Here is a 72,089-nt window from a genome sequence, read left to right on the forward strand (position 1 = left end):
TCAAGAAATTGGCCTTTGGTTTTAACTTTTTCTTTTACACTATGTTTTTGCCCTTTTCCATGGCTTTATTGGACGGGATAGGTGACAAGTAGACAGGAAATCGGAGAGAGAGGGGATATGACATGTAGCAAAGGGCCACAGGTTGGACCCGAACCCCGGATGAAGACTCATGGGGCACACACTTCACCAACCGAGCCACTGGGGCGCCCCTTGGCCTTGTTGTTTCAATAATTGGACCCCCTCAAAATAAATGATAAATGAAATGAAAATAGCTCAAAATACTTGAAAATATTTATTAAAGTACATATAACAAACATTGTATTGTATATGTATAAAGTAACACAAATATACAGTATAAAGGTTATGATTTTCTTTGAAAGTCAAGGTGACTTTAGAAGAGCAACACATCTACAACTCCACTTGGTTATGAACAAAATGAAAGAATAAATAAAGACATTTAGAAAGGCATTTTCTTTTTGCTCAAGAATTTAAGCAAAAGCAGAGATTTGATTCACTGTGAAGCTGGAAAACAAGAGCTTGAACTCCTGACAAAGCTTTGTGTTGGTACTCCACTGCCTCAGTGACAGCCTGGTCACTTTTAATGCTCAGTACATTGCTTAGTCAAAGTACATACAGCATGGTAAGTCACAATACTAACAATTTTCAACAGTCCTTTCTAAGGTGACTGGTCAAGTAGAAAAATCTGGATTGAAACAAAAATACCTATACAATTTTAAAGTGGAAAAATATCAACCATCTTCATCATTCAAGTTTCCTCACAGACAGCTACAGTAGAAAAGGAATACATTTGAAGAGTTGTGTGTTCAACACTGCGTCATCTGCTACTTTCACACTCATCATATCTATACAGCAGTATAACCAGCTGTGGCACTGGCAGAGATCTTTACAGATATGCATCAAGTGCATCCTGGAGCTATATACTGTATGTTGATATGTTAGTATATATTAACAGCAGCAGCTCACACATATACACACACACACAGGCAGGCTGGCAGAAAGGCCAGTTTGGTTCAGTTCAGTTGGCCTCCATTCGAAGCGGCGTCATGGAGAAGCAAGGAACTAGGGTGCCGGGTACCACTCACTGGGTAGAGTCGGAGTCACTGGAATCCTGGCTGGCCTGTGTGGGTGCAGGGGTGCAGCTGTGATGGCCAGTCGGCAGGCAGTGGAGGGTCTGTGTGCTCCGCCGCAGGTTCTCTAGGGACTGCAGGAAGGAACGACGTGCCCTCTCCTCCTCCAGGGGTGATGAACCCTCTTCTTCTACCTCTGCGATCTCAGCAAAGGTGACAGGCTGTGTTTTGAAGCGAGCCTCGCGAGATCGGCGGGAGCGGCTCTTGCCCCTCGCTGGGCCCTTGGGTACAGGCAGCTGCTGGGGGAACTCCTCCATGGCTGAGGCCATAAGGTGGGCCGGCAAGGCGTGGAAGCCGGGTGCCTCCATAACCATCTGACGCACAGCAGCCATTGGCAGAACAGTGATGGGTATGAAAGTAAATCAAATGTGAAGACAGTTGGAAGAAGACAGCTGACTGCCTGTGCACCTCTCAGACTTTTCTCTCCTTGCTCCTCGTCCTGTTTGAAGAGAAGGATCAGGTGCAAAGCAAGGGTTTGTCCAAAGTCAAGCTGAACAAACACTCCTCAGAAAGTCCAGGCACGCTGAAGATTAAAAGTCTTAAAGAAACAAGTGCTCTGGTCAGTCTTCACTCCTCTGTATGAGAGCTTCTGTTTCAACTCTGCGGCTGCCTGATGTCTCTTTTCTCTCTGTTGGCTGTTTCTCACTCTGTGTGTGTGAATCTCAGTCTGCTGAGGCTAATGCCACCGACAGCTCCAGCACTCCCTTTTATAGCAGCTCACTCCCCACTCAGTATCTCCCCTCTCTCGTTCTCTCTACTCCTCGTGCTTGCCAGGTCCCTCCCACTCGCCTCCTCCCCACCTCCCCTCTCCGTCACAGTTCCGGCCTTCGGAGCAGTCAGTCAGTCACCCTACCAAAATAAACACATGAGGAGAGAATATCTATGTGTGAGTGTGAGTATGTGCTCAGGCGTGTGGGCTTTGATGGGTTGTATGTGTGGAGGGGGTTAGCGACAGAGGTAGAGGAAGACAGTCAGGACCAAAGTGGAGACGTTAAATGGAGTGACACATTCAGAGCTGGGCAGAACAGAGAAGAGAATCGGAGTAGGAAGAAAAGTGGACCAAACCAATGTCAAGGTGGAGAGACTCAAATGCTGTACATGTTATATCACAAAATATAGGACAGGATCCTTGGGACGGACAGAAGTTGGACAAAACTCTGCAAGAAATAACTACACTTATAGAGCTGTGAGAGACAAGCAGAGATGTGTTGTTCCAACTCTGTGGCAGTTTTGCTATCTAAGTGTTGTGTTTTTGTCTCACACTGCATTACATTAGAAGACAATTTAATTTATGTATTGCCACATGTATTCCACAGAATCAGGAATAATGTGCCTGAAGTGTCAGAGTCTGAAAGAGAAAAAAAGGTAAATCTCTTGTCAGTAACAATTAAAGGTTGAACAGACAACATTTACTGCCACTAGATATCGCAGTAGAGCACCAGTATCTCAGAACAAAGCTAAATGTTTGCATCTTTCACACAGTTAAGTTGGGGAAAAAAAGAGCCTGACCACACACTGCTAAAAACCCCTCAAAGACTGAACAGTCAAAATACAGTCAAGTCACTGGGAAACCATTATTTTTATTCAGAGGCCACAGTCACTGTTGAAGCAAATTTGACAAGCTATTTTAATTGGATTTTACCAACCAGATCAATTGCACATCAATTGCTTTGTCAAAAACAACTGACGTGGTTACTTGCCAAAGACAGTATGGTTTAGACATACTGCTGAGCCACAGCAAATAGTGGATGTTCTCCTGCATGTACTAAAAGTCACACACTCAGATGAAATATGTGGTTACCACTGAACTCACCCTGCATCTGTAGAGAGACATGGCAGACAACTCTGCTTATGGTGTTCATAATGTATGGATTTAAACATAACTGCAGAGGAGACTAATGATGTCAGGAATTTATTACAGTGCCTGTGTTGGTAAAACCATATAATCTCTAACTTTGTGTATGCATATTGTAGCAGTTACACATGTACAGATTAACCAACAATAAACAGAGTGTACAGTAACAAGCAGTCAAATCCACTTAGACTGGATGACTTTGGACTGTGGAGAGAAACTGGAGCACCCTGAGGAAACCCAGATACTCACAGAGAGAACAGGCAACGAAAGGTCTGCGTGCCTTAAGGCAGCAGTGCTGACATCAGTTAACATCAATTAATTATTACCACTTTAATTAGTATAATTAATGTAGATTAAGACTATCACAAAGCCCCAATCAGAATTGGAGCTGTGAACTACTTGGTCAGATATGGCAGAAAATCTGAGTTTCCTTTACAGCCCAAATTAAAGAGGATTCTGCTCTTCCAGTGTGTCTGAATCTGAAGCTTCCAGTTTCCTGTCCTCACAGCTGGAGTTGGACGATGTTCCCATGAGATACTTAGCTTCCATCACATTCATGGACAGCAGCAGAACAGGCAGGCTACAATGTTATTGCCTCAGAGTGCATATTTCTGTTCCAGATTAAGTCTATTGATAAATCATGTTTATTTGCACTTTTTTGATCGGCAGGATGATATTATCTTTTCACACCAAAGTCCTAATAAATCCAAGAAAATATAAGTGACAGAGACATGGGCAATATTGGAAGGGAGAGGTAAACATTGGTTGTTGTTTAAATTCATTTTCACTGTGGCTTATTTGTTTGCAGTTTTCGAGACACATCAGTTAATTTTGCATTGACATACTGATGCCACATTATTGGATCATTAGTCAAATATGATAGCAAATAACTGAAGTGCAGCATACATGTTCTCAAAATGGAGCTTCATCTGTGGCTACTGCACATCTGGCTGACTCACTGGTTGAACACATGATAAATGCCACTGACTGTGTGCAGGTGTGCTGAAAGTCCTTTCCTAGAATCAGGGCAACATGTTGCTCTAGAACAGGGCTGCTCAGAGTGGGGCCTGCATGCAGAAGTTGGCCCACTTTAAGATTAAATTTGGCCCACCATATGGTTCTAGTGGGAAATAAAAAGAGATTCAAATGTACAATAATGTGTATGGTGTCTTATTTCTTGTGAAGTAAAAATGCTCTTTGAATATGTGGGACACATAATCATGGATTGTTTTTCGTAATCTGAGCAAGGGTCTGAGAAGGAAGTCAGTCAGTTAAAGAGACTTCTTTTCGGTTGTACTGTTTTGAATGTTGATTTCTAAATAAGTTTTAAGATTTGATGCAGAGTGTAATTGATAAAAAATGTGTACGTATTGAAAAGCTTGATCATTTTAAAATCAGTTTTTGGTAAATCATTACTGCATAAACATCCCCAAAAAAATCTGAAAAATATACCCTTCTGGTATAAAACTGTACCTATAGATGTTACAGTTGATATATGAAAAAGGAAAATTTTGTTTCTCAAATAAATAATGTAAATACATTTCCCTCTGGACATTTTAAAATGTTTGGAGATGAGGGAGCAGGATGACAGATAGGTCACAGACAGTCAAACAGGATGCTCAGCTGTATTTATAGTTGCAGCAGACAAGGAAACATGTACACAAACATCAGAGACTCACCAGCAGCCTCAGCATCATTCAAGTGACTATGTCATGTCATCTTAACCGTCAGCGTAATTACTAAATTTATCAGTGTCACTGCTGGTGGCGTCATGTCAGGGTCGGTGCAGCTTGGCTGGGTCGTTGTGTCATTCACACTGCAGCTGACAGCCTCCCAGTGCAGACTGCTTCCCTCACATGAGACACAGGTCAGACATGTTATGATCAGAGTGACATAAATCTGTGTGCAGTCACATTTGATCAATTCTATTCTGGAACATTTTGATATGAAATCCCTTCATGGCCCCATCCCAATCCCTTTGAACCCTCTTGTGACTTTAATTTGAACGCTCTAGGCAAAAATTATTCACTGCTGCCATGAAAAAGAAGCAACTTTCGTCTCTGCAACTCAGCTCAACGAAATATACTAAACAAAAATAACTGGTTCAGTCCCTCTACAGTCTGTCTTGAGAGATAGATATTGCAGGTTACAACTATTGCTAACACGTACGATAATGTCAAAGGCCACATCAAGGACTGACGCATGTGCCTGCCAGGGCAGAACTCACTTCCACAAACAACTCCAGCAAATGAGCAAAGAAAATATCGTCACTTGCAGTAAACAAACCAGGTTCAGTGAAAAAGATAAATCAGTGTACAATTTATTTCCATGTACGTAATGTGATTATTAGCATGACTCACTGGATCACGCTGCTCAGTGATCGTGCTCTCTCCACTGCTAACAGTCACCAAGGCATTAATTTAGGATGTTATGAGCCTAAGTGTGGAGACAAAGTCAAGCATTAAAGCACACATTACATGTGCAGAGTTGTAAACTCCTCTCTGATAGCATTATAAAACTCTGTGTAGCGCTTTGTCATCTGATAAGGTGTCAGACTCATGGAGCGATTACTCAAAACAGACGTCATGGCATCACTAGTGTATGAAACAGCACACCGCCAACAACACAGCCTTTTTTCCTAATGAATGTAGGGCTGTTTGTGGTCTAAATACCCGGTTACTGTGCAGCTGCTTCATTTCACTGTTTACAAGTTCATATTGGTGACAGAGATGGGTCATTTCCTAAATAACCTGTGGTGCGAACACTGACTATGACACTCTAGAGAAAAAGTTCAGTTCAGAAAACAGATTAAATGGAGGAAATAGACAAAAATGCTTTTGAAATGAATGTTTTTTCTCATTATGCAGTTTCTCCACAATTCCATAAATCAGACAGTAACACACCTACAAATCGTGTCATAATCCATAATGCGCAGTGAATGTCACAGTAGTCAAGGAAACACGTACACAAACACTAGCAAGACAGGGGCAAACCCAAGCATCACCCACAGCTGCTAGAATTAACCTGTAGCATCACCAACAGCAGCATGTACATCATGAATCGTACGATCAGTTGCACTGAGGTGACAAGTTTTTTGCATTTCAACGGTTGATCTCATGGGCTTTCCTCTGCTGTCGTTTGAGAGTTTTCAGGAGTGACGTTATGGCCCTAAATGGCTCCCCCGTTTCGTCATGCATTCCTTAGATGGCACCTCAGGAGGGTGAGACGGACACCAGGTTATCCTGTTTCTTGTCTCACACACACACACGCACACCTGCACACCTGCACACCCGCACACACACACACACACACACACACACACACACACACACACACACACACACACACACACACATTTAGCCAGGGTGTAAGTCGTAGACGTGGACTTGCAAATACCCTCGTGTTCTATTTTGAGTAGATGTAAGGTCACCCACGATCGAGCCAGCTGCTGCCAGTCAAGTGACATCACATGACAATTTAGATTCCTTTTTAACCATACGTGTGTACGTGTGGCTTGGGGGTGTCCTTTCATACATGTATGTGTTTGCATGGATTTTCATTTCATGTCATAGCCCATTTGATCTTGTGTATATGTTTTATTACAAGGAGGGACTGAGAAGTGTATTGAGCAGGAAGTTAGTAGGCCAAGGGCTGTTAGTGTCCTTGGGGACGCCTTGTTTATCAAAAAGACCCTGCGTCAAGGCTGCATGGGTTGTACACAAGGACATCATGTGGCAAAACAATCCCCAGACAAACATTTGAACTGTGCTCATTTTTTGATCAGGTTCTTAGAAGTTTCTTTTAATTTGAGAAGAAAAAGTAAAAGAGGAAGCTAAACAACTTTCCTTTATTTGTGTGAGGATACTATCTCATTTTCTAGTTGCTGACTTTGTAAATTAGAACACTTAAACACAACAGATTGGGGAAATCCTGGTGAAAATCCCACTGTACATTACCTCCTGCCACAGTACCTTTTTTGATACTAAGATGTAAAAATGTAAGTGATATTACTTTAAAAAAACCCATTACCTCAAAATGACCAAGTAAAGTGGACTGATCATTCTAGGTTGTTGAAACCTTTCAGCTCGTTAAAACCTTTTGGCTCATACGACTTAAATTCAACAGTCTACTCAGTAATTCTGAGGTCATCGGTTTCCTGACCTTGACTTTTAAAGCAAAGCCAACTTTTAACATTTGCAGTATATCACAGGGGTCGTGAAAGTCAGAATTGTTTAAAAAGGGCACTTTGAAAGCAAAGAACATCAAACTAAATATAAAGGTAGAAAAATCCAGTCTTTTAGCAACTACTTTCATTTGTAATAGAAATATGCTTGTTGGTTGGAAATTTTTGAATGGTGGAGTTCTTCAATGCATCAACAGTCGCTCAAGGTCAGTGGTTGGCAGATGTGCAGTGGTGGAAACTTTCAGAAGAAACAGTGCATTTTATCTTGGTTTCTTTGTTTCGTGCATCATTGGAATTTAGGCTTTTCAAATGTGGCTAGATCTTAGCGCTAACTAAACCTATATCAACATCCTACCACAACTACAACATCAGTCATCTTCTTTTAGGAACTGTAAAAAAACCCCTGATAATCCAGGGTTCTGTATATCTCTCTTCCATCCTGTGTCCTGTATTCAACAGCTGATGGCATTTCGAGGAGAATACTTCCAGTAGGGAGCATGGGCAGACGCAGCTGAGAAATAATCCCCTCCAATCCTCTGCTTGATCACTAACACCACCCTCGACCCTCCCCAAAAAACACAAGCACACACAAACGCACGCACTGTAATTAAATACAGCTTGAGGTAGTCTGCCATATAGCGCACAAGTAATATATATATATATATATATATATATATATATATATATATATATATATATATGTGTGTGTGGTTATTAACTGGGGCACTTTCAAAATGTTGTCTGTGCTTTTCTTTGTTTTTGTCATTTAAGTTCCACTCCACAAATAAAATGAATCAATGTAATATGAAAGAGAAAGAATTATTGCTCAACTGTGCAGCCTACCAAGCACCAAACCAAACAAGTTAAGCTTGTTTGATGGAAAATGTCATAAAAACACATCACTAAAGTCCCTCAAAACATGCTTGTAAAAGGAAGTTTGAAAAAAAGATACAATTCAATTTGCTTGCAACAGTTTTATCAAAGTGTCACAATATATTTGATTATAAATATAATGATAAAATATTACAGCTACAGCAGTGCTGTTAGAAGGTGCTTACAACAGCAAACTCCAAACTGGAACATAATCCAGCATCAGTTACACAATGTGTGTATAAGTACAACAGGTCTGGTTATGAAACATGGTTGGAGACAAGGGCATCGCCTGGAAAAGGAATCAGATGGAGTCATTATAATTAACAAGCAGGCTCAACTTTCACTAGATCCCACTTCATTGGTGTGTTAGTGCGTGTTCGTACAGTTTGTGTATGTGTGTAGTGGATGTTTGGCAGGTAGAATTACAGGGCCTGAATATATATGGGATTAGTTCAAGGGCTGAAAGATATGAGATGCACGTCATGATAACGATTCAGCAAAATGGTTTGTCTCAATATAGAATAGATTTTAATTGCTATAACGTGGAGTACATCGTGAGCATTGGTGCAACATACTGCATGTGTGATCAGGTGTCACTGATCGTATGTGCAAAAGGAAATGTAAAGTAAGACAGATGGCACAGCATAAGTACAAAACAGTAACACGTTTACACACATTGAAAAAGTTGGCAAGTAATCAGGCCTGACCCGAATGCTTCAAAGCTTTAACCCCTGCGATTGTAACTGACATCTGTAATTGACTCCTGAAACATGAGCACAGAAAAGAACCCACGAGCAGAAGACCATCCTCTCAAGAAAACATTTTTGCTGCACATGCACGAAGAAAGAAAGGGAAACTATTTCCTAGAACAGGAACATTATTATGAACAGCAAGCATGTTTCTGAGTGTGGAACAAGTGTGGATAAAGCCTCTGTACATGGGAAGCTGCTCTACCCAGTGAGGTAGACAGCGCCCCGAGAGTGGAACAAATCTGTACATGGTTATTTCACTGAATCTTCAGTGTGTCCTGGATCTATCTACAATAATATATTGTTTTAATCTCTTTGCCCCTCTTGAGTACAACTCAGTCGCTCTGGGTGCAGTATCCTATAGTATCGAGCAGCAATAGCCCAGTCTGTAGGGAGTTGGCTTGGGGACTTGAAGGTCAGAGGTTCAAGTCCCACTTGGACCAAAAAATATGATGTGGAATAATAGTTGGAGGATGCTAGCCCACATCATGGGCATTGCTGAGGTGCCCCTAAGCCTGCCTGTGTGTAATATCTTGCGGGATTACAAACAGTATAGATTAAATACAAAAATATGGTAGACTAAACGTGCACGACTAAAAACCCTAGAGCCAACCACTGTTTGCACAAAAATACCTCCACCAGCCTGTATCTGTACTTGTGCAATCAAATCAAACTTGATTCAGTCAGCTGAGAGCATCTTTAACACACAATTCTAATGAGGGCAGTATTGAGTTTCATACAGACCAATCTAACTGAGACTTTCATGTTAATTTATAGTTAAAGTAGGGTTTAACGTTGAAGTCTGGTGGATGAACATTTGGGAGTTCTCAAGACTATGTCAGAAATAAATATTATCTTGAATGTAGTGAAAGTTTAACTGCAAGTGGATTTTAATAGGAATGGTCTAGGGTTGTGTCTGTTAACATTTGAAAGGTATTGAGTGAATCGAAGTATTGCTTAATAATGCAAAGTATTTACTAGGTTACGCATCCTTTTCAGCAAGAACGAATTACTTTCACGGAGTGCGTGTGTGGGAGAAGAAAATGATAGATAGAAAACAGGAGAGAGAGAGAGAGAAAGAGAGAGAGAGAGAGAGAGAGAGAGAGAGAGAGAGAGAGAGAGAGAGAGAGAGAGAGAGAGAGAAAATCTATTATCCAGGTCCTCGTGGTCAAGAGGTGAGGTACACGCCACAGGCAACATTCCCGGACTGGCAAATCACTCTGGACCCACTGTGGTGGGACACCCTTGTTACCATGGCAACCAAAATGTCAAGGGACTGACAGGAACCAGGGAGAAGAGGGCAACCAAAGTTCGTAAGTCACACAGCAGCTCAGGTACAGCTTGGCTTTTCTCCCCACTAAAGTACCGTGAGTGAGCACACTTGTACCACCATACCATACAGTATGACAGGTCATTAAGGAGACACTGTTTTCTAGAACTATGTCTTGATAAACAACAGCTTTGCACAGTATCCCAAAGTGTTGCTGTGACAGTTAGGTTGCCATGTTTAATACAAATGTGCCTGTTCAAAGACCAAATGCAAAACTTGTGCTCATCATTAGCTATTGGAACTTTTCGAGTTATGTCATTGGGGCTATTTCTGATAGTTAACTTTTAAATACTAATTTCCCACGCTGATGCAACTGAATGGTTTTCAAGGCCAATTTATAGTTTTTATCATTATTGCATTAAGTTATATCATGGCCCTGCTCCCACAGAGAATCGTTATTACGCTTTCAAAAAAGCGTGTTTTGGGTAAAACTGCATGCTACACCGGTGAAGCAGGGAGCAATCAGACAGTACAATGTGCCTGCCCTGAGAGCAGTTATTTATCAACATCTTGTTAACTGGCTGAAAAACAAAATGACCTGCAGATATTTCATTAAATACATTAGTTATAGTAACCACGGTTTAGCAGCTATCTTCAGTGCAGTAAACATCCTACTGAAAATAAAAGAGACAGTAGCGGGGGAAAATTGGTGTAAATCAATGAACACGTCATCCTCTGGGGATTGGCCTGGTCTCCCCACCCTCCCTCCCTTGAGAGTGAGTCAGTAAGACACCATTGGGACAACATGGTTATTTATAGGCTGAGACTTGGAGACTGCGAAGCATTCCCATCCAAAACACTTAGTCTGTTTACATGGCACGGCCACGTGACATATTATGTCTCACAGATACGAAAGAAAAATGTTTTCTGTTGATTTTGTTTTCAATCTTTTTTCAGTTACATCTACACTTAAATCTATAAGACTTGAACCCTTGCAGAGTTTACCAGACTGCCACTGAATCATGTGCCTGTTTAATGTGATTATTACTGATTTGAATTTTGTTTGAACTCAGGCTTCATAACACATGAATAGACAGACAGGGTACTCACATCCAAATCAGAATTCAGGTCCAAACAGCATCGTTGGGGGCACATGTGGTGAAAGGGGTAAAGTTTCCATCCACCACTGAAAAGACCCTGGGGTCTCATTCCCACTAACTGTATCTCCATCTTTGTCAGGAATTCCATAATAACTATTTGCTGTGTTTGTAGGTGGGAACCTGGTAAGAGTAGCTGTCCTTGATTCTTTACCTCTGATCCCTACAGTTGTCCCTTAGACAAACACAAGTCTTAAAGGGTCCATATGAGTCTACGTGACTCTCACAAGATGATGTATTGTCGGTTGATTAGTTGTTGACACGAAGCTGCAGCGAAGGGACGCAAATTTGTCATATTCTGGTTTCAGGATTATCACTTGAAATTCTCAACCTGCATTAAAGCAAATACAATCAAAATGTATCTGTTCCTGTTACCACATTGGCGGTTCATTGCAATCAGTCCTTATGTCATCAAGATGCCCCTTATGACTCGTCTGTTAATGCGCAGCTAGTGTCAGCTGCTCAGATTCACACAGGAAAGACGTGACTTCACAGATCAGGGGGTGGATATCGAAAACAGTGTGAGAGAGCCATTAAGACCAGCTGAGGTCATGTTGATATCCTAAAATTAGAACGAGACATTAAAATAAATTATATGAACGACTGACAATCTGAAATTCTACAGCTTCAAACCAAAACGAGGAAAGGGCTTTTCATTGTGAAGATTGTAAAGCTTAATAAAGGCTGTGATGTATCTTAAGTCTGGCAGCTGATCTCAAGCTGATCTCTTGAACTGAACCATGTTCTGTATCACTCTCAGAACCAGATCCAATGTGACACGACGAGAAGCGGTGGATAACAATGAGTACAAAAGGTGATAGACGACAGGGATGGTAAGGTGAAGATCAAGAAGAGGAAGGAGGAGAGGAGTAAGGGAGGGTGAACTAAAGTCATGAAGCCCAAGGGAGGGGAAGAGTGGAGCTGGGAAGGTGGGGGGGGGTGAAGAGTGAATCGGTCAGCTCGTTCCCAGAGCAGCTTCCCAGCAAATCGCAGCATGACTTCAATGACTGCAATTACAACTATATTACACACACGCACACACACACACACACACACACACACACACACACACACACACACACACACACACACACACACACACAGACGTACACACATGTACACAGATGTACAACAAACACTGCACTCTGAGGCAACTCATATCAAGTAAATAATCCTATACTACAGCAGATGTGTTCATACATCTGGAGACAAAAACACAAACATCTTACTTGCTCACTACACTCTTTTGAAGATGGAGGTCAGTTTGGGTTTTCACAGAGTGAAGCAATTATTACACAGCCTCCTGCACTGCTATGTTACTGACCTGCAAACATCCTGCCTGCACATGCAGAAGGTCATGGACTGTTCTCTTCTTCTACGCTATTTTGACTTGTTGACAGTGTTTTTAAACCTTACAGCCCTAACCAGAAAGACACTGCACTTACAGCCTGAATTTATTAGTGTGCATACACCGTCAGCTTTCCCATAATACAAACATGACGGCTTGGAAAGGGCTGGCTCTCACAGTAAAGTTAGTAACTTCAGGGAACACATTGTCCTGTAACTGCCAGTTGTTTCTGTTATTGAGCTGTGAAATGTGGCATCACCAGTCTTTATAACAAAAAGATGGGTAATGTAACCTTAAAAACAATCTCACACAAACTATGTGATAAACTACAAATTTCCATATTGGGACAATGCGGCTTTACATCTAGGATGAGATCTCTGATCTGTGCAATTTTTGCTCTTCCCAGCAGTATTTTCCAATCAGTTTCCACTGTGACGGACTGTAACCAAGGAAAAGTGAGATAACGGATAACTCTGACGTATTGTACTTTTGACATCATAGATAATGGTGAATTTAGGAATTAGATGGGGACATGGAGGCATGCAGCAGGAGAGAAGCCACAGAGAGTTGAGCATCAGCGACCAACAAAAACAGTGTGCAGAGCTGTCTGCTCCTCTGTCAGTTGAGGATTTAATTTGACCAAACCAGTGGTAACTGTTTAAAGACCAATCAAGACTGTGTTAGCAAGTTTCATTTAGTTTATGTCAAGTTAGTACTAAGTATGTTTTATGATGAGTTAAGAAGGAAATTAGGCTCATGATAGTATGAATAAAGTATAGATGAAAAACATTTTGAGCTTATTTTCATAATTTGGTTGGCATGTATCTGCCTGCTGAAACTATGGGGGCTGTCGGACTATCACCTCTTGTAAAGTGTACTGTGCCATATTCAAAAATAGGCACAACAGGCTCAAACTGCTGGCACATTAATTAGCAATTAATAAAAACACATAACATTATGTAACACTGTTGTCTCTGACTTAATATACGTGGATATATTTTCCCCACAGGATTAATTTCAAGATCCTGATGGATCAGGACTTCGCAGCGTCACACAGCCTATCTACAGCTCTGTAATAAGACCCTGCCCGGTAGTTTACGGTTCATTGTCTGCTAATGCGAGACTATACAGTCTGGTGGCTGGGAGTCAGGTGGCCACAGTAAACACCATGGACAGGAACGTCACTGGACTCGGGCCTAATTGGGTGTGATCCACACAGTGGCTCCAGTGGGTACTGAGAGAGCTAAAAGGAGTTAGCAGCGACTGCAACTCTGATGCACCTCCCATGAATCCAAATGTTTCCAGCTCTGCACAACAGGTGTCGGGATCTTGAACAAGTAAACTGCGGCTAACAGAGGAATGCCAGGCAGCTTGTCAGTTAGCTATCCAAGTTCCTTTCCAGGCAGAGCGGAAGACATCAACATAAACAAGGCAGAGCTGGGAAAGAGCTGCATATACAGGAAGACCATGTCTAAATCTGAACGTGTGGAGGGAATCAAGATGGCTGGAAACATTACAGAAATTTGATTTTCTCTGTCATTTTGAAGTCAGACAAATTTTTATGGGAACCGTTATTCTAAATTAAATCTAAGATGTCAAATTTTGTATAGTTCAAAAAACAACTGACTTATTGATCTTTTTTTATTCCTCCGGTTCACTTTGAAGCAGTGGATACATACACAGTTTGCAGCACTGTGTTACAGTTTTTTGTTGTTGTTTTTTTTACCAAGGGCCCAAACACATGAAACCCACATCAAAGAACTAGTGACGACGAAGGCCGTCTGTTGCATCGCTCAAAAAACCTTCCTCAGCTTACTGCAAAGACATCAGACAGGTTGTACATGCGTAACAGGAAATAACTCCCCTTACCACCAGGTGGAAGTAGATGGTATTCATCGTTCAAACAGGGACACCGGAAGACTCAGGACTGCAGAAATACAGCAAAGAGGTGATGGCAAAAAATAAGAAGACACATTAAATGGATGAAATCATGAATATTACAGTGACAGGATCATCAGTCTATCACCTCCTTTGTTGTACTTCTTCTTGTGAACTGATTTCTTTTGCTGAACAGCAAATCAGAGGAAATGCCAGTGGTATGGGATACACTGCAAAAAGTAGGGCCACAGATGCCCAGGAGACTGAACAAAAGCACTGCAGGATTAAAACTAAACCAACCAACTAAACCTAAAACATTAAACCATAAGATATTAAAATGCTCCCTAAAGCTGAGGGACACTGCAGAGTTAATAATTATTAATCTTTGTTGACTGATGTGTAGTGCAGCTTTAAACATATTTGATATAAAATCAACAGCACAGTGAAATAAAGAATTTTCCTAAATCACTTTGGATTGACCAGCACCACCAACACAACTGGTAACAATCAGTGAACAGGTGCAAGATTTGCCACAGTCCATTTCCAAAACATAAACATACTATCCCGACGTTCTGAGCATAAGGACTAAGCACTGTCCCAAAGCGAAATATGATGTTCAACCTGGATCTAATATGAATGTTCAGTTCGGTGTAATGTTCTCTTCTGGTACAGGATGTCCCAGTCTGCGCCTCTTGAGGCCCATCATCAAGGAGCCAGTAAGTTGAGCACAGCATGCGGCGCATTTCTCACCTGCAATTCACCAACAAAAGGCCGAAGACCTATTACACAACCTGCTGCACTCACTGTGGGTCCTCCTCATTAACTCACCCCGTTGACACAGACACACACACACACACAGCTGAACCTAGTACACAGTATGAGTTCCCAAATCCTCTTGCATATAAACAAAAATACATCCTGCAGTCTGCTATTGTCACGTGTAATTGAAGCTGTTTGCTCAGTTGTAATGGAGTTTGAGGAGCAAAGAATACAGTTGTGGGTTTATAACTCTTTTTGTCAGGCTATTTGCTGCCGTGTAAGACTTTAAACATATTAGCAGACCAGAGTAAGGACACCGAGGGGCCGCTAACTGAGCTGTCATGGTTACAGTGACTGCTGTAGTGATGGAAAGGCACGTGGAACATTGAGTTTAGAGAGTCCTGTCAGAGTCAAGTGGTGTTCAGGTTAAACAGAAAACACTGGTGGTCTTAATTTAAAGAGTATCTTAACCTTTATCCACTTTTTTATTTGGAAAATCATAATGCATATTCGTCACGATACAATCCGCTGGATTCCACTGGTCCCGGTGTGTAGTGTTCATTACAACAGTTATTATTTGCCTTGTCCTCAAGATTATTCAAGTATATCTGCCCTACAGATGAAAAGCAAATAAGTTAGTTACACTACTATTACTCTGTACAAAATTGTAGCTTTTGAGTCAAATGTACTGTACATCCTCCCAATCTCAACTCAAAATGTATCTGGCAAAAGATACAGCAGTATCTGCTTCCATACCAGCAGACTACGTTGCAGCTTCTACAGTGTACTGTAGCAGGACTCAAATGTTTTTTCATTTTATAAACTCTTGCTTAAAAAATGATATTAGATTTATCTTGTACCTTGTTTTCACACTCTCAACAATAATTTGTAACAGTGGCTCTATGAATTTAGCAGGGATTGGGATGTGTTCGATTTAATATTGTTTTTCTCTGAAGAGGCCACGTTTCAGCTAAAACTGCTAAAAAAAAATGATAGGATGAAAGGTGGTCTTGAATGTTAACTGCAATTCTTGTTCAAAATTTCATCTTGCATTCAGCAGCTACGATACATCTGCAGTTGGGTGGTCTGGCCAAGAAATAATATCGCAAACTACTAAATTATAGTCACAGTTCATGGATTGAGTTGGAATCTTTTTTACCCAAAATTTGAAATGATAAAATAGGAAACAACTCAGACATTTTTTTTTTATTACAACACAAATTCAATTTGAACATATTATATGTATTGGCCAATAATATGCACATTCAATCAATCTGCATACTCAACTGCAACTGTAACGACTGCTTTGCTAGTCCTTTAGAAAGTTCAACTTACTGGTAGGGGAGTGACACTCTGTACTCTGTATACTCTGAGCACTGCAAGTTGATTTTATCATCTCGGAACTATCTTGAGTGTCTAATCCATTTGACTTTATCTTTCGTCACTCTTGTAAAGGTTTTTGTGCCAGTCTTAGCTGTTAAAACTTCCCTGTACACCATCGTTATTAGAATTACAGGAGTTTTTCCCAGACAGCACTTCTCTTCTTGGGGACGGAACTATTTATCTGTTACATTATGTTTGAGTATCGATATAATCTTCCTTCTCCCCAGCGGTTGCAAAGGAAGAGAGTTGAGTCTATTTGCGCTTTTACTACAGGATCGTTTTGCCAGGAAGACCCCTCAGATTGGAGCTGCGACACAAACAACTATAAATAACCCATATAGAGGGTTACTGGTATGATTAGACTCAGCAAGCTGATGTTACATGGCCAGCGACCAAAAGTCTTACATGTCACCAGGAGTCACCCAGAGGAGCGGGTTTAGTTTCCTGACACTATGCTGAATGTGTGTTTGTCCATTTCTGCAAGAAAATGTCCTAATTACCCTGGAAATTGAAGCTCAGTGTAAACACATTACTGGTGGAAAAAGAGCTAATCCATTTTGAGCCTTGACTGTTTCAGTCACGTCTACTGGGACTGGACAAGACATACTGGATTCTTTCTCACAGTTCGTGATAGCTTGAGTGGATTTCAGCCAATGCTACAAATGACCCATGACTGTTTTGTGTGTTTTTAAGACTGTTTGTGTGTTTGTATGTGAGGGAGTGTAAACAAATCTACATACGCATTTTGTATATTCTTATATATATATATATAATATATATATATAATATATAATATATATATATATATATATATATATATATATATATATATATATATATATATATATATATATATATATATATATATATATATATATATATATATATGGTTTATTTTCACACATAGTCCCCTAATTTAGGCGTCAAAATCTAGAGCAACCTAAGTCAAGTCATCACATTACAGTGAATGCCAGAAGTCTGTGGCCCACCAACATCAATAGTCACTCTGTATCTTCCCTTGTGATGCTGTGCTTGGTCAGACTTTGCTTTCAGTGTGAGGTTTACAGGTAAAACACATGATCAGTTGGATTGAGGTGGTGACTTGGCCAACAAAAATAACCATTGTAATTTACTATTTTCAAAAAGCATAGTTATAAGGAGAACATTAAAAATGTGACTCAGCACTTTAACTTCGCTGTTCAAATTTAAATCCAATATGTTGGACAGAGACCAAATGACAAAACCCACAAAACTGCCTGCATACTTTCTGACTGAACAAGATACATCATGAGGTGACCAAGAACTGTTTTCCATATAACAACCTTATCACATCTTTTGGGTATAATTACAACAACGGTTGCATAATCTCGTGTCTCAGACAACCTGGCGAGACCTTTCACTGCTTCTTCTATTTAGCAAACATTATGCACAGACGCAGCATATTTTCATGACAAACTTTCTATCACAATGTGGCATTTTTTTCAACTTGCCTGTCTGCTATCTAACGTTGAGCCTCTTCCCGAGAAGCATACCGCAACTAAAAAATAAGTTTTAAATTCCATTGTATGTAGCAAATAAATCATGTTACGTTTAATTAACAAACATCTCATTTTTGGAAAACAGGACACAATAGCAGAGAATTCAGAGAATAATTGTTTATTTCAGAACAAAAGACAATCATAACATGTGGGTCGCTAAGAAAGAGTATATTTTCAAGAAATGATTGAATAGTTTTCTCCATTCATTAATATACCGAACAAAATGCACCTTAGTAAGGAACGTTTTAGTACTAAGATTTATATTGAAACAGCAGCTAACTCTGATGCCATCTACAGCATTGAACAACATATAGGACTGATCGGTTTCTAACAATCATATTTCCCACTTAATATTTACTAAACGTCACTTCAAATAAAATAAAAACAAAAGCTGTTTCGCAACTGATCAAAATCAAAGTCTAAGGTAGACAATTCACTGAATCAGGAAGGAAAATTCTTGGGGTAACATGCCTCGACTTTCTATCCTGTTTTCCATCTACAGACATACACAGTATATGTTATTACTATGTTGAAAATGCAACTACCTGTATGTTGAATTGTTCTGGTAATAAAAAAAAAGACACTTAATTATCCATGTCTCCTCAAAACACTTGTTCTTTTTTCTGGTTGATTCTGGTTCAGGACATCAGTCTGAAAAACCTGAACTACTTCTTTGAGGAACGGTCAGACCAGTCTTGTTCAACATTATCTCATTCCAGTCGTGATGGAGGTATGATTGTCGTAAGTGGCCACTTAACTTGTTCCTTCCCTTTAACAGCAACTGTGTTTTCTCCAAAGAGATTAACAAGGTAGAAAGTAATTTTTCTTTTTACAGCATTTCAGGAAAATTCCTATCGACCATGAGCACTCAAAACACTGTTTTTCATAAAGAGTCTTTTCAAGACATGTAATGGAGTCAAACAAATAGACAAAAACAAGATCTTCAATCTAAATGACTCAAAGGAAAATACTAACCAACTAAATAAACTTTTATTAGCAACTACAACAATGCACTTCTCACTGACATATCAGTGGTGGTTGAACTCTCCCAGCATACTAAATAAAGATCATGCCAAATTACTGTGTGAGATTAATGTAAACAACTGTTCTGAATAAATAAATTTAAAGTAATCTGCACATCTGACATTCTGTCAAGTTGTAAAGCCATCATCACCCATTCTCTGCCTGGCTTCTCTGAAAACACTGATATCTGATAGCTCCCACTGGTCACGGCTGTGGTGTTATCGTGGTTTGTTTATGCAACAGGTGAGTTCAGGTAGAGCTGCTCATCTCCTCAGCCTGTGGCATGTAACTCAGTGAAGACCTCTTTTAAACAGTTGAAACTGCTTAAAAAGCTCACTGAAAAAGACGACGATATTCACACACTACAGAGCCTCACTTGTCTCAAATCTTTCCATCGTTCATTCACTGAGGTCTGGTTCGCCCTCCATCCATCAGATATAAGACTGCAGGATCAGTGTTTGGACTGCTAAACCATGAGACACAGTTTCCTCAGCTTTGCTCTAAGTACCTGACTCTGAGGGGAGTTTATGGGGCCTTGGCTGTGAATCGCATCTTGGTCCCTGCCCTGTGGCCCTCCGGCTCTGGGTAGATAGTTCTGAAGGTCAAGTTGATGCGTGGGCCTCGGTCGTGGTACTCTTTAGCCACTTGATGCTGGTGGAGACAGAGAGACAGATAAATAAAGACGTATTTTATATTTTTATGTCAAATATTTATGTGTTGACTTTTACACAGGACGATTTCTATGAATTTCTGTTTGTTTTTTCTGAGCCAAGATTCAATTTCATTCTATTGAATAACATCTCTAAACTCTGTTTTATCCAGTATTCAGTTTAAACACACTTGAGGAGGATTTAAAATGGCTGCGCTTTTGAGATAAACTGAGCAAAATAATCAAGGTCCATGAATAGTTGAGGGACAGACTCAACCCAGCAGAGTTTTATGATGGAGCTGAATTTCTGGCAACCACAAGCAAACTGTTATGGAGCTTGACAGGACTGGACTAAATGTGGCTGAGTCACCAATTATTAAAGATCAAGTTAGACTTTGTTGGTGCAACCTAATCCAAGCCTCTATATTCTCACAGGCAAATGGATATTCATGGACACACTAGCTGCTTTTCAGACCGTGACAGGCTGAGGAAGAACATCTCCGGTAATTAGATTGTCCTATGAAAAATGATAAGGCTGACAAGAAGACAAGCGCATCTTGATCTTTGTTTCTAAAGTCACCAAAGTCATTAATATTTCTAATCAAAGGATTAGTATGTGACACCAGGTACAGGCAGTTCTTTATCAATATGTAGAACCTGATGTTGTGTCCACATTGTTAATGAAAACTTTTAGCAATTACACATTTTTAATTTGAGATAATCAAAACAAAACAAATACTCATGAGAGCATTCATGAAACTGAGATTAGAAAACAGAAAAAATAAAAAAAAAAATATGATAACTCAAGGAAAGAAGATCAATATTGTCATGAGTTTTCTAAACAGTGAGTTTTGCAGCTGACCTCTGTGCTCCATTCACTGGTCAGCATACAACAAACACCATCTTCTTTCCATTTGACAAATGGAGCAAAAGTCAAATTTATTCCAGTTGCGATATCATTACTAAAATGTGTCTTAGCAAAGACACAAACTGTTTTCTCCCTTGAGTTCAACTTTTTGATGTCTGGACATTTTGCATACGATAACTTCCTTGTTTTCAACACAGACACACACTACACCCTCACCTACATCTCAAAAGGAGGCGAAAGGTTTGCTAATCTCCAGCAGTGTCTAAAGAATGGGTCTAGAACAGACATAAATAACACTGTATCCTTTTTCGAACAAACAAAGTACTTTAGCAGGATTGACAGGTTTAGTTAAATATTTAGCGCTCACTTCCAAATCTCTCTAACTGAGCCAGGAAGTTTTATTAGGCAGACCAGGACTGCAGTGACAGAGAGAGAATTAATGGATGGTGTGATCTTCTGTCTCTGGCAAGATCTTTAAAGGAGAGATGAAAGCTTTGTTGAGATACTCAGGGTGGTGTCGCCATAAAACACCTGTGACCTTCTCCCTTTTTTTTTTTAAAGTTAAACCTGAACCTTTCACTCTCTGTAGGTCTCCCTCTCTTTAACCTGCCACTCTTTGTTTTTCTCTCTCTCTTTTTTGAATTCTCACTTCACTTTTTTTTGGTTTGACCACCAAGTTTAACATAAGACATGCTAAAGGAGCTTATAAATGAACAAAAACTGTTACTTTTCATCTTCATACACGATGTTGAACTGGCAAGACAGTCTGTCAGACAAGGACAAATTAAATAGTGTGACCTATTTTCCTCTGCTCTTACAGGAGCTTAAAATATTTAATCAGCATGAAATTCAAATGATTTTATGTAAAACATTTTCTCACTGTTCAGTGTGACCTGATTTCCCCCCCCCAGAAACCGGTCACACACTCATCTTCTTTCATGCACTCATATAAACCAGGCCGCTGTCCCTGATTATAAAACAAATGACTCTCATTATGTTGAAGCTCTGCTGTTCTCTCCCGGCCACTCCATCCATCCTCGCTGCCTGAACCAAGTGTCTGGAACACAGGTCCATCGTCTCACGTATGTTGAGTCGGAAGCAATTACACACGAATACACACATATGCACACACACAAGTAGAGCAAGCGAGGAGAGTCTAGTTACAGTAAATACACATCTAATTGTTGTACACTTCGTTCCATTGTTTCCGATTTGATAGTAATGAAGGATAGTTGAGAGCAAATTCTTACATTTAGTTTGGTTTATTATACTTTTGGAAACACTTTGTGTCTGTAGCAACTGAAAATCAAAAACAACCACGAGATTTATAACATTTAACAACAAAGTGCTTCACAAGCTTAAACGAAAAAACAATGTGAACAGAATCACTAAACAGTAAATAGAACTAATTGCTGTTATTGTTTGTGTGTTAGGGTTTGCATGAATGATGTCATAACATTAAATAAAATTACAGCTACACAGTTAGAATATGTACATTTTACAATTAAGTTTCACTTTTTTATATTCCTGACTGATAAATCTAAAGCTGCTGGCTTAGCATTCTGTATAAAGTAACATTAGAACAGTATTGATTTCTTCACATGTTGGTATGTGATTTATAAGTGTGTTTGGGATAAACAAACAACGTCTTAAGAAGTTAGTAGTAACCTTAATATTAAAGACATGGAACAAGACATAAATACATTTTTCAAGCTTTTTGACTGATAACTAAACTCTGGGAAGGGTAGTGTGAAAACACCACAACAACCTCCACTTCATAACAAAGATGTTTCCAATATAAAGAAGCAAAAAGAAAAACAAACAAAACAACTTCTAAAGTAGTCTAAATTTCTACCTCATTTTGATCCCTGTCAAGTGGCTGATGTTGTATTGAATGTCCCTGCCTGAGTGCTTGCACATGATTGGTAGAACCAACCTGCCAGTCGTCTTGTGTGGCTCCTGACATCAGCAGAAGTGTCCCGTGACTCAAAGGAACCCGAATCCTCTCCACATATGTGTAGTCACCATTCTCCTCCTAACATAAGAAACATAAAAGGGAAAAAAAGCACAATGTATAATCATCCAACAGACACACACATCCAGTAAAATGTACTTTAACATAACTTAACACAAATACAACCTCAAAGAAGAATGAAAAACAGTAAAACACAACTAAATGTTATACAACGTGTTTACATTTACATTGAATATAGTCTAACGTCAATAGACAACTACACACAGAGGTCTCTGGACACTGCTGAGCTCAAACCAAATATCTTGCCTTCCTTCTTTTTCCAGTTTTTCACTACCTCACAGTGGCTACTGTTCTGTTCTCCACTATGCTCAGTTTTTTTCTCTTTTTATCAACATCTGCGCAGCAGTTCTGCTTTATTAAGTAGCGTTTAGGAGATAGCCTCCTTGACGGTGAGCCAAGTCTTACCACAAAACTAACTCATGAGAAACAGCAAAAGGTCAGATGGAATGTATGCAGGTTTTAGGAGGCCACATCAAGCTGGGTCAACACCAAAATTATGGAAAGTAATGAGAAAATAAAGAGTGTGTACACAAATTATCTCACTCACTGGTGGAGGCTGCTTGCGGAGGCTGAACACTCTGGTGTCGCCCAGACTGATGGAGGCGATGGTGGGTTTGGAGCCCAAGGAGGCTTCGTCGTCACTGTGCCAGCCGATGCTGTCATGGCCGTCACGATAAAGGTTACACAGCAGTGAGTTGAAGCTGCATCCGCTCACCTGCCTCAATGTCTCGCGAAGTGTTAACAGCACTGGATGCCACTATGTCGAAAAATAATTAGAGTTCAGCAAGAAATTAATCCAGCATTAGACAACTTTTTGCCTACTTATGGATACATCCTTTTCATAGCACTTAGATCAGGGTCTCTAGATCAAACTTATTATGGTTGGTTTTCGTTTCAATTGTAGACATGTTGCTACCACAAGGAAGTGCGTAGACGGGGCAAGAGTTAAAAACTAAAACAGCAAATAATGAAAAAGATTAAATAAAAAATAAATAAATAAAAAATTGACAAATGAAGCAAGTGAGGACCACAAAATAGAGCAGTGCTTGTTTTTCTTTATAGATTTGGTGGCTTGGACATGTATTAAATTTGTTTTACCTGTGTGTTAGCAGCCATGGTGGAGTGAGCATATGTGTAGGGAAGCTCTCCATACCAGCAGGTCAGCCGGGGCTCGTCGTATGCCTCACCTACACCAACATAAACAAAAAAAATACACCTTCACCTAAAACAAACTAATTAAAACCATGGTCAGAATCTTTTTTGCAGCTTCCATCTGTAACCAGGTTTTCTGTGGTTAGACTGATGAATTAACAAAAGGCCATCCTGGTTCCTCTGCGTGTTTTTGCCGATTGATGCAACATTCAACCCCTGAAGACTTTAATTACCTGTTTTCTTCTGGAGAGAAGCAGCTGTGGACAGTCTGCATAATAGGAAAAACATCTAGTGCTCTCTATCTTCCATCAGTAATTGGGTCATGGCAAATTTAACTTCAAAAGAGAATACATCTAGTTTGTTTTCATAGCTGCTTTTTTGCTGAATGACAGCTATATGTAGGGCAGAGAGCTGGCATAGTTTATTTTTTTAATATGTTCATTCCCAGCATTAATAACAATGGACAATGATCATCTGCTGGAATCCATTTCTAGCAGAAGGTTCGGTCATCCACTTATTAAGGGTCTATTCTGTCCCTCTGTTGGTCTTTGTGCGTCTGTCGTTCTCTGGGAACAACCAGATCTCTTCTTGGAATCAATTCACTGCTATTAGTGTATTTTGGCAAACCCTCTGGTACGAGAACATGGTGAAAGCAAAACAAACTGTTTAAGCGGCCATCGCTTTTTATGGCGCTGAATTATTCAGGGACTCAGTAGCTACTTCTTATAAATATGTGTGGCCATTTATCAACTATCAAAAGCCTTACACTTTCCATAAAAAAGATGATATCAGATGGAAAAGATTAACAAAACTGAAAGCTCAGGATCGAATTTGGAGCCCCGAGCGATGGTTGGAAAAACTGAGTCAACAGAGTTCTTAAACAATGACAGAGGGCACAGGAGAGGTGACTGGTGACGGGTTGACATCTTTTTTCCACTACTTCCTCTTTAAACCAAACATCACATGGACTTTGTTGACAAAGTCTGAGGAGTGATGGATTGAGATTACACAACTTTCTGCTCTGTCCTGTGTTTACACATCATCCTGGTCACTTGTCTCTATTATGCTGTTTGTCTGCTATGGGGCCATCGCAGAGTAACACACCAGATGGATGAGGGCCAGCTGAGCGAAAGGCTGATTCTGAAGCAAAATCTGGCTGCAGCTCAATAGGCTCACTGTATATCATCTGGGTGGGTACAATCGTGTTATTCTTTCCTTTAAAAGGAAAATCCTAAGTGTTTCGCAAAATGAAGCCTCTGGACAACTTACGCACGTGCAAGGAGAGACATGCTGCAGTCTTGCTTTTCACAAGTTTTGCAGTCTTCTCAAAACTGACTGTACTTAGTTCATTGAAAAAAATCAGGCATGTTAATGAAACAATTACCTTTCACTTTATCTAAAAATATTAAGTTGTTTAAATAGCAATTTTAGAGAGAGTGCAATGCCGCACTGTGAAGAAATTAGGACTGATATGTAGGTCTGTTGTGAAAAATACTTTTGCTGGATGATATATTGAGAACTTTTGTTAATTATATTATTTTCATTTTAGGACCATTTTATTCCACTGACAAAATTATAATATAATCACATAATAATGCATGTATTTCAGCAAGCATTTCAGGAGTAATTAACTTTTCAAAAGTGCTTGATTATTTGTAAGAAAAGTTTCATTTTGAATCCAATTTCCAATTCGTAAAAAGCTGCAGTTTCAGATGGCAGCCAACCCATCGCACATCCCATTTGTTTAACGAGTTGGGAACGACACTCAAAAATTAAATTTTGTTACAAATAGTACCTTTAACTCCTGAGAATATTCAGACCGTTTATTTGTAATGTGACTGTTCAAATAAGGAAAACAATTTTAAAAAAAAAGTAGTCTGTTAACAAAACTTGCATGTAAACACAATAAGCAACAGCAAGGTCGGCGTATATGTATATTGATAAGTCCATAAGACAAGATGCATACAATTGGACAATAATGGAGTTATCGGGACAGATGTACGGACATGTACTCAACAGCAAATCAGCTGCAGTGGGGAAAACCCCTTTCACCCTTCAGTTAGCATCATACGCTCACATTTCACCCATTTCACAATTCATATTCTTCAGCCCCCTGGTACCCACCCTGTCTGAAGTTGGTTTTCTGGGACCAGGGAAGTTCTGCTAACAGCTTACTGAAAATCCAGTCGGCCTCTTCTGGGGGAAGAAACCCTGGCAGCAGCTGCAGTCTAGACAAATGGGAAGACAAAGTACACACACACACACACACACACACACACACACACACACACACACACGCATGTGAAGACTAAGTAAAGTAAGGTGGATAGATACAATATTTTGCTCATATATTTACCATTTGTACAGGATAGTCTAAATTCAGGCACTGTAGCAGCCTAGAGGGCATAAATCAAAATCCTTGGTATGGACATGGATATTTTCCTGTCAACTTTATACTACTGACACTCTGAAAAGGTATTGATTCATCCGAAAACAATAAGTACAGATAGTAAAGAATTCATAGGCAGTGGCTTGCAAACAAACAACCAGCCAAAACAGTTTGGCATGTGGCTGTCATGAGGGTTGGTTTATGCTCAATCAGAACTAGTTTTGACAGACATGTTGACCAACTATGTCTGAAATCAAAGGTGTTTGTTAAAAAGAATTGACCACCATTAAACGGAGAGGGAAAATATGAGCATAACAGAGCACATCTTCAGACACTCGCTCCTGGAAGACAAATAGTGTTGCACTCAGTCACCTAAAAAGTTCCATATTTTGTCCTGAGACAAATATAAAAAGAGAACTAGGTAAAAGAAGCTCAAACCATCCAACAAGTAGTTCTGAGGAAGCTTTCTGGCCCCTTTCAGTGTCCTTCAATGCTTAAATGTTGCACACACTCTGAGGTTTGTGGTGGGATTTATCTCAAAATGTAGCGCAGACTTAAAGTATTCTAAAAACCTCCTTCTCATTACTGCTGCAAATAAAGACTAGCAAAAGAGCAATGTGCCTATTTTGGTTCCATGCTTAAGAAAAAAACTGGTCACAAAAGATTTAAATCTGAACTGAAGTGTTTTTCTCACTACTGAGTTTTCTTTCTTGGTTATCTGTAATGTATCTGTTTCTCTTAGTATTTTAGTCTTGACAACAAATAAATGTGATATTTACACCACATGTTACCACATATTCAGTGTCTATTAAAAACACCTCTCACTTTCATGTGTCCTCATGGGTATCAAATGTGGGGTATGATGTATGATTTTCACCAAGACACTGACTAGAAGCATTATGAGACCTATACATACCCTACTGCTTGTGGGATGACTGCCATCTAGTGGACTTCAAACTCAATCACAGATTTGTCATCTAAACTGAAAGCACTGGTTTGGTATTATCACATAACTGTTTATTCTCCTCATTTCCATTTGTATCTATAATTCCCACAGAATGAGGATTCTCTCTCAGTCACTCCGTACTCACCTGGAGACTCCTGATGGCCCGTGACTGATCTCATATTCACCTGCATGTCTGTCCAGAGCAAAGTGATGAGTGTTGGCCAACTGATATGTAGTATACAACCAAATCATGCACTAAAACGCCATGAGATGAGAAACAGAAATGTGTGACTTACTCGATCACCTTTTCTGGCGGAACATCTCTAACTGGCTGCAGTGAAGACAGGAAGAACACAGAAAAGTTAAGACTTTTTAAAGAACAAATGAATTACCCCAGTTGTCAAAGGTGACTTATTTCTTATGTTTATTGTCTACCTTGGTTGGCTGGTTAAACTCAAAAGTCGTATTTTTTTTCTGTGGTCCACATCCCCAGGCAGCAGGGGTCTGATTGACACTTTTTGGCTGATGGTTATTTGGGACAGCACCTGGTGATAAACACAGATTTAAAAATGATTTCTATATATATCAGACAAGGTAACAGAACTAACAAAATGTTTTTGTACGTGTAAGTTTTTCAGTGAGAAAAAAACAAAATGTTTACAGCAGAATCAGGGGCTGTAAATAAGTAAACATTTAGATAATGGTGTCATTCAGCTAGGAACAGGCAGATGGATGAATCACACAGCACTAAAAAACAAACAAACTAACAAACAGACAAAGGTCTAAAGTGTATATTGACTTGAAAATTACCTGCTGATGGTCCTGGGTGTTTTGGCACTTGTTTGGCCCAGGAGCCCTGGACTCTGGCTCGCTGACGCTTATCTGACATCACATCAAGTCTGCAAAGAGTAAGAAGCAATAATGCTGCATAATGAAATAATGAAAAAAGTCTGAAACATGCTAAAGGCAATGCTGTACTGTATTGAAACTAAGACAGATATGTAAGGCTGCCATGATAACTACTTCAGCTGGATGATTTGTTGACCAAGAAGTAATTGATAATGATTTCATTGCCATTTAAAGGCTAGCACAGAAAATACAGGAGTCTCTCCTGTGTCACAATACTGAAAACCCACCAACTGTTATCCACCTTTTGAGGTACTTCATTTAATTTCTAAACCAAACCAAAAGCATATGTAGAGTTGGCACATGTCTGTCCTCCCTCCCTTGGCCAGTAGATCAGTGACAAGGAATGTGGCATACAACATTGAGGGAGTCACCATGCACATCATTTTTCATGTCTCTTTGTACTATGTGCCCTTTACTTTTGGTGGTAATTCTTTAGTTTTGTCGTCCTTTGTGATGGTATGTGCTATGCTATTGATTTAAAGTATGATATCATGGCTTTTATACGTCTTTTATATGACGGTGATTGATGACGATGATGCTGTTGCTTTCATTTAGGCTGCAATCTACCGCATGTTCATTGTTTTGCTATAATTCTTTCTTCATTCCATTTTTAACATCACCCTGCTGAAGAACTGCTGATGTAATACGGCTTTTTAACTAACATTACTCACGGATATAACTTCTGAAATCATACGTCAAAGCTATTTCAGCTAGTTATCAACAGACCTTGGTTATGTAGCTGAGACGCTCCTGTGCTGGTTAAGTTAGCTAAACCTACAACAATTTACCTTAATAAACATTTTGCAAGGTTTAATTTCTTTTAAATTTAAAACAAAAACTGGGCTGTCTGATGTTGAACTAAGTATTCAAACGACTTACCAAACGAGGCTGCTAAAAGATGACACTTGAAATAAAGAGACAAGTCAACATTCGCTTGAACGTCTGCGCTCTGAAAGCCATGAACGATGTGTTACAATAAAACAAATCCTACCCGGAACTGACATGTGAAAAGGTTCCGCCCCGCACTCGTTCGCTCAAGGCAGTGTTTTAAAAAGTACTCAAAGGTCATTCCTGAGATCAAGCTCAAGATAAGGTGTTAAAGCATTACCTGAAAGTCACATACACAGATTTACACTAAAGGAAAACTCGATTAATTGTAGCCCACATAAAAAAAATTCTTGTCATGACACAAACTGACCTTAAAGGACCACACAGTTTCATGCTGTTTTACTTTGTTTATATCTGGCGGACCCTGCCACATTTCTAGCTTCAAACAGTGTTCTGGGGACCTTATAATAATACCTTTATAAAACTCTGAGAACAGCTTTTGTTATCAGTTGATTTGAAAAGTAAATATGAGTTTGTTTTATTGCCTCAGTATTGTAAATAGTACAATTCTGAGTTTGAATTTCTTCTGCAAAAATACATAATGCCCCTCTAAGATCAATTTAAGTTACATTTTTGCCTGTAAAATGTAGCATCACTGTAAAAATGCTGTATAAGTATAAAGTAGCAGAAAATAGAAACTCAAGTTCAAGTACCTAAGAATTGTACTTGGTACAGTAATTCTGTAAATATCAGGATCATGTTAGCACAATATTAAGTAGCCTTTCTTTCTGCATTAGGACTACTTATTCTGAGTACTCAGTGCCTATGTGTACTGATTACCGATATTCATTTTGCATCTTCTTTAGATAGAAATCATTTTGTGTAATGCACTGCAGTTGCCGGCCATTCTTCTTTTTGCACATTAAACTTTTTCAATCAAATTATAAAGATCAACTATGGAATATATTTCACTATAGATTAAACAACCCCAGAGTACCTAAGCACATCACATTGTCTTCATTAGCACTAGCTGACTAGCAACAAAATGCAGATTATTATAACACCAAAAGTAACCCCATCAGTATAATAGGCCTATATACAGTCCAGCATATTGCCACTATGCCAGCGCAATGGCATAACCCTCTGGAAAAAAGTACACAATAACATCAATTTACTGTATAGCAGAGCTTTTAAGAAACTGTATAAAACAAGTTTACAGCAAAATAAATGTAAACAGTGCATTTACATGTAGAATTTCCATTTTTAATTTCCAAGCATATTAAAAGACATTACAGAGAAAAAGCATTCACAAGGCAGTTTAGCTGAGGCACAGGTCAGACCAAGTGGCATGGGGGTAATTCGATTGTGCACAAACTGCGTAAAGAGGAAAAGTTCTCTTGTTTTGCAGCAAACATTTGGTACAATGAAACAGTCTGTCGGTAAATGTGAAAGCACCGCTAATCATGTAAAGAAGAAGAAAAAGAAAAAAAAAAAAATCTCCATTCCTGTGAAACCCTTTTTTAAAAAAAAAAAAAAAAAAACAAAAAAAACAAAAACACACACACTGGATTTGAGAAGGGCAAGAGGTTTTCTTTGCCGATGAAAAGTTTACATTTTTGCTAACAGACAAAGCAACTGTGTTGTTCACATGGACATTGCACTGGTTGATTTACATCCCATCTCAATACATTTTAACCACCCAATACCTGCTCAGTGAGTCTGACTATTTTCAGCATTCATGTCAATAGAAAGGCACTTGTGTTTAATGCGACAGTGGATGAAAACTACAAAAAACAAAAACGTTGGTTTACAAAACCACTGATACACTGGTGCAACAACAACCCACCACAAAGTATCATTTTAAATGTACAGTAAACACGAAATATTATATGGGAAAAAAGAAGGAGCCAACGCATGATGATAACTGTTCACTAACGCAACTAAATTGACATGACAGGAAGCAGAGACTGCCATTGTTAAAATGGCGAAAGTTATTGAAAAAACGACTTGAAGTTTGGCAAAAGTCCGAGTTTGGCTCATGTGTTCTTTGGAATATAAAATAAATAATTATACAAATATATATTTATAAAAAAAGATGCCCACCACCGTTATCCGCTGCTTACAACAGCAGGGTTAACAAATTACCTTTTTTTTTTGGCTATATAATATTTCCACCATCAGTGTCTGTGACAAAAAGTATTAATGTTCTTTGCCAAGAGCAACATTTCATTACTTTTTCAGCTCATGCCTTCTTTGACTATTTCTCTCCAGACAAAATCACATCAGGGCACAGTTGCTATTTTCAACCGGTCACACATGCTTTGATGCACACTTTTACTGAAGGCACAACAGTGAAATCACAGACAACCCTGGAGGAACAACTGCACAGATACAAACAAACACTCCCTTTTCCTCAAATGCTGCACCGGGTCAGAACAGAAAGGCTGCCTGAAGATTCATCAGCAGTACTTTTATTCTGTCTTCAAACTATTTCCATTCTTCTGCTCTCGCAGCTTCCTCCTGCGCAGGTATCCGGTACGCTGCAGACGGTTCATTCTGGCTCCGAAGAAGTTGACGAGGTAGCTTGGCACCAGCTTGGTGGTCAGCCAACCCTGTGAGGAAAGACGCACAGTAAATGAGGTGCAAGGATCAACAATCAGTTATCTTTCAAATAAGGCTGGCCCACATGGAATATTGCAATACACAATATACATCTCGATACTCTTCATCTCCTCAAAGGCACGTCATAATATCAAGGATGAATAGCAAACTCTTGATATCGTTTGACTAAATTCCCTGATGTTGAGATGATAGTGTCATTGGCTGTTGGTGCATCACAAAATCACAGTTTGGAATATTGGAATAATCTTTCTACTGTAGCCTTTAAAACCAGGAACAGACAACACTTTCAAGCCTTAATCTTCAAAAAAAAAACAACGTATCATACAAAGTCATGTTTAAGCATACTTTCTGCAAATTGTTTGATTAAGATATGATAGTCTGACTATAAACTGGATTTGTGTTGCAGCTGGATAAACATCTCATTAAACGACCTAAAGGGGCATTAGAATAAAATAATGAGCCACAAACTTAAGTCTTAAGTCTAACCATTCAAAAACTACGAGCAACATTGAATTGTACGTCATGTATTTTTTGACAAGTTAAACATTTTTGAGGTTTCTGCTTCTTACCATGACGGCATGTGGGAAATATCCATTGGTCTGGGTCTGCAGACCCACAGTCTTGAGTTCAGCAGCCACATAGCGCTCAGGGGTGGGCTTGTCCAGGGTGGGCTTCCTGATCCGAGTCATCTTAGTGGCCACAAAGAAGGGCAGCACGCTCTGAATAACACAGGGAAAACGTGAGATTAGTTTATACAGCTTAAATAGAGTTTGAATGAAAACATGTGTCCTCGTCTCCGTTCGACCAATGGCACTTTAAGATGCATTCAGCAATCTGTTGAAAATACCCACTGAAGGTTTGCTGAGGTAAAACTGTTGTACACACTGCAAACCACAAGGTGGCACTTGAGTGACTACTACAGAGGGTGCTAAAAACAGAACAAACAGGCTTTGTGTGGAACAACATATTTTCCAAAATGCCTCTGCGGTAAAAATGCATATCAGAGGCAACATTCATTTAAGTGCGTTTATTCCATTGCCCTTCGGGCAGGATTGGCTGAGAGCAACAAGTTAGATTGGAGCAATAAAAGTCCTGTGTACGGTGGAGAAGAGGGATTAATCCCATCAGACAAGCCCAAAACTCACCTGAATGATGATCCCCTTACGCTTGTACTCCTCCTGCAGGCCACGAGAGAAGAAATCCACAAAGGCCTGTGCACAGAACAGAATAAAAAAATCTTTAGATTCTGTTATCATAACCCAAATGGTTGGCTTGATGAAACAAACAGATACTGATCAATATTATGAAACAATTCAGCTCAACGAGAGAATTCTTGCTGGTGACACATACCTTTGAGGAAGAATAGACTGTAAGCAGAGGGACAGGGTACATGCCACTGGCAGAGGAGATGTTGAGGATGACGCCTTTGGACCTGGAAGCAGAAAACAGTAGACTCAGGATAAGAACTTTGAAAACTCTACCCTGTCATCTGTGAAACTACAACAGTCACATTTCTTTATATAAATACAATTCCAGGACTCAAACTATCATATTTTGACGATGTGGAACCGGGCAAATTTTCTCAGAAGACTGTTATTTGGTATTTTGTCAAAATCAAGTAAGCCTTCTGAAATCCTCAGTTCCTCAGCTGCCATAACACAATCTTGACATTAAAGGGCTCTCCTCAAGATGTGAAGCACTGATCCCAGAAAAGTGCAACACATTTATTCTTTTCAAAGTGTTCTTATTTTTCCATCAAATGCACAAACTTTCAATGATTTTCCAGGCCAGTGGGAACCCTGTGTCTATACACATTCAGCACACTGACAAATACTCAAAGTGATGTTCCACACACACGCACACCGACATACACACTGAAACAGTGTGGTAGTGGCCGTGTGTGTTGCCATGGCAGCCTGTTGCTGCAGTGATGTAGTGGAGCCATGCTCCTGCCTCACACGGCACCAAATGTGCCTGCTCTGCGATTGGCCGGCAGGAGTCACATGGGAACGCAGCAGCCAATCAGGTCGGAAGAGCACTTTCTGTGAATTGAAAGCTTGTCAGCATTGCGAACAAAGGAGAGGAAAAGAGATGCAGTGATGGAAAGGGCTTGGTGAGGATTTCTTGTCCCCTTTCCTGATAAAAATAGTCACCTTTGGAAAACAAAAAAAGGTCTAACTCTGAGTTCGAGATTCCTTGTGCAGTTCTGTGCCACAATCCCTCATTCAGAACACTGATATTTGACTGCAGTCGTGTCGCAAAACATGGAAGCCTATCATTTAACTCACCTCTCAGACATTCTGGGCAGCACCAGGCGGGTCATCTATAAAGGAAACACAAACATCAGTTAACTACAACTGTCACTCAAAAACACTGATGATCCCCGTAAAAGCTGAAACAAGGGGATCTGAAAAGAAGGGAAAGAGTTTATTTAAAAAAAAAAAAATTAAAAAAAAAGACTAAGAGAGGGCAGGCGAGAGACAGGCAGAGACCGACAGAGAGAGAGAGAGAGAGAGAGAGAGAGAGCGAGAGAAAGTTGCGTAGGTGGCGAGTACAGACAGCGTTGGTGTAGTCCACCGTTGCTTTGGGAACAACTGAGAGACTGCAGGTACCATGGTAGAAACAGCAGAAGAGGAGAATGAAAAAGAGGGAGTAGGAGGAGAAGAAAAGGGGGAAAAGTGAAGAGAAAAGTACAGATCGACTTTAAGCAATCAGGGAGACATAGGTGCTGAAGGTATTGGAGATATTTTAGCATGTGAAGAGTGAAAAGTCAGTCGAGAGAGAGACATTTTACCTGGCACACTGAGGTTATGTTGACGTTGATCATATTTGTGATGAACTGAAACAGAGAAAATACCAACATTCAACACTCATGTATAATTGTATATGTTTCAAGAGCAGACATATCACCAAAAAGAGTTGATAAGTATGTTGAATTCAATCAAAATAAATCATTAATACCCAAGCATGACAAAGAAAAAGAAGAGTTCACTGTTATTTTAGACTGTAACTCACGTTGTCCAGATCAGGAATGTGGAGGAAGTACTCAGGATAGGGGTAGGACACACCAACATTGTTAACTGTTGAAAGAAAGAGAAAAATAGCAGTCATTCTACCGTTTTCACAAAATAACCTGGTGCTGGAGAAATCAAACTGCCTTAAACTTTTACCACAAGGTGGCAGCAAAAGCAAACAAGGTAAAAGCCGGCCTTCATTCCACACCAGACACAGCCACACCTTACAACTGTGGAGCACAAGTGGTATCGCAAAAAAGGACAAAGAGTTCCTTAAATGCTTAGCTAAAAAGCACAGCAAGTTTAAAATGTCTAAGATTACACAAGCAGCTGACGTTTGAATGCAACTTTATATGTATAAACATGAGTCGTGATATTTGTGTCATAATGTCTCAACAGCTCAAACTAAAGAGGAATTCTTTAAAAAGAAACCCATGACTCAAAAAGTGGAAGGTAGAAAAATGTTCTTTTCAAGCTCAAAAGAGGACTCATCCTTTGTGTTCTGGGAATACGTCTTCACCCCTGCACTATCACGATAACTCAACCAGACCTTCAACTCCAGCCAACATTGTGCACATTGCCAACTTCTTTTCTAGTTTGCCTGTTAGGCAATAACAGGCAAACTACAAAAGGAGTCCTTCAAGTTTCTAAGCTGAAGGAATACAATACAGATCAAACCAGTCTGCTGTCAAGCAAGAATCAGGAGGTCACACCATGTTAAATTTTTACATTAAGTGTTGTGTGATTTAAACAATATGCGGCATGGCTGTATATACAGTGAAATCCAGAACGGAGGTTTGCCCAAAGTCAAACAAAGGCCAAACTGTCTGTGCAAGATTTTGTACACCCTTCAAGCACATAATTATGTCCATGACACAGTTTCACCTTCTGCCTTCTGCTGCAAACACAATGCACCTCTTGCTGCCTAATTACACGTGGCAAGTGAATGTCAAATGTTTCTCACTAAGCGGTGAAAGGTTTGTCCTGAAAGATAGGTCTTCATCTCATCGTTTATGTCTGCTACGCAACTGGTGCTTGGATGACCCAACTGTGCTGAACAGAACCAACAGCTTGGTTTAGATAAGTCAATGTGCAAATGACGCCTGCAACTCATTACTAGACAGAGCAGGAGGATGAAAGTACACAGTCCTGAAAAATCAGCTCTTACCAAGAACACCTATCTCCAAACCAGCCAGCCCCACCGCGATCTTGGGGTAGATGTCTGACCTGCCGTAGTCAACCGCAATGGTCCTGGTCTCCACTTTAAACTGGTCCTCTGTGAAGGGAGAAACAAGTGTCCATTAATCATAAGCTACAGTGAAGCAAAAGGATACATGTTTAAGATCATTTCAGTCATGCTGTGGGTTTATGTGTCAAAAGTTAGAGGGCATAACATGGCCTAACAGCACAGCAAACCCCAGTTTCCAAACCCTGGGCCCAGTAAAATGACAGGAACATGAAATTAGTCACTGTCAGACTTGAACTGAAGAGGGCACTGCGTACCAACAAACTGGCTGAGGCCATCTTCTAGCCCCCCTCCCCTGCCCTCCCTCGTCATATTTGACGCTCCTGCTGCAATTAGAATTTATTGTCCAAAGACTCGTTTAGCTGATAGGTGGCGGAGGGAGTTATAAGAGGAAAATTCCTGGGATGTGCCTCGGTATAGACCAGTAGTGGTGTGTAGGTATATATTCAGAGTTGAGACCAAATTTGAAAATAAAAAACAAAAAAAAAGGAGGGGGGGGCAGACAGGGATGTGAGCAAAAAGAGAGAAGGGGGGTAAGGGTTGGAGCTTCCCTGAAATCTATATCAGTTCAGATTATTATTAGACATCACAGCATCACAATGTTTGCACAAGAAAATTATGAAATCACACTCAGGAAATAGTGGCAAAGAAGCAGAAATATGAAGGCAGAGGTTGCCAAATTGGAGAAATAATTTGGGGTTGCCAGGTAGGTGCGATTAGTGCTTGCATGAGAGAAGAGAGGCATTTATGACAATGAAATTATAGGCGGGACAGGGTGGGTTGCCCGGTTACATGCTATAAGGAAGGCGATTTTGTCAGACTAATCGTGAGGGAGGAGTGCCAGAGTTTGGCACGCCGCACCCTGCTCGTGACTACCCACCAGCCCCCTCTGTGGACTTGAAGCACGACAGGGGAAATTGCGCTGCGAGAGACGTCAGAGACAGATGGAAAGAGAGCGAGTCAGGGAGAGGGCACTATTTGAGTGGGGGGGGGGCACTCACCATTCAGACTCTGTTAAAATCTGGACACGGGCCAGCGAAGAGAAGCAAAAAAGTTTCCCCTTTCATGCAGATTCTCATTGTCTATTTGTTGTTTCTGTCTGTAGACTTGAATGAGATGTTTGCTAGAAACAGACCTGCCTTTTACTCAGGTTGGTCCATGAGTTTCTCTAAATCAGGCCAAGTACTGAATCTTACTTTCTTCATACTGACTGTGAGAACCTAAATCACAACCAGCTTTGTTGGCTGCATGTCTCCAATTCAGCAGCACTCAAAACAGAATAAAAGCATGAGTTAGCAGGAGGCAAAAGAGTGTGAAAAAACGCGATTCAGAGAGTCTCTCGATAACAATTAATTGCACTTTGTACAAACATCTAAAATGAGCTCAAGTCAACTTGTATTTTGCTCTCAATAGAGACGCGTTGATTATTTTCCAGTTCCTCTTGTTTATCTATTCTCCAAATCCTTAGGTCGAGGACATGGCCCGTTCTCCAGGCCTGGGAAACCCTGTAGCCGATGGGGTGGGAGGTTGCACATTGCTGCCTGCCCATACACACATCCTCATCAGCCCACTCACTGTGTGTTCAAGCCCGAACAGGTTTCCATGATGTTGTGGGAACACACACACACACACACACACACTTACCAAGTGACCTGGCCACGTCATCCAGCTTGTCCTGGGAGCGACTGATCAACATCATGGCAAATCCTCGGCGAGCCAGCTAGAAAAGGAAATGCCAGTTAGTAAGAGATGCACAAACAGCGATAGGAGACAGACATTTGGAGCTTTTTGAGCTCTTGATACTAAACAGGTGAAAAAGATCCAACTGGAACATAAATCCTATAACATGTAGGTGTAAAGTTTAGATCTCAAATTTCAATGGGTCTGCTTTAATGTCAAGGAAGAGCAATGCAAACATATCTTCGAAAATATCACCACACTTTCGTATTCATCACATTTAAAAAGTGGCAAATACGTGAGTGGATTGTAACGCAACATGAAAAATGAGATCTTCCCTCTCTCAGTTGTTTATACAATCCTTTGGAAGATCTGTTTCATTTGTTTAATGCTACTGGATTGTGAAGGACAACAGTCCCAAAAGGATGTGATTTTATCCATGTTTGTCTCCCTCTGCTTTGCTAACACAGTGCAACACTAGTTAACATTAGTTGAGAAATGGATACTGTCAATTTTAAACTAAAGACCAGCTTCTGGCAGAACACAGAAGCTCCACACAGCCCCTTCAGATGGAGGGTTGGAGAGCAGGAAATACTTGAGAACTACTATTTAGGAAATTCTGATCAATTCAAAAATCAGATTATCCTCAGCTTTTGACCCATTCTGACTGGTTACTTCCCCTGAAGTTCAGCCAGGTTGATCTTTGTCTGTGTGGTCATGTGCCTGTGCAGTAAGCAAACCTGCTTGCGCATTTCAAATTAGTCAAAGTGATGCACTTTAGATCACAAAGGCAGTTTTAGTTTTATTGAAACAGCGTTCATCCTAAGAACCCCGCACAGCTTAATACACTTGGTAAAATGGCAGCCTACCGTTGCATGACAAGCACCTAGCCCCACTGTAGCAGCAGTATGAGTCAAAGGCCCTACATGACTATATAATAATACAGCCAGCACACCCACACAAGTATGGGCCGAACACGTGGCAGGGTAGCCCCTATTCAACGTGTGCTCGTTACCTTCGAATGAGCCCTTGTTGAGGAGCCTGGACTGAAGTGTGTGCATGTATATGTGTGTGAGGACTCTCCTCCACGTTAACAGGCCTGTAAGAGCTCTCCCCTACCGCGGCCTATGAGCGAACACTGTATGTATGTGTGCGAGTGTGTGTATGCATGAGTCACAGCTTTTTCCGTGAAAGAAATGAAATAAATAAGGGTCCAGGAGCCTCACCTCCTCCGCATAGGATTTCCCGATTCCATCTGTGGCTCCCGTCACAACTGGAGAGAGACAGAAAGAAGAAAAAAAAAAAAAGGTTAGTATGGGTACTCTTCACAACTCTAACTAGCTGTCTGTTCTACAAATGAGGGAGCCGAACTTGCCAAAAGAGGACCAACAATGGTAAATTTTACGTGAAATCAGAACCATAGTTCCACTTTGCATTTTAGATGTAGGGAAGTTACTCATTGACTCTGTGACTCATTACTCTGGAACATCCTTCCTCACCATTTCTGTTATCTTTGCATCTGAAAGCTATGCACGAAAAAGACGCAGACACTGATATGGCACCCCTTTGTTCAGAAGCTTACAACACACCTTGTCAGGTTTGACCACTTTCAGCTCGTCATTTCATGTGTTCAGAGCTCCAACATAGAGTTTAGCTTGTGGCTCTTGCAGGTGATTGATAGGACAGTGATGAAGGCTTTTATGGCACACCTCACAGTACTATTCACCTGTAATTCAAGAAAGCCTCTCTCGAGGCTTTTGCCTGACAGGCTTACAGGGTGTCTGTCCTCAAAAGCGAGAGTACAGGTGGATTTGGGAGCTCAGATGCATACAAGACAACCAGAGATACTATAGATTGAAGTGAATCTCAAAGATTGCACTACAAAGATAAATAGGGGATGGAAATTGCATTGAGGCATAGATAAGATGGTATAGATTGCATCAGAACAAAAGATGGAAGTCTGAGAAGTGTTGGATTGATAAAGCCCTGGAGAGCAGCTCCTGTGATTCATTCTGATTTAAGATCTTGCTTTGGGCTTTCTTGCACGAGAAAACAGCTTTTTTTTTTTTTTTTTTTTTTTAAAAAAAAAGGTTAAATGAAGTGTGTTTGTAGTATAGACAAAAGGTGGAGTAAGGAGAATGATGGAAAACAGAGAGGACGAGACGAGTTTGGTAAAAGCCGAGCAAAAGATGGTAAAGTGGCCGCAGTGTGGGGAGACGGAGACAGAGAGAGGAGCTGATGTTCTTGTGTTCAGAGTTCTCCTCACCTTGTCAAGCAAGCAGGGCTATTTTTAAACCTTCACTGCCCATCAACCCCAGCTCCTTCTTGACTGACGGAGGATGGGGGGGTGGGGGGGTGGATGAAGGGAGAGTGGGAAAGAGGAACAAGGAAGGCAGAAAAAAAAAAAAACAGACAAAGAAAGGGTGGTGCCGGTGGTTGGTGGATTGGGGGTACTCACAAATATACACGCATAGTTGTGCATCATGAATATATTATTAGCGAGGCTTGATGAAAGATTAATAGAGGTAGAGGACATTCTCTGGCTAAGAGCTGGAGAGCAGCAAAAAGAGACAAGATGAGAGAGGGGATGCAGAGAGGAGGGAGCGATGACGAACATGGAGCGGGAGAAAGGAGGAGGGTGAGCGGGGTAGGGAGGGAAGGGGGGCGGAGGGGATGTGGAGGGATCCTAGGGGCGGCTAAAAATAGAACTGGAGCGAAGCAAGAGAACGAATGAGTGAAGGAGAAAGAGACAGAATAGAGATGGCGGTGGAGAGGAGGAGGGGGGAGAGAAGAACAAGTGAGTGAATGAGAGAAGAGGAGTGAGAGCGAGTAGCACAAAGTCAAAAGTGAAAAAGCGAGCAGAATCCCTGGTTATTTTTAAACCTCCCCCGTGTTAAGAATGAAACGCTCCGTGGCAGAAAAGCCTCAATGGGCACGGGCTGTACCAAAACAGGCTCTCACTGCAGATGCAGGTGGGGGCAAACAGAGGCAGGGAGAGGCTACAGTCGCTGCAAAGTAAAATGGCTGAGGGGGGGGAAGACGACAACAACCACCTCAACTTAAAATTGGCTTTATCTAATACAACCAAGGTGGCGAGGGGAATACTGTTTATTTGTATCATGAAATTTAAAAAAAGGAAAAAAAAAAAAAAAAAGGCATCAGACTTCAAATACATAGAGTGCATCTGATAATGAACACAAAGGAGAGGAATGTGAAACCATGACTCCAGTTACAACAATACAGCCTTTTTCTGAGACAAACTAATCCTACAGTACCTTCGAGGAAGAAGTGACAGGCCACGTCAGCTGTGACAGAGGCACAGAAAGAACGACATGAGAGGCGCAGTGCACCGTCCACATTCCTGTCACATGGGACAATTTATATGCTCCACAGAAAGCTGCATCTAACGAATATGCATGACTGAGCTTCAGGTGCAGACGATTGCACCTGGTGAGGGAATGTGTTATGCACCAAAATGCACGTACGACATCACCGTTCGAACTTTTACCCCAACAGGAGTGTGTGCAAGAATGCATGGAGTGCATGAAATGCAGGTGCATGACATTGTGAACTTGGACATTGCCATGAGAACATTTGGTGCCTGTCAGACTGTGCATGTGTACGGGTCTTAAAATGTCATACATTTTAAGAATGCTAAAAGTCATTTCATTCTTGTGTCGTTACGACTCACAGCTTGTGAGTCCCATTTTTCGTCATCAACTCGAGGAACTTTGCCCTAATAGGGTTCAGGGGCTTGACTGACTCATCACTACACAACAACTACTGAAAGACTTGCTATAAGCCTAGTTTGTCAAATGTCAGGTGGGAAACCTCCAGTCTGCAGGTTTGTTCTTTGTGAGTCTTTATGTTCCTTAGCAGAATATAATTAAAATATTTATTTTAAAAGTCATGTCACATATGAGAATGTCACTAAGACACACTCAGTTTCACTAATGTACACTTGGTAATGATGATATTTTATGTACTTTTTTTTAAGCTGGGGACAGGGGTCACAAAGTAGCCTTAGCCAAAGCACCTTTATGCAACAAATCTGTATCATGTTCTTGTCACCTGTTGGGGTTTCTTGCATTGTCCAATACCAACTACAACTAAAAACATCAAATGAAAACTAAATTATTCTAGCAGGGCCAAAACGCATTTGAAATCTGAGTCACAAAAATTGTGTAATACAAGAACTTGCTTGACAATTGGCCAATTTCTGAAAAATTTCAGCCCACTATTTAGTGTAGATGTTTAGAGTTTTAATAACTACTTATGCAGGAGTGGGACAAATACATGTAAAACTGACAAATGTAAATGTATGCAAAGGGGATTTTAGGTGGTTGGAAAAGGGAGAGACAGTTATATACTATGTAACTATGCACTTTACTCATTAAAATATTTCAGAGAAAAGCAAACGGCTGGCTAAAACAAAAGAGGGGATGGGGAAACAGGACATCATCTCAAAAAATATTGTTATCACCACATACTTCTTTAAGGAGCCTCTACTTTGAACTGTGATTTTCCACTGTGCATTTGTCTACCGACCCTCCCCGCTCCCCATGCCCCCTCCCCACACCCTCCAAATCCTCGTGCCAGTCTTATGAATGACTACACTCCTCCCACTCATTATATAATAGTACCATTTTCTCAATAAACGTTGTCTAGGGAGTGAGTGAGACTGAAGTGTGTGTGTGTGTGTGTGTGTGTGTGTGTGTGTGCGCGCGTGTATAATGGGGGGCTAGTACAGCAGGATTAGGACACAGAGTTCCCCTTGAGTCTTAAGATGTTTCTTCTTTTGCTTTTGAGTTGCCATCGGCCATCGTTACTGCAACAAATACAAGAACAAAGAAAATATTCTGGGACTTTGAGCCAAGTAACTACTAATAATTTAGGGATTTATGGGAGCGAAAGACAATACGTTATTTTCAGCAGAAATGGATGCCAGTTGTTTCACCCCTCAGTGATCGCCCCACTCTGGACTCTGCAGAAATAGCAGAAAATATGGGACCCCTATTCAACTCTTCCACGGATGTACAAGCAGAACACTATGTCCAAAAAATACCATTGTTCAGTTAAGTCACAAACACACACCCCAGTGCTCCCAGCAGGAATTAATTCCCCTCACGTGAGCAACGCATTACATCTGTGTGTGTCACAGATGTAATGTAACAAAAAGGGTCTACGCAAGCAAGCACGTGACTGACAGCAGCGGCACTGACGCTCACAGAAGACGCACACACTGACAACAAAAGGGTGAATGTGTGTTGATGGGGCAACCACGTATTAGAGTGATGTGTGCAATGAAAAAAAAGAAAATGGAGATCTGGGAGAGGCCAGGGAAGAAGTGGATCCATGAATGTATGCATGTGTGTTGGCAGAGGGGATGTGTGCACTGCTGCCTCGCATTCATTCCCAGCATCACCGCTCTGAACCCAGTTTCCCCCATTCCAACGCCTCTGAGAAAACTGGTCCACCATGCTGGCTCCGAAGAGCCCTGACGGGGGCGCATTTGCACTGCAGCTCTGCTGTGCTTAATGCTGCACATCACGTCCAGAGGTATTGACATCCCCCAGCCTTTTCTGTCTCCCTCCCTCCCTCCTCAGCAGTGGAGCAGCCCCTGCCGCTGCCTGCTCACTATTCCGAGGGTCTAAAAAAAGCAGCAGGAGGAGTAAAAATAGCAGCGCGCCTGCACTGCCTCGTCTGGGAGCTGCCTGCCTGCCTGCCGCAGCACCTGAATACCAACAAGATCCCCCACCACCATCACCACGACGACCAGGCTGCTGCTGCTGCTGCTGCATCCTCAGCCCTCCACCTAAAACCCTGATGATAACATGAGCGCTGCAGGCTGGGAAAAAAAAACCCCACAGAACATCAGATCTGATGAGCAGTGGAAAAAGAACAGGGAGAACACAAAGCAAGAATCTTTGATTTAGAACAACTGCATGAGAAGACGTATGTGAGGGGATGAGTGGCTCATGTTAAAAGAGACAAAAGAAAACCTGAAATCTTTATGAATACAGAGATTCAGATTTATAAGGTGTGCTGATTAGTCAAACAAGCTGATCCAGTGTGTTTGTAGAGAGAGCTGGCATGGTTTTGACTATCAGTTACCCACAGGGTGAGGGTTTTTTTGGAAGATTCAACTTCCTATGCAAAGAGAGCGAGACAGAACTAAAATGAGCTCAAGACCCCCCCCCCCCACAACCACCAAATCCCCAATTAAGATTCTCAGTGAGGAGAGACTGCGGTCCTTGTATGCCCTGCTCTCGTTACGTACTGTTATGTAATCTGTCGCACCCCAAACTCGCCTATCAACGAGCAGCCCCTCCTACCTCAGAGGGAGGAAAAAAAAAAAAGAAAAATAATAAAATAAAAAAAAAAAAAAAGGAGGGAGAGAGGGATGCAGCAGGAGATCCAAAGACACCCCCACCCTCACCCAAACACACACATCCCATTCTCCATCCGCCCACCTTCCACATTTCAAACACACACACACACACACACATGCACGCTGCTTTAAATAGCAGGGGAGGAAAGTCACATGGGTAATATAAAAGTCGACAAAAATAAAGCTTGATCGGGCCGGGGGAGAGGGAGAAATGAGGGGAGGGAGGGTGAGACAGAAAAAGAGAACATGTACTTCTGAGCTGCCCAAGATAGAAGCAGCATCTAAATTTGGGAACAGAGCAAACATTAAAAGAAAAAAAAAAAAAAACTATACAGTCACACGCCTTGTTTAAAATCAGTTTTCTTCACCACAACTACTTGGAATGAGACAAGGTGATTTTTGAGCAGGAAACAAACTCTGACATTTGATCACATGCTATTAAAAAGGACAGACTGTTCTCTGTGGAGCGTTTGGTTTCAAACCAAGCCTCCAGCAGGTGATTTCACTTTATTAGTTTGTCCTCTCTGACTGAAGGAGCGTTAATCAGTGAAATCACCTGCTGGAGTGTTTGGGTGCGTATGCCTGCATACACTCAGCAGCCAATGACTGAATCTTATAACATTCATTCATTCTCTGTGCATGTGTGACAGTGGATTTAATTAAAGTAAATGTATTCTTATTGTAACATAACTCTTATCTAGTTGAATACCTGAAAAAAAATGTACTTATGATTGTTATTCTGCAGATTCTCCAGACAGAGGTTGACCAAAACTGGCAACAACAGAAAACTACTTTTTTTTTCCCCCCATCAAAATCAAAACCCTGGTGCTTTTCATGTCACAGTTACACAAATCTCTCACACACCAACTTTCTCTTATAAACCAAGCTCTCCTCAGGGGAAGGGTGGCGGTTGTTGACTTGTATATTAGCGGTTAGACAATGACATCAATCAGAACAGGTCGTCAGTGAGATGCATTCTTCCGCTCCGGTTCGTCCCAGAAACAGTGACGCCAAACACTTCAAAATACACTTCAATAGATACTCCAACAACTGATCCAACTGCTTCTCTGGCATGTTCGACCGCAACCAACGTACAAAGGTGTCGCTTCATACAAGGCAATAAAACAACAGACTCCAAATATGCTGGTGGTCCAGTATTGTGTGTTTAGAGAGCACGACTGCTCAGGTACTCCACTGTTGCACTTTATGACGTCCCGACAGCCTCACGTTGTCTGTGTGTTAGACTTGGTTAACTCAGAATGTCCATCTTAAGAGGACACAATGGGCAAATTATACGTGTTCTGTGACGTGCTGGTGTTCAGCTAGGAATATTATGCATTAAAGGGGCAAATTCTGGGTGGCTCTCTCTAAACGAAACCCACGCAATTAATAGTCAATTAATGGCTCAACAGAAAAGTAACCTGCAAGTTTTAACTAAACCATTTAACTAGAATTTCTTAGAAAAAAAGATACAAAAATAACTAAACAGTGTGCTGGCTGATATGTATAGCAAGCATTTATGAAATTCATTGATAACAAAAATACAAACTTGTGGGGGGATACATTCAGTTGTGATATAATACGCAAAAGTTTTGGAAGAGAGCGAGGCAAATGAATGAGAGAATGTGGGAAAAAAGAAAGTGCAAAAGAGAACAACATGCTCAGAGGAAGATGGTACTGAGGCCAGAGTGCAAGATACAGACAAACAGATACACACACTGGCTGGATGGGGAGTTGGGTGAGATGGCGTGGGGTGGGGGGGTGGGGGTGGGGGGGGGGGGGGATTGAGAAGAGCTTGAAATAAGGGAGATGCAGAGGATTTTTTTTTCTCTCCTTCCCTCTCCCCCTCCTTCTCTTTTTTTCCCTTTTTACCCAGCATCCCTGGTTCTGGCACGTGTCACAGAGCGTGTTCATCGCATGAACAGCAGTGTTCTCCCTCTCTCTGTCTCTCTCTCCGCCCACACGCGCACACACACTCTCACTCATACAAAGCACTAGGGGGAAGCACATTCACAAGGATGAAGATGCGGAGACCCTGCCTCAGTTGAAACACACACACACACACACACACACCGATAAATTTCATTCACATATGTGCATTTTCCTTACCATGAATGAAGCCTAATTCCTATTCATAAAAAAAAAAAAAAAAACCTCCCACCATGTTATTCTCTCACAATAATTAACGCCCTGTAACTTGGCTCATGTTGACAAACTTGCACGCCTCAAATGTTTATTCCTGGGGACAAATCAAACTAAGCTAAATTCTTGCATAAGTGCTGATCCAAGTCTTTGTCACTTTGGTGCTGTACTGATGAATGGCTGCATACTTCTTATATAATCAGACCATTTTCTCAATAAACTGTAATGTCAAAAGGGAGGAGGGGGGCACTTCTAAAGGCGCACGTCATATCACTACCCCCCACCCTTGCAAAAAGCTCCCTTTGGTCTAATTTACTTCCCTATAATGGAGTTTCACTCACACGCATCAGAGCAGACAGTGGCTCCCTTATATAATATGGGATGCTGGGGGCTAAGAGTGGAGAGAGCAGAGAGGAGAAAACCGGGCACTGCTACACATTAGAGCGAGCAGCTGCTCCACCGGAAAAATAAAAGCAGAAATATTGAACACTGCATTACAATAAACACATTACAAAAAACAAGAAAGTGTCATTAAAAATAACTTAAAGATTAAAAGATTTTTCTGAAAGGCAGATCCAAGCACACTGCTAATAAACAAACAAAAAAAGGAATCTCCCTTTTTTCTGATGCACATATTTGTCAAAATGTACTAAAATATTAAAGACTAAATGTCTTGGCAGATCAAAATATGTTGTGTTCTAGAGAACTGCCATTTGCGTCGTTCAAGGTTTTTTCAAAAAAGAAAAGACTCAGCTGCAGACATGGATTGAGCTGGCAAGAGAATGGGAGGGTGAGCGCGCCTGTGTGTGTGTGTGTGTGTGTGTGTGTGTGGATGCACAGTGCAGTAGAGAGGCTGGGGAAGCCGCCTTAAACCTTGCTGCAGTGCTCTTGTTCTGCCACTAGGAGTCCCACACACTAAGGGGAAGACCAGTTACTGGCAGAGAGGAACTCCACAGAAATCCCTGCTCTGCACTGCATGTGAGAGCTGCAGAGCTTCAGAGATGTGCAGTGATACCAAGAAAAACTATTTACAATTTTAAAAAAAAACAAAAACATAACAATATGAAAAAAAAGGGGACAATGGAAGGGATTAACTCTTATCTAATCTTCTGTTAATAGTTTCCTGGACAACTTGAATTCAACCACATGCACACTGTCATACCTGTCTGACAAGGAAATGCCAGTTGTCCCATTAGTTGCGATAGCACTCATGTGGATTGCAAAACGCACATGTTTAAAGCATGAGCCAGGTCACCAGACATCTTTCTCGAAGGCACAAGATAAGATCTTACTTAATGATCCCCAGAGGAAAAATTCAAATAGGTATGCGGAAATAAGAGCCGTATTAGGTTAGTTAAAGATAAATATACATTAAAAATAAAATAGGCAACTACAATTGTCTTAGAGTAAAGTGTCTATGCTGAACAACTGAAAACGTTCTGTGCAGTAAATGGCAAGTGACCTAAAGTGAAATGGTGTGATTGGTAGAAGCGAATTATGCAAGCAGCAGGATACAGCATACCAATTTAACAAGGTTCAGTATGAAGTAATGTAGTATGTCATGAGGTATAATATAACATGAGTTCTCTCTGAGTGATATAAAATGTGGCTGATTAAATGTGACATACTTCAACACATAAAGCCAAATTAATCAAGAATTAAGTCTAAAAGACACAACTGGTGACTGATCATAGAGACCAACTACAGCATGTGTTAAAATTATGTATTCAAAATTAAAGAGTGATGTATGGCTCAAGAAGGGCAAATGTCAAATGTTTTCCAGCACAAACACCCTCAGATACCTTATTATTCACTGTACAGCTCAGAAGAAAGAATGGATCACTGAATATCCCACCAGGTCTCATTCAGGTTCTGTGGAGCAGCAACAAACTACAACTCGACAAGACGAATAAAAACTCAATGCTTATTGTGCATTAAAATACAGAACAATACGGGGCCTGTTCAATGGTTTGAGGAGGCTTGACTTGTTGCAACAGGTGCCTCGGTGTGCTGAAAGGTGGCGTCTCCCCGATGAAGTGTGTGCAAGAGAAAAATCACACCACTGCCTAACCTGGACAGACCTGCACATCTGGTACAACCAGCTGAGGGGAACACCTCACCCCCCTCCCTCCCTCTACTTTTTCTCTCTCTGCCCTGGCACCAACCGTTGTGACTGGAAAATAAAAGGTACACCAGACTTGTCAGACTGGTAGCTCTTAACGGGTTTCAGGGAGTGGCGTGCAAGTTCACGTCAAGAAAGTGCACAGAAGTGTAAAAGGGGACCGGTGCGGAAAAGTTGAGCAACAGTGCTCAGCAAGATCAGTGATGTAAGAATCCTTTCTGAAATCTTCCTTTGAATACAATTCCCACAGCATCATAGTGAAAGTAGAAACGGTTGTTTACTGCACCAAAACTGGGCACAAGCCTGAGGAAAGAATTTTCTGACTACAAATAAGGCAGTAAGCAAACCTCAAGACAAGATACTGGGCGTTTTGGGGGTGGAGTGAACGAGGAAGAGGAGGAAGGGAGGGCTTGAGGAGGATGGGGGGGGTCACAATTTCTATATGACCAATGGATGACGAAGCGATGAACAAGCGCATGACTCATCGCTGTGCACCGGTATTCCTCCGCATATTCCACCAGAATCACACACACACACACACAAAAATGCACATTAGTCATTCCTAAAGCCACCCTACCTTCGCGTCATGCGTCTCATCCCCTCTTATGGCGCAAAGGGGCATCAATTAAAAACACCCCATTCATAAAAAAAAAAAAAACAAACAAAAAACAAACAAAACACGACAGTATGGAGGCAAAGTGCGTCACGGTGCGGATTAAAACAACAACAACAACAAGCATTCAGATCATCCGGGTCGCCTGCTTTTGGGGTGTGTGTGTGTGTGTGTGTGCGTGTGTGTGTGTGGGGGGGGGGTTATCCACCTATCCCGACGAGAAGGGGAGCGCTCGGGAAAATTGCGCAGCAAGAGGCTCCAGACGCAGCAGTCCCTTCCAAATGGGAGACTGGAGAAGTGGGTCAAGCCATGGCAGGGCGATTCCTGAGAGACTGGTCTGTACCAGAACCACACTACACCAAGATCTGCCTGAGAGCTCGCGTCTATCCGGTCAAGGGGGTGCATTACAGAGCCGGATCCAATTAAAGACGTTCTCATCTCGTGTGGAAATATGTGGGGCAAACGGACAAGATGTGACAAGCAGTGATGGGGACCGACCACACAAGCAGCTACGCGATGACAAAACACCGCCTAAACGTGTCAAAACCCAAAGTGGTGTCAAAGATTATTAACGATTGGGAAAATGTGGCACAAAAGTACCACAACGTGACAAATCAAGACCTGTGAAATGAACTCGATGTAGGTCACGTTTTAATTGGGCATATGGGTTTGTCCTATATCATGCGGATGGGCTAATGTGGTTCAGTAGTGCGCTGGCTGAGAGCTCACCCACATAAAACAGCTCTCTGAAAAGTGCGCATAGCCTGCGCAATTTGGCTCCTGGCTCACCAATGTGGGGCATCCCCCCCCCACCCCCAACCACCACCACCACCACCACCACCACCTCCCTCCCTCCTCACCTATCGCTCCAAATGTGGGTGAAAACGCTGCTTGGAGCCCCTGGCAGCAGCAGCACACGGAGCAGAGGAAAAAACAAAAAACAAAAAAAACCCAAAAACAATTGAGCTAATAAGGGCCATTATCTTGCCAGTCAATCAGCTGCTTACCTGCGCTTGTTACGCAACACCAACCTCCTCTTGAATTAAGCCACACACACACACGCACAAAGAAAGACATACACGCAGCTCTTCGTTGTGCCAAAGTGAAGTTTGAGCTCAATAACCCAATTCTGGTGTTTGCACGTCGAGTCCACCTGCCTGCTCCTGTGCTGCCCTCTTCGTGACCGTGATGTAGGTGGCGTGAAAATTGATGTGACCCAACTCACCTGCCCATTTGCCCAGCTTCGGGGTGAGCAGCTGCCCGTTCCCCAAGACCCAGATCCTAAAGCCTGAGAGCAGCCTGTAGAGCAGCCACAGCGCCAGGGAGGCCACGGTGAACGCACCGACCCAGAAGAGAGGCGTCTCGGCCCTGCGGAGCGTCTCCTCCACGTTCATCCAGTTCATGGCAGCGGCTCTCGGTGACTCGGCGTGTGTGAGAGAGTGTGTGTGTGGAGACCTCAATTTTAGGCAATGTGCTCTAATTTCCAAGCCACAACGTGAGAGAGAGTCCCTTTATAAGGAGGTTGTAGCATCACACACACTCCCCCAACTCCCCCAACACTTGTCTAGCCTGATTTAAAGCGCGCCGCCCACCTCCTACTCCGCGCCGCCCTCCTCTGCTGCGCACTGGCTACAGCGGCTGTCTCTCGGCTGAGGCGCCCCTCCAGTTGGCGCATTTGCATGTCAATCAACCCCAGAGCTTCCCCCATTCATTCGATTTTCTGTATGAGGCAGGGTGGGTCAAAGGGAGACCGGGATGAGCAGCGATTGGGCGATCATTACGGCAGCTCCCATCCGGAGCCGATCATTGGCTCTCGCCGGAGCAGGTTTGTCGGTTTCAGTCATGATTATGAAACCCTCCAAACCCACGCTTTCTGAAAAAACTGCCCACACCACTTTATGAATGAAAGGATGCTCTCATTGGCGAAAAACGTGCGCGTCCTCCCGCCCCTTGGAGAGCGTTAGGAGACAGTTCATTGGCTGAGGCTCTCCCGGTCCGTGAGGTCAGCCTGCTCCCACCTAGACATGACTCACTCGTCTATTTTAGGTATTCAGTCTGCATCATACTGCTGATAACCGCGCAAAAAAAACGCGGAAGCAGGTGCAACGAGACATCCCGTCGCACAGATTCACCCATGTTGCGCCGGGAAAGTCTTCCGCGGCCAATTCTTGCCCGTACAGGCTTACCTAAAGGTAAAAACTACAATCCCCAGCCCGACTTTCGCTTTGTTTTGTCACACTCTCGCGAGATTACCCCCACAGCAGTAAGTTCCCCATCCCAAACATTGAGGAAGGGGGAGATGAGATGTGATGTGTGCGTTACATAAACAGTGAGACAGGCATGTGGATTTCCATCGCTTTATTAAAAAAAATAGATAAAAAAAACATTTCCATGCACATGAATAAGCCAGTCATGCTTGCAGACGCTGGATGTTTCAGTACATCTGGCTGTCACGGCGTTTCTCCTCAGCAGTATGCGCTCTGTTCCCCACTCCGACCCAGAAAGACTATTTGCAACAGCATTTTTCCAGTCTCCCCACCCTCCACCTTCCTCCTCCTCCTCCTCCTCCTCTTCTGCCGCCATGCTCCCTGTGTCTCTCTCTCACACATACACACACACACACACACACACGCACTCAAACTAAACATGAAATTCTGACAAACCGAAGCTCTGTGGCACAAAGCAAAGCCTGTCATGTACTCAGCGGAGGGACAAGAGTATGAAAATGTGTCTACGTGCTGACAGTCGTCCTGCGGCTGCTCGCAGTCTTTGACACAAGTGGAGGCATCGAAGTCAACGTGACACCGAGAGGAAGGAGCAGCAAGTTGTGTAACAGTTTCAAACCGGGTGAAATTAAATGTATGTCCGACCAGCTGGGTCTCAGTCACAGTTCACAGTGTGCACAATAAAATGTATGTACAAAATATCATATTTCACACAAAATAATAATAATAGTAATGATAATAATAATCACAGATAAACACTCAATTTTACATCCTGGCTTGTCTGCACAGTCGAAAATGAACAATCATCTACAATTTGATAAACATGGATCAACTTACAGCCTCTGATGTGCACACAGATGTTTTCCCAATTTTTCACAATAAAAAACAACAGACACAGTATTTAAGTGTAGCCTGATACATCCATTCAATGACTAGTTTTGTGACAGAATAAGAAAACAACAACAACAACAACCTCAAAGTGTGTTTCAGCGATTTACATTAAATATCATCAATTTCCAATTTCCAATTTTTTTCCACACACACTCCTATCGGACGTTTTTGAGAGTCCACCCTCACGTCTCGGTCGTGTCCTCGCAGCCCTACCAGCTGAAAACAAGAGAGAAAAATGTGGATTTAGTCGTGCACAGTTCCCAGTGAGAATCTCTCCGTGTGTCTGTGTAAAGTGCATGATTTTAAAACACGCATATCACGCAGAGAAGGTTCCCAAACGCACCTCTTACCACGCAGGATGCTGCAGCTTTTTACTGGGATTTCTTTATTTTTTATTTCGAATACAACAGACAAAAAGACGCAGAGATATTATCTGTGTAATTTTTTTCATTTTATTTTGCCAGCTACGACACCACAAACTACAGCTGCTCTCTGCTGTTTTCATAATTTCAGGTTTTTGTTTGGTGCACGCGAAAAGTGTATTTACCCACGCCAGTATCGGTAGCCCTGAGCACACACACCCTAACACACCCTCACACACACTCTCTCTCACACACACACACACCGCCTTTTCTAAATCCTGCAAAACAAAGCCCTCCACACATTTAAGTTTCTGCCCCCCTCCTCTCAACAAACACACACACACACACACACACACACACACACACACACACACACACACACACACACACACACACACACACACACACACACACACACACACACACACTTCCTGTCAACACTGACCCTATCTCTTCCTCACGCACCGCTGTTATTCTGGTAACTTCTTAACCTCAATTAATCCCATGTGTGTCTTGTATCTCCTGAAAATTTCTAGTGTTTTTGTTAGCTTGTTGTTGTTGTTGTTATTGTTTTGCTATACGTTAGATATAAAAGCGTCGCACCAGGGCAAATGTTTCCTCCGTGCGGGTCAGTCTTCAAACTGATGAATCATAAAAAAAAATACAGTAAAAAAAACCCAAAAACATCCCGATTGTCGCCACTGATTCCAACCTCTTTTGCTTCCATAAGTAACACCAATACACACTCGAGTTTTGTTGTTAATATTGTAAATTCTGATCAGACCTCCTCGGAGTCTACAGGACAGCCCGTGAGCGCTGTGATCTCTCCTCCCGTGTCGCTGTCCACCTCCGTGGTGCTGAAACACTTCAGCACGGTGGAGGAGGACGAGGACACACACAAACCCTCCCAAAGCTTCTGCCCTGCACAGATGTTTCCACATCTGCACGAGCCTCTCTCTTCTCTCTCTCTAACACACACACACACACACACACACACACACACACACACACACACACACACACACCCCACAGAGACACGTGTGTGACACATCGGGCTTTGTTTCAGCCTTAAATGTAACGTTTCCATCATCATCAACACACAGCCAAATTCCTCTATCACACAGCCAGAAACCCGCGACAAAAACGAGGAAAACTGCTCGACAGTCTAACTTTCCCTATTAAACTCTAAAATAAAATGGCATGTACATTCAATAAAAATATCTGCACAAAGAAAGACTTGAAGTTATCTCCTTGCATCCACGCAACAATTTCACCCCCGACGACAGGGTTCATATGTGCGTTTCCTACATACCTACAGTCCTGTTCCGTCCCGCGGTGACAGCAGCACCACAGCAGCTGCAGCTGCGAGAAAAAGAGAAATTAGCTCCACCTGTCACTGTTTCATTTTAGGCAAAAAGTTGAGCACGATCTCATATTTTCACGTCTGTGACTTTTAAAAAATATGCCTGACGAAGATGACAGCAGACGTCAATGGTCTGAGTCGGTTCTGGCAGCAGAAGTTATGAACGTTTTCAGCATTTTAACGTCAGAGTATTCTCGGTTCTCACTAAGTGGCAACAGATGCTTTTTGTCAACCTGGGAGTTAAAGACAGGACCTAATCTGTATGGTGTTGTGATTTAAAACATCAGCCTTTCAGTAGGTCTCTCACTTATAATAAACAACATTTTCACATTAACTCTGGTTTCTCATCAAATTATATTTTACAGTTGTCTCTTATTGGTCAGCAATTCAGAGATAAAAATAAGACTATAAGTAGAACTTGTGTATGACATAAAACATGAAACATGTCACATACCTGTGTGTGTAAGTGTTTCTGTAGCCGCCTCACATGGTGACTCTGACATCACTGTTTATCGGTTTATTCTGCAAGAAGAAGAAGAAGAAGAAAGAGTATCTCACAAGTTCGCTACATCCTCAAAACAGTTTTTTCCAGCAAGGACAGGGTTCACATGTTTATTTCTTACATACCTACAGTCCTGTTCCCTCCGACGGAGACAGCAACATCACAGCAGCTGCATCTGTGAACACAGAGAGATAAAGAGAAATTAACCACCACCGCCACCTGTCACTGTTTAATTCCAGGCAGAAAGACAGAGCAGTGCTCTCCTAAAGTCTCTGATCTTATATTTTCATGTCTGGGACTTTTCAGAAATGACTGATGAAGATGACAGCAGATATCAGTGGTCTGGGTCAGTTTTGGCAGCAGAATTTATGAAGATTTGGAGCCTTTTTAAGGCCAGAAAATTAGCAATTTTCAGTCGGTGGCATCAGATGCATATTGAAAATCTTGTACCTAAAGAAATTACTGACTTTCTGATGAGAGATTAGTCTTTTTGGTGGGTCTCTGACTAAAAATAAAACCATATTTTTTTATTTACATCATATATTTTTCAGCTGTTTCTTACTGGTGAGCATCTAAGGGTTAAAAATGGTACTATCAGTAGAACTTGTGTATAACATACAAGATGAAACGTGTCACATACCTGTGTGTGTGCAAGCGTTTCTGTAGCTGCCCCACATGGTGGCTGCAACATCACTGTGTTTATCTGTTTATCCTGCAAGAAGAAGAGAAAAAAAAGAGATCACATTACACACACTTTAAACCCACTTGTGTTACCGTTTTATATAACACACACAATCGCATACACACACTGACAAAGTAAAGACACGGAGCAAGAGAGACACACACTCTTCCTCCTGGGGATTTGGAAACAGAAGGGCTAGGACACACACACACACACACACACACACACACACACACACACACACACACACACACACACAAACAAACACACAAGCGTGTTAAAAAGATAAACACAACAACAGAAAACACTTTTACATTTAATTTCTATGTCTGTGCAGTCTAATTAATGTCTCGCCATCATATTACAAAAATTAGGAGGAATCAAGATACAGTACATGTTCAACACATACACACATGCGCACACACACACACACACACACACACACACAGCACATATGACACTAATAAACTCACACTCTCATCAAAAAAATGTGGAGACCCACGGAAGTGCACGTGCATCCATTCACGCTCTCTCTCACACACACTGCGCCACATATTATCGGCACTCTCTGTAGAATAACTTTAAACAGCTTGCATTACGGTAAAAGCATCCCTTAACATATATAGTGGAAATTAATTTTTAAAAAAAACATCTCAAATGAATTCAACCTCCTTAAATGAATATTGAAAATAATACAACAGTTCTGCCTGAATCTGGGATTAATCATCATGCAGGGAAAATGATTTCATCATAAATTAGTTTACTATCACATCAAATAAGACAAGAAAAGGGAAAAAAATAACTTTTACTTTAAGCATCATGTCCCTCTTAGTTTTGTGCGTGAGAATTAATATGACATACAGTAACACAAAATTAAAGCTACAAGTTAACACACAAGCTGGATTTTATTATTAAATGTAATATATTAAAACAAAAAAGTCTCTTCATGTTTGTCCTGATATATAGTTGTAATACATTTAAATATTTAAAATGTCTGTCTCTTGATTTCATGTGTTGAGGATGATACGCAGATACACACAAACACACACACACACACACACACACACACACACACACACACACACACACACACACACACATCTTTGGCCGTTCCAAATGTGTGTGTGACTCTTGGCACACTTGCACGTGATGGCGTGAGTTGTTTAAATTTTCTGCACTTGTCCAAAACATTTTCTAACAGTTTAACTGATACGTTGCATTTGTGTGTGTGTGCAACACACAACATTTATCCTGTATGTCTTTAAGTGAACCTACAAAATCAACACATGTCACACTCACGTCCCTCTACACTCACACTCACAGGCAAATCAGCTCGATACACACTGTGTCCAATTTTTCATAATTGTATGTAAGTGCTTACAAAAACGATCAGAGCCACACACACTCTTAGTCTTTCTCTATCTCTCTCTCGCTCTCTCTCACACAGACACATACACACACACACACTCGTGTGAAGTTGACTACAAATTAAAATCACTACAACTTCAGGATAAATAACTGATGTCTTGAGAAGTTTAAAACACTTGTAATTGTGTTTTTACATGTGTGTTCAATACTGTATCAAATTTACACTTCATATAACACTCTACATGTAACGTGCAGTTAGATATTTCATCCACAGAAGCCTTTGTAACGTCACTTGGAGATTGTAACGTCATTAAACTGTGTCACCTCTCATCACTTTAGTCACGGCAGAGAGTGAGACCCCTGCCGTGGTCAGCACAACAACTCAAAGAAAGCTTCTAACTCACACACACACACACACACACACACACACACACACTGACGGACAGTCACTGACACTCTTGTGATATTAAAGTTGATAAACTACAAATTAAAACCACCACAACTTCAGGAGAAAAAAATGATGTCTTGAGAAGTTTACTTTTAAAATAGAGTTGTAATTGTGGTCTTCTCTTTGTTTTCAATACTGTATCAAATTGACACTTTATTTAACATTCTACATTCAATGTGCATTTCAATAATTCATGATTAGAAGCCTACGCGACATCAGATTGTACTGTGATTACACTGTGTGCCACCCCTTCCTCACTTTAGTCACCGTGGAGAGTTTTTAAACTGACGCACATGCCTGTGAGAAACCTGTCACGGTCAACACAACGCTTCAAAGTCAGCTTCTACACAAACGTCTGACTCTCTCTCACACACACACATACACACACACACACACACACACACACACACACACACACACACACACAAATACTGAACACACACACTGAACTGGAGGGATCAGGCATCTGAGAAGTTACAATAGTATCCGGATTACCGTGAGACGCATATATCACATAATATTTGTCTTTAAGGGAAAACTGAATATGAGCCTGTTGATGTCACCTGTCTGTCTGTTTGTCTGGACCGCTGATAAAACCTGCGATCAGCCAATCTAAAATATGTGAATTCTGTTGACATAACTGCTGTGAATGACTGAAGAAATACTGAGGTAGGGACACTGAACATGTGAAGTTCTTTGCCATCCAAACAATCACATTTAAATGTATTCAATATACACTCAGTTGTCAGTTCATTAGGCTGGAACTAAAGCAGTCAAACACAATGGTCATGCGATAACTCCCTTCTTTCAAGAAGGTCAGATTGTTTAGTTTTTGCTGAAGCTGTTTTAGAAATGTGTCTCTTGCTGATTTCATGCTGGCTTCGTCAACAAGGCCCAGGACACCCACTGACACTGACTCTCGCATGAAAGACACCGAAGGTTACGTTAACGTCTGTCTACACATCTGACTCAATGCAATTGCACAAAATCACATCTCCTTTATAATTTACAGCCCTTCTCACTTTAAATATATTTTACATATACGTCTATATTTGCGTCCTATTCTTTATCATACATTTCTATTCTAGTCATGATTCTATTTTCTTTTACTATGTTTCTTCTTATGCACCAAAATACCAAAACAAATTCCTTATATGTAAAAGCATACTCCTGAATAAACCTGATCATGAATTCTTGATTCAGGTCTATGACCATTTTGGAAAACGTAGTTTATGGTGCGAACGGAGGCATGTCTCTATTATTTCATCCACTTATTTCATCCACGAGGTCAGGTTTCATGTCAGTAACACCTCTTTATGTGCCATGGTACAGCTCAACACCGCCACAAACAACGCCCTCCAAAATGATCATATAGTACGATCAATACATCTCTCAAACAAGTTCATCAAAACCTGACCATTACAACCTGCACACAAGGGTGGAATTTATTGCATTTGTTTTAGCTTGGTGCATCTAATAAACTGGCAACTGAGTGAAAGGTATCAGCAGATTAAATCCAGAAACACACTGGGGCTGAGCATTAAAAACCACTATTAGACAAACTCTTGTCAAACATTTACACAAATTTAGAAGAAAATAATTAATACTCCAGGGTGAAGTTTTGCCCAGCTGATGTTTACATTGTTAAGGAGGGTTGTGGAACTGTTTTCTGGGATGATTTAGGCTCTCCAATCTGTAAGAACAGAGTCCTCCTCTTGGTTCCGTATGGAAATGTATCAGAAATCAGACCACTGATCTTATATTTGAGTAACAAAACTCGGCCCCATTTCAGAGAGTAACCTCCCCTCAAGCTCCCTTGATGATTTCCTAAGAACGACTGATCTAGTTTAAATTGAGCCAATGCTGTACACTATCTAACCATTACATCAAGATCAAACAAAAACCTCTGTATCTGGCAAAGTTTCGGTGAAAACAACTTCAAACTCTGCTCCAGAATTTGTCAAGAATATCAGCTGGTGTGACGCCAGCTGTGCTGCTCGCCCCTACAACTCTTCCTCTGGAAACGCAACTGAAATGGGAATTAATGAACTTGTAGTCTAATTTATGAAATTGTCTGAATCTTGGTGATTCATAAAAACTTACTTGTTTGGCTGCTTTAGGTTGCAGCTTAAGTGTGTGAATGTCAGATATCCTGACAGAGTCTGAAAGGTGGTTTCAAACTGATGCAAGCAGGTGTGCTTTTAAACTCAGCTGGAGAAAAAACTACGTGCACTCAAAGACTTGATTTAGGTTTTATTTTAACAGCTGAAACTATTCATTTGCCTCTATACTTGTTAGAACTTGACCAGACTTTTCCATTTCTCCTTTGCCCCACCTGTGTGCTCTTAATTCCCGTCTATTTACACCTCCCACCTGCAGCTTCAAACACTTCATATAGACAAAGATCAGTGTAATACACAATCTAGCTCTTATCAACAGTCTCTAGCTGGACTAAGTAACCTCAGGCCTAGTTTTGTAGATTTTTGAAATCATCTGAACTCTGCTTTGCTTCTTCAGGAGCAGCTACTTCTCACATACTTGAATTTAGACCTTTTTCAAGGAAAAAGTTGTCAAGTTTATAAGCATATCCTTTCATTTATCCACTTGATTAATCCACAGATTATTTCCATCACAGATAGGACCCATTCATACTTAAGCACACTAATCACACCCATTTACCTTCCCACACTGGGAACAAAGGGTGTGTCCCGTTGAAACCGGCTCCACTCTCAGGGCTTCGGGTGGTGCTACTGGAAAAAAAGGCGTCGGTTGTTTCGAGCTCTCTCTCTCTCTGCCGGTCCTCACTGCCTCCTCCCTTCCTGCCGGTGGCCAACAGCACTTATTGTTCCTCCCTGCTTCATCAGACATGTTTCTTTCCATTTCTTCTCTCCTCATAATCGTCATTTCACTCCTGAGAATACAAAAAAGTGAGAGATTCAGAGTACAAACACTTTTAAGCACACAGTTGACACTAAGACATCATGGAAAAATGTAAAAAGGCGTAAAAAAGAATGAAAGTTAAGCAATAAGTAATGTTTTATCATGTCCCAAAGCAAATATTTAACACGTGCGTGAGACGTGTCGGGACTGTAATTAATAGATAAAAGTCAGTGTGTGTGTGTGTGTGTGTGTGTGTGTGTGCAGGTAACTTGGGAACCATGTGGGACACAAACTGTGGGTGTCCCGCTTTTTTCAACCCCTCAAGCACACGGGACAGACTGCTCACAGTTCCCCTGTTTGGCAAAACTGACTCTGCATCTACGTTACGTTATGGTGACACCCACAATTACTGAAAATATATCACCAGGAGACGTTACAATACATACAGTGAAACAATGTTTAACATGCACACACACAAAAAAAAGTGAGGTAATATCACAGGAACTCACACACACACACACACAAACAGAGACAGATAGACAGACACACCCCCCCACACACACAGACACACACACACACAAATAATTAAACAACTTTCTTCCCTAATTATTACTCTCAAACACATAAACACACATTAAGGCTCACACCAGTAAATTAAATGCCGCTCAACACAATACACACAATGACTTTTGCAAATATTTGTATGTATCTGACCTTATCGGGGATCTTTGCACAAATAACTTTAACTTCCTGAAAATGTGTACATAAAAAAAGTGTACATATTGCTTTTGTGCAATTGTGTGTTTCTATAGTTTCATATAAGTATTTACAACTGAGTCACTCTTCCTTTCTTCAGCTATGCTTCACCTCATGTTTGTATTTTATTGTTTTCTTGTTTCTTCATTTTGCTGTTCTGGCTCCTCGTGCATGTTTACTTGGTGATTCTGCTTCTCACATTTTAAGCTTGAGCTTTTTTGATAAAACTTTCATTCTACGTATCCTATATCAGCTCCAAATGTATTTCTTTAATTTAAACCATGAAATTTGATCATAGAGATTTACATTAGCCTTTAAATAAGTTTCTGTGGGTATTAAGTGGGTGTGTGAGTCTGAATGTGTCTGTGTTTGTGTCTTTTTGTGAGCGTTTCAGGATAGATGAGGCACTTGTCCCTAATTTAAGATGGGTTAGTTGTTGTTTTTTTCTTATATATATCTTTTCTTTTATTTAGTTTTCCATTTTCTTGTTATTCCTTCATTACATTGTCATTTCATCATGTGTTAATTCTTGCTCTATGTATTTCTAAGTAAAGCACATTGACTATATTTGTCATTAAATGTGCTGGATTAATGTAATTGCAGTGCCTCGACCAAAAAACAACTACATAGATTCATTTTTTACAAAAACAGATGTGTTAAAATGAGTGTTTCTGAGTCAAAATCCCTGTTTTTGTGAAAATGTAATCTGTGTAGTAAATTACCGTCGGTTTTAATTTCCAAGAATTTGACATTAACCCCTGTAGATGGCTCTCTGAACAGTCAGCCTATGAGAGGCAGGAGATGCTGCTCTGCCTCTCTGTGCCTTCAAATGTACAGTCAGCCATTTTCTGTCAGACATGAGGAAGCTTCACCGAGGCTGCACTGCTTATGAAAGGAGGGCTTTTGTAATCAGTTGTGCCAAAAACAAACACTCCTACATCCAGATGTGGAGGAAAACACGTGTAGATTTGGTAAACAACAGCGCTAATGACACAAATCATTCAGTTATTCCTCACCTGCCTGACTGCCAACCCAATGGGTGGTCACAAGAAAATGGCAGACCTGGATCCTACAAGGAAGACAAGACACATCTAATACACATCAGGAGCTACTTTCACCTGCATTTGTAGCTTTTATTAATTACTTGCTTGAGATGATTAAACTGACTCAACCTGTAGATTTCAAGTTCCCTTTTTTTAAGGAAGATTGTGAATAACTACATAGTAGAAGTGCATTAGAAACTGATAAAATTCAAGCAAATGATGTCACAGTCTTTCTCATAAGGATTGTGAAATAGGGTTCAAAATAGATATCATCAGAAGAGTTTAACTTGAGCTTCTTTTGTTTGAATATTTTCCTGAAGAAAGATATGACTTTCTGAAATTTAAAGGTGCAATATTGGAGAAAATGTATCCTCTCTCAAACTCTTAGAATGATCAAATCCTCCACTATTAGGCAAGTTTGGAACATTTAACGTGCAAAGCTTTTGTCAAGCAGGTATGGACTATAAACGTTTGGACATGATTTCACACAAAACATTTTAAAGCCTGTCTAAAAATGTTTGAAAAATGGAGGTCTTTATGATTTATGATGGTATAAGAGCTTATGGCTTAAAGAACATCAAGGGGAGACACTGATTTTTGAATTATTTTGGAATCAAAACTATAAACACGTTTAAAGGGTTTGGTTCTCACAATCAGCAGCTCCAATCAACCAATACTAAAACCTGTACGAGCCTGGAAAACACCCATGAAACAGCTCAGAGTTTAAAAGGTCCTACAGAAAGAACTTTAACTGTCTTTGTTTTCATCATTGTCAAACACGTTTCATGACATGAGTCTGGAGTCTCTGTGGAACTTGTGTGTTGTGCTGAAAGCCAGTCGTTGGTTTTGGGGCTTTCAACCTACAGATCACCAACTTAGTGCTTAATGTAATATGTGATCAAACGTTTTGTCATGAAGTAGCTCACATGTGTTACATTCAGATTTGTACCTGTTCCAGTCTTCACAGGGCTCTGTAGAGCTTCTGTGTTGTGTTTAAAGATGGTCATTGGTTTATGTTAGAGGACTCCATTTCTAAACTAACCTTAGCTATGCTCTCGGTTAGCAGGGGAGGAGAGGGTCACTGAGATGTTAAAGTCACATCCTTTGGAGTGACCCCAGTCCTTTACAAAGAAATCCACAGCCAAGCAGCTTTAAACAACTTAAAATAATCGTTCCCAGGCTTGTATAGGAAGCCAAGGTCTCCATTTTCATGCCCATTGCAATCTGCTCACATATGGCCAATAAAAAAAAATTGTCCTATACATGTATATTTCTACAAATTGTTACATAGAGCCCCTTTAAGATTTGCTTGAAATTGTACGATTACTTTTCAAATTGTTTGAAAATCCATAATTTCTAAACAACTAATAAAATCAAGCAAGTTTGAAGCCATGGACTCAAAATGAAAACGTATCCAGTAAAAAAATCCTTTTCATTCAAATTAAAGTATGTGCAGAGTTAAAAAGACATAAGATGGCAATCACTAAACCTAACAGCATTAATGTGTGTAAGTTCGACTTGAAAAAATAAAATATAGGAAGTGTTAAGAGAGAAACTTTTGACTTCCCACGTCAAAATTGCAGAGACCATGAGAGGTGAGCCCAGAAATAGCTCTGCTTATGTTGCAGGGAGACAGGGTGACCGGATGTTGCTCCCTTTGTGAAAGAAAAGAAAACATCCGATCACATCTGCACAGAACCATACACACACACACACACACACACACACACACACACACGAAGGCTGTAAGTGCATAAGTGCATGGACCCTCACACATACACATCGGTACCCAGGTTGCTTCTCCTGCTCTCCATGTCATTCAAACACACTCTCGCAACAATCCATTAAAATTGTTTTTAAGGAATTCAGGAAGTTATGTCTAGAGTCAGAGTGAACACACAGACGCAGGCTGAGATGTTGTGAGTTTAAGACTAATCATTCAAAGTCGAACAAAAGACTGATAAAAAGTTTATCTCTCTGTCAGCGCTAACAAAGAGCTTCAAGGAAAGAAGTTCATTGAGATTATTCATATATTGGCACAATATTTTCTGTTGTTTTTTTAATGAATACTGTGTAGGAGTCTGGAAGATTATTGTGAAAAGAGCACAGAGGAGCAACTTTGGATTAGATCTAATTGATTGACTCCAAATTGTTTCATACATTTTTACTACATACATTACTGAATAGGTTTGAATAAATGACCCTTTAAATATATAATCTGACCTTCTCCTTGAGCTTCACACTTTTCTTTGACACCTCTCTAACACAGAAAGAAGATTAAAACAGTTCAGCATACTGAGAAAAGTTAACTGCTTCTGGAGTAGAGATGTACATGCAACCTTTAAAATTAAATAAAAACACAAAATCAACAACATTTTGTTGCCTTTCAATTAGTTGTTGTGTCTCAATTAGTGTAAAAACACAAGTCGAATGTGTGTGTGCAAAATAAGTTAAACAACTTGATGAGTGCTACATTATAAATTACACATATGATGCATTGAGAATGTCCTGATGATGTGAGGTTTGTCTAAAAATACCTCCAAATCACCACAGAGCCACACACACACACACACACACACACACACACACACACACACACACACACACACACACACACACACAGTGTATATATGTATGAACCCTCACACACACCGGTTACCAGACCTTCTATCCTGCTAGTTTTGTCATTTAAACACACACGTGAACTATGCCATTAAAATGGTTTACGGTTGTTAAGAGCTGTGGTCACTACAAAGGAGAGTTTGAGACGGAGGGAGAATGTTTGACTGCTCAAAGTTCAGCAAAGGTCTGATCAAAAGTTTTATTTTGCTTCTGAGTGAAATCAATTGAAAGTGGGGTTTAACACAGAGCTTTGGGAAGGGAAATTCATCAAAACTATTTGTTTATTTGCGCAATATTTTCTGTTTTTTCCTTTAATTTGTTTGATACTTTAAAAATAAATACTTTGTGGGATTATTTTGAGTCACAGACCATAGACGATGTGTACATTCGATGTGTAATCATCATTATTAGAAACACTGCACTGACAAAATAACAGACTGAGGGCTTCCAGTTATATGCAGATATGCAGATTTTTTTTTTAGCTTTGAATCTTTGGTTACACAGTTTCTTGATTTTTGCTTTTGTCTGCAGCTCTCTGACTCCTATCCAGGCTACAAGTCAATGAGTGATGTTTTTTTCTTTGTCTTTTCGGTCTTTCTGTCTTTTAGGGTCATTTAATTACACATAGATTCATGTGATATCTCTGAAGCATGTGAGATTCTGATATCTTCCAAAAATGATATATTTAACGTGATCGTGCATCACAGGGTTGATGTTATACAAGCATTATTACAGCAAAAGACATGTTGATGTTTGTTTTATACATATTTAAACTAAATCAGTCACTAAATATCTTTATTTAACAGCAGCCCTCCAGAGCTTTACTTCTTTCTGTGTCACCTCTGTAATAAGAGGATAAACTGCATTAAACACAACAATGGGGCAGAAAAGGATGAGACAGCTCGAAATAAACGATTCCGCAAACCGTATTCTTAAACTGAACTGCTTCTTGAGTAAAAATTAATACGTGACCTACAAACTGTGTCCTAAAAAAATACAAGAAAAGATAAGATATACTTTATTGTTCCAAGGGAAAGAGTTGCTTGGGCAACACTGCTGCGAACATCTACAATCAACTTCCAAACAGTGATGTAACTGACAGGACAATACAGAGACAACACAGTGGAAATTAAGATCGAGGTACCCGAAACACAATAATAGGTGACATAGAGGGTTAAAAAGAACAAGAACTAGTATATAAAAAAGAGGAAGTGATCAGAAAAAAAAATACAATATCTTACTGCCTTTAGTTGTGTCTTGATTAACTAAAACACAGAAATGAACGGTCACAATTGAACCCTCAGTGTATTTTTGGTACGTCTGGTCACACCTCAATTTTGTTTTTCTTGGTGTGTGTCAGCAGGCATCTGACTCACATCCAAACAGCAAACTGAAGCAGAATAATCTTCAATTACTGCTCTACATCATCAATATTACTCATGTTCAGACTGTCGAGTCCTGATGATCCTGAGCCTGTTACTCTGGAGAGATTACAAAACATGCTGGGATAAGAAAGTGGTGACGACACATGAGTTTATTTCACCGCTCGTCCCGATTAATGCACATCAACAATAAAATTGAGGCTTTAAATGAGGTGAAATATTGAGAATTGTACTGCCTGTTGTTTGCTTTTTCAGTGACACATTGTTTGGTCAGTTAACACATGCACACACAGACACACACAGAACTCTAATTGTCAAAAATCTTAATCTTAAACTTTACAGTTTCTGTTTGGATTTTGCTGAGACTTAAATTTGCTATTTCATTTTATTTAAAGTTATTTAAAGAGAATATGTTGTTAAAGTCTGTACTGAATATTGTTTGTGTATCAATTAACTTTAAAATACAAAGCAACAAAGCTTTAGTGTTCCACTTATAATGTACCTATCATTTATCAACATGATCAGTTAAGTTATTATTTAATGTTTTGTTATTTCACAGCTGAACATGTGTCATATTTGTGCAACTGGCTTTGAGATCCTATATTCAGTGTCAGATACATGTTTTAACCTCAGTTGCTGGTTTACAAACTCATCTTTGGGTTGAGAAACTTTGTCAACTTAAACTCAAGAATCACACCGGTGTCAAGCTGGTAAAAAGGTTTTCTGTAATTAGAAGACTTTCCTCTCAAAGTGACGCTTTTTTTTGTGGCAGCTCCCCAAAACACGTGCTGCTCTCGGAGGTAAAATATCTGAATGCTGGTCATTTTCCCAATTTCTCTTCTATTCTCAAAAGTGTGAAGATGACAAAAATAAAAAATAGTTAGGAAAAGGAAACGGGGGCAAAATCAAGTGTTTGCACACACACGTTGTCTCTTAAACTGGTTTTGTTTGCTAATTTTTGTCTAACTTTTATCGTATCTTTACTTTTTCTAGATTGTCTTCTATTTGCTTAAAACATGTGGACTTTTTTCTTTCATCATCAGATGGAAAGATTTTGCCTAAATACCATAAACTGTAGACAACCACTTAGAGGGATGCACAATCTGACTTGATACAATTTTGTCAACTGTCTATATAAAGGTGTTTTCTTAGAAAAAAATAAATAAATAAATAAAAAGTTTTAGTAAATATTTGAACTTCTTAAAGCTGAATATGTAACTCTAAATATGTTACTGTGACTTTTGAGATTACCTGAACCTTGAGTTTCTTACAAGGTCACTTCTTGGTATGCTGATGTGGAAAGACCGATTGACGTCTGTCATTTTTTAACCTAGTTAATGAAAGTTTTTCGAAATTTTTGTTACATAATCTACTTTCTGCTTTGTTGCTGCTCTCTAAAACAGATTGCATGTCAATCTCAAAATTCATATGACAACTTGACACCTGTGTAATTGTTGGAGGAAACAGAATGAATGAGTTAAAAAGAAGAAATGGTAAAAACATCCTGATATAAACAGTTGAGCAAACTGCACTTTTTATCTATCAAACTGTTTCGGAAGTAGGTGAAAATGTACAGGTGACACTGAAAATATGTCCAATAAATATCTGCCAATTCTTTAGGTGTGTCTCAGTGTGCTAAACACACACACACACACACACACACACACACACACACACACACACACACACACACACACACACACACACACTGTGTCACTGAACAAAATATATTCTAAAATGGTGAAGAGTGTGTGAGAGCTGTCTGTAAGTTTACAGACAGCCTTATCTGTAGTGAGTGTAAAGTCACGTTCATCCTCAAAAGTCTCAGTTATTGTCTGAGAAATGTACAGAGATAAACACAGATGACTCAAAATGAAAACCAATAACTGATTAATACACAGTGTTTAAACACAGTGAAATGAAAAAGTATGTTTATATCAAAAGCCCTCTGTTTTTCTTCAGATTTTATATCATGGGGTGGTTACTTGAAGGTTACTGATCAGACGTGATCTGGGTGTTGTTCTCACCCGCCCCTCATATAAATCACACCCCACCATTAGCTAGTGTGAGCAGCAAGCAGAGTGATATTCACTGTGAGAGGTGTGTGTTTGGATTTTTGTCTGATCAAACACTTGTTTACATGTCTGAGTAATGTGTGTGAGGTTTTATTTATTTATTCATTTAAAGCTAGTCTTCCTCCTCCTAATCTAAACTTTGTTATATAGCCTAGCTAACAATCTTGGTATTAGTGTTTGAGGTAACAGATCATTGCACACTTGAAATTACCTTTCTATCCCTGTCCCTAAAATATGTGATGAAGCTGTTGTTAAAAAGGATGCAGGCTTGGCTTCAGTGGTGGTGACGGTGGCACACAATATGGTGTTTATTACCTCTCTTTCGATTTCTGATACTGCATTGCCTCGACAAGGACATTATGTTTTTTACCAGTGCCGTTTGTTGTTTGGCTGGTTTGTCTGCAGGATCACACAAAAACCGCTTAATGAATTTCCACAAAACTTGGATGGAGGTTGGGTCTCTGCCAGGAATACACCCCACTGCCATTTGGTGCTGATCGGGATAAAGGGAAGGATCCAGCAATTTCTTCTCACTCAACTTTATCAACTTTAACACTGTGAGATAGGGTGTTTTTCATAATTTGATGATTCTAATAATGCCTGGATCCTGATGATCAAAATGAAGCTCGTTAAGGTGGCTGGTATCTATGTGTGCGCACAATTTGATGCAGAGCCTAAAAAATCCAGATCTATCAGTTTGAATATGTTTTATCTGATATTGGATTTGGCTCGATTGAATTTAAAGGGACTGCTGGGTCTTGGCAGAGGTATGCACTCTAATGAGTGGCATTTTAGTCAGATAATTTATAATTGACCATGCTACAAAGCTGTGCTGGGCTTTACTGTCTTGTCTTTGACTGGAGTTTCATTCTGGCATCGACTACAAAATAAAAACTTCTTTTTTCAGCCATTCTTTACATTGCCTGGTAGTTAGGAACAACAAAACACTGGCTGCATACCTAGCCAGTTGTTAAGCTTATTGTTTGAGCACAAAGTAACACCCAAAGAAGGAGAAACAGTCAAATTGAAGGGGACAAAAATATGATTTTTAACTATTTATCTCTTGTGGAATATTAGGCCTTTGAGATTACACGACCGCAAAGAGGAAGGAGATAAACTCTGCAGTCGGGTTTTCTGTATTTAGCTCGCTGGTGTGAAAATGTTCCGTATACTACAACAGTATCTGTAGCGTAGATGTAGTGAGTATTTATGTTCAGTTTTCTCTGTTAGTTGATCACTCATCAACGAAATGCAGTCACACACTTTGTGTATCCAGCTGCAACAGAGAACAACTGACACAAGAAAATATAGAAACATTTTTTAAGCAAAAATGTTTTCACCATGATAATACTTTTAGTTATCACATAATAAATGGCAGAAGAGTTTGTTGCTTTAAGATGATGAGGAGCATCCTCAGTCCTGAACACCTCAGACTGAGGATTAATATCTAAGTTGAGTGGATGTCTAAAATGCTTGATAATTGTGTTACAATACATCTTGATGTATGTTTTATGTTGTTTAATGTTTAATGTGTTTTGTTTTTTTTCTAAACAGCTTATTTGTCACATTTACATCGTTGCTTCCTGTAATGTTCCCTCCATGTCTTGTATGCTGTTTGGACTTTCTTTGCTTGAAAACAGAAGACAGTAAAATAAAACTCTACAACTGTGTTGCAGAGGCACACGACTGCACAGTATATATTCATATTAACTATTTTTATCATGTTTATTCATTTTGATATTTATGAGGTTATAATACAAATTCTACATACAAATAACTGAAGAAACAAGCTGCTCTCGGAGGAAAATAAGGTCCCCAGGACACTGTTAGCAGCAAAAGCAGTAAGTATGTAAAACAGAATGAGATTTTGTTGTTATTTAATGTCAGTTTGTTTGTTATCAGTCATGAAAACAAAGAGAGATTGTTGATCTGGTTTGATAAGGAACAAAAACAAATGCAGTCAATGGAGGTCTTTCTCCTCCGATTGAAATCTCTTCCTCAAAACTACATAGTGCACCTTTATAGAGCAACACATTTTTATTTGTGGCGGACCCTACCATGTTTCTAGCTTCTGGGAACTTTATTTTCCTCTAAAAACAGCTGTTTACTCAGCTATTGAAGAAAAAAAATACTCTCTGTTTGTATTATTGCCTCATAAATATTGTAAATATCAAAATTCTGAGTTTTAATTTCTTCACCAAAACTACATAGTGACCCTTTAATAAGCCCTGTGTTTTCTTATTTTTTGGTTGTGCTTTTCTGACATTGTCAGCAGGCGGCTGTTTAGGATGAAACGTCTCTATAGGAAGTTGAATTAGGCGTTGGCACTCAGAGAGGTTTCCGCCTACTGAAAAGAGAGAAAAGCTGTTGAGCTCTTTAAATTTAAATCAGAAGGAAACAGTGAAACCACCGGGATGTTTCTGTGTGTCGGTCATTGAAATTGCTCAGTGACAATAAGCAACATTCATGACAAGTTACAAGCCAAACATTAATGAGAAGAAGACTCCATCAACCATTAACCTGTATGATTCAAAGTGTTTGATAAAAGGAGGCTTTAATCTGATATATGCTGTGATTGTTTTTCCTTAAGGTAAATGATTTTCTGACCTTTGGATAAAAAGCCTGATGTAGCTGATTCTACATGTGTCATCGTAAGAGGCTTATCAGAGTGTTTATGCTCCAGATGAGTTTAATACATACATACAGTAATTATAGGGAATAAAAAACAGTCAGCACAACTTTCAAGCATTTGTGGATTTCCATCGTGTCTGTGTTGTTGTGTTATTTCAATATGAGTTTAATTTCTGTGTTTTGATTCCCTCTAAATGAAATGTACTTACAATGCTTGACAAAAAAAAATCATATATTTGCATTTGTTTCATTTGATTTTAAATGCTCATCTTTAAGAGGTATTACTGAGGGGAAACAGACATCATGGTTTTCAGTGTCTTTATCAAATTACAGTTTCACATTTTCAGTGTGCTCACATCTGCACTGCAATGTAACTCCTTCTTTGTGTTTTACTTAAAACACGTGCAAAGCTGCCTCTAAAATTTGCATAAAAACTGAATTATTTCTTCTTGTATATCATGAAAAAATGTTTATCACGTTACAGGAGGCAGCAATTTAAAAGACCTTAACATAAATGTCTGAAAATGTTAAAGAGAAGTACTGAAGTGCTCTCATGAAAATAGAAATCTCAGTAAAAAAAAAAAAAGAAAAGGTGAGTTTATTTAGATCCAGAAATGTAAATTGCAAATTTGAAGAAGATGATCAAATGATTCTTAAATCCTGGTAGCGTAACTTCTGTTTGTTTGCTCGGACTTGTGATTAATAAGTGATGACATTTTGTGTTGTTTGTATTTTGAAATTCAAAACATTTAATTTGTGTGTGTGTGTTCATGTAGATAAACTTCATTTATTTGTGTGTGAGTGATGAAAGGCAAATAAATGACGAAAACATGTTTGGGAAAGTTTTAACAAGATTGAGCAGGTTTATTAACAGCCGTAGTGTGTGTGTGTGTGTGTGTGTGTGTGTGTGTGTGTGTGTGTGTGTGTGTGTGTGTGTGTGTGTGTGTGTGTGCGTGCGTGCGTGCGTGCGTGCGTGTGCGTGTGTGTGTATGTGTGTGTGTGTGTGACAGACAGTGAAGAGAGATCAAGGAGAACAGGAAGTGTGAGAGTGAGTCAGTGTCACCACAAGTGCGTCAGCATACGAGTGAGAATTTACTTGTGAAATTGTGTATTCCTGACATATGCAAGTGTGTGTGAGAATGTGTCTGTGTGTGTGTGTGTGTACATATGTTCCTTTGTTTATGTGTTTACGTGTGTGTGACACACAGCTTCGTTAACTGTAAAGACAAAGGGAGGAACAGATCACTTTCCACTTGTTCATGAAAGGCTCGCATTGTTAAGAAAATCTGCAAAATTGAAAAAATAAATACAAAATTGATCTTTAATTGAAATCATTTAAGGTGATAAATTAAAGATTTTAAATGATTAAATTAAGTTGTTTTTTCCCATTGACAGCTCAGAAGTTCCTGAACTTGAAGTAACATCCGCAAATAGAGGAAACTATAATTAGTCCCACAACGTACTTGTGTGTGCGTGCGTGTGTGATCAGGTGAGTCTGTGTGTGGATGATTTCACCAAAGACAAATCAGACAAATATCCCAGGAAGTACATTTAACCATCAGACATGTATGTGTGTTTGCGCACGCAGTTACGGAAAGAAAGGAAGGGTTGTGAAATATCATCTATTTATATTTGTGTGTGTTTGTGTGTATGGTGTGGGTGTGTATGTGTGTGTAAATCAAATGGACTGTCCGCTGTGATGCTTGATTCACTTACGTCGGCGGAGCCACAGAGGCAGCTCCCACAGCACTGATGACGTCCAGACGTGCCCTGCCTTGTCTGTCTTCATCTCTGTTTGTGTGTCTTTTTATCTAAGTGTGTTCATATTTATCTGTGCTCCTGTGTGTGTGTGTGTGTGTGTGCGCATGAGTGCATGTGTGAGTGTGTGTGTGTTTTCCTACGTCAGGGGCCACAGTGTTACACCTTTTCGAAACCTTCACTTCCTTTCCACTTTCCTGAATAATTTTCTACCACCACCTATTAGACGAGCCGGCTGCTTTCTTTTGACTCACACACCCAAATTCTGTGCGTGTGTATGCACGCGCACGTGCGCGTGTGTTAGTGGAGGGTAAATAACAGATTAAAAGTTGTT

The 72,089-nt window shown here is 40.4% G+C and overlaps 3 protein-coding genes across 3 annotated transcripts; all 3 read right to left on the bottom strand.

The window, feature by feature from the left end:
* Positions 1-279: 279 nt before the first annotated feature.
* c8h11orf96 (chromosome 8 C11orf96 homolog) lies at positions 280-1,846 on the bottom strand. Its single transcript, XM_037108423.1, has one exon. The coding sequence runs from the start codon at positions 1,478-1,480 to the stop codon at positions 1,100-1,102; it is 381 nt and encodes a 126-aa protein (XP_036964318.1). The 5' UTR covers positions 1,481-1,846; the 3' UTR covers positions 280-1,099.
* Positions 1,847-18,243: 16,397 nt separating this feature from the next.
* Positions 18,244-29,146, bottom strand: alkbh3 (alkB homolog 3, alpha-ketoglutarate dependent dioxygenase). The gene is made up of 10 exons (XM_037107222.1): positions 28,992-29,146; positions 28,014-28,102; positions 27,639-27,748; positions 27,500-27,534; positions 27,349-27,396; positions 25,993-26,096; positions 23,815-23,903; positions 23,264-23,473; positions 22,618-22,716; positions 18,244-19,815 (listed from the first exon to the last, which is right to left on the bottom strand). The coding sequence occupies exons 2-10, from the start codon at positions 28,090-28,092 to the stop codon at positions 19,690-19,692; spliced, it is 900 nt and encodes a 299-aa protein (XP_036963117.1). The 5' UTR covers positions 28,093-28,102; positions 28,992-29,146; the 3' UTR covers positions 18,244-19,689.
* Positions 29,147-30,110: 964 nt separating this feature from the next.
* hsd17b12a (hydroxysteroid (17-beta) dehydrogenase 12a) lies at positions 30,111-50,170 on the bottom strand. The gene is made up of 11 exons (XM_037107221.1): positions 49,993-50,170; positions 38,726-38,772; positions 37,467-37,542; positions 35,745-35,852; positions 34,578-34,642; positions 34,357-34,401; positions 33,851-33,885; positions 32,913-32,994; positions 32,708-32,773; positions 32,132-32,281; positions 30,111-31,552 (listed from the first exon to the last, which is right to left on the bottom strand). The coding sequence occupies exons 1-11, from the start codon at positions 50,168-50,170 to the stop codon at positions 31,412-31,414; spliced, it is 993 nt and encodes a 330-aa protein (XP_036963116.1). The 3' UTR covers positions 30,111-31,411.
* Positions 50,171-72,089: the final 21,919 nt, after the last annotated feature.

The sequence above is a fragment of the Acanthopagrus latus genome, chromosome 8 (assembly GCF_904848185.1).
Source record: "Acanthopagrus latus isolate v.2019 chromosome 8, fAcaLat1.1, whole genome shotgun sequence".
Classification (NCBI taxonomy): domain Eukaryota; kingdom Metazoa; phylum Chordata; class Actinopteri; order Spariformes; family Sparidae; genus Acanthopagrus; species Acanthopagrus latus.

Coding starts and splice junctions, on each gene's coding strand:
- c8h11orf96 (XM_037108423.1), bottom strand. CDS start 1,480: ATGGCTGCTGTGCGTCAGATGGTTATGGAGGCACCCGGCTTCCACGCC.
- alkbh3 (XM_037107222.1), bottom strand. CDS start 28,092: ATGTCAGATAAGCGTCAGCGAGCCAGAGTCCAGGGCTCCTGGGCCAAA. Junction 23,904..25,992: donor GAAAACCAACTTCAGACAGG/GTGGGTACCAGG, acceptor ATGTTGGTGTAG/GTGAGGCATACGACGAGCCC. Junction 22,717..23,263: donor TCCGCAAGCAGCCTCCACCA/GTGAGTGAGATA, acceptor TTCTTATGTTAG/GAGGAGAATGGTGACTACAC.
- hsd17b12a (XM_037107221.1), bottom strand. CDS start 50,170: ATGAACTGGATGAACGTGGAGGAGACGCTCCGCAGGGCCGAGACGCCT. Junction 37,543..38,725: donor GGAAATCCTATGCGGAGGAG/GTGAGGCTCCTG, acceptor TTCCTTTTCTAG/CTGGCTCGCCGAGGATTTGC. Junction 32,282..32,707: donor GTAAGGGGATCATCATTCAG/GTGAGTTTTGGG, acceptor TGTGTTATTCAG/AGCGTGCTGCCCTTCTTTGT.